A 72,089-nucleotide genomic window follows, 5' to 3' on the forward strand; every position below is an offset into this window, starting at 1 on the left:
TTTTTTGACTAACCTATTAACCTAGAGCCAATTTTCCTTTTTTCTGCTTTTTCCTTGTTTTTGAGTTTTACAGAAAAGGAATACCAAACGGAGTCCAATGGATGTGCCAATTTTTGATGATTTTTTATGGACCAAAAGAAGACTCGGAGTAAAAGAGTTGGGCTAGAAGAGTCTCGGGCCGTCCACGAGGGTGGGGGCGCGCCCACCCCCCCCCCCCCGGCGCGCCGGCCTACCTCATGGATGACTCGGGCACCTCCCTGACTTGTTCCCGACGCCAAAAATTCCTAGAAATACTGAAACCTCCAGAACATAACCTAGATCGGGAGTTCCGCCGCCGCAAGCCTCTGTAGCCACCAAAAACCAATTGGGACCCTGTTCTGGCACCCTGCCGGAGGGGGGATCCCTCATCGGTGGCCATCTTCATCATCCCGGCGCTCTCCATGACGAGGAGGGAGTAGTTCACCCTCGGGGCTGAGGGTATGTACCAGTAGCTATGTGTTTGATCTCTCTCTCTCTCTCTCTCGTGTTCTTGATTTGGCACAATCTTGATGTATCGCGAGCTTTGCTATTATAGTTGGATCTTGTGATGTTTCTCCCCCTCTACTCTCTTGTAATGGATTGAGTTTTCCCTTTGAAGTTATCTTATCGGATTGAGTCTTTGAGGATTAGAGAACACTTGATGTATGTCTTGCATGTGCTTATCTGTGGTGACAATGGGATATCACGTGATCTACTTGATGTGTGTTTTGGTGATCAACTTGCGGGTTTCGTGACCTCGTGAACTTATGCATAGGGGTTGGCACACGTTTTCGTCTTGACTCTCCGGTAGAAACTTTGGGGCACTCTTTCAAGTACTTTGTGTTGGTTTGAATAGATGAATCTGAGATTGTGTGATGCATATCGTATAATCATACCCACAGATACTTGAGGTGACATTGGAATATCTAGGTGACATTAGGGTTTTGGTTGATTTGTATCTTAAGGTGTTATTCTAGTACGAACTCTAGGATAGATCGAACAGAAAGACTAGCTTCGTGTTATTTTACTATAGACTCTTGAATAGATCGATCAGAAAGGATAACTTTGAGGTGGTTTCGTACCCTACAATAATCTCTTCGTTTGTTCTCTGCTATTAGTGACTTTGGAGTGACTCTTTGTTGCATGTTGAGGGATAGTTATATGATCCAGTTATGTTATTATTGTTGAGAGAACTTGCACTAGTGAAAGTATGAACCCTAGGCCTTTTTTCCTAGGATTGCAATACCATTTTCGCTCACTTTTATCACTTGCTACCTTGCTGTTTTTATATTTTCAGATTAGAAAAATCTATATCTACTATCCATATTGCACTTGTATCACTATCTCTTCGCCGAACTAGTGCACCTATACAATTTACCATTGTATTGGGTGTGTTGGGGACACAAGAGACTCTTTGTTATTTGGTTGCAGGGTTGTTTGAGAGAGACCATCTTCATCCTACGCCTCCCACGGATTGATAAACCTTAGGTCATCCACTTGAGGGAAATTTGCTACTGTCCTACAAACCTCTGCACTTGGAGGCCCAACAACATCTACAAGAAGAAGGTTGTGTAGTAGACATCATGTGCCCGTTGTTGTTATGGTACCTTGTCCCCATTTGGAACCGTTTATGTTTTGCCACGACGGTGGCCGTTGGTGTCTTTGGTAGGCACGGGGCCACCCAGGACTTATCCCAGTGGGGAGTGAGTCGGAGTGGCTGGGAGAGTGTCATGGAAATGGAGGGGTTCTGTCAGAATGCCGTTGGTCCACCCGAATGGGAGTGCGAGGCCATGGGTTCCGTAGTGTGGGTACAGTGCGCTACCTCTGCAGAGTGTATTAAATCTATCGATAGTCGAGTCCATAGTTACGGACAAGCTCGAAAGTAGGTCACACCATGGGTCAACGTTTAAATAATTTTGCACACTAAGATAATAACTTTGCATTATTGGAGAGAGGATGGTTGAGAAATCATCTTAATGCTGGAGGCCAAGTTGTTGGTCAGTTTGTGATCCAAGTAAGATCATCGTTTGGTTACGAGGTAACCCGATTAACGACCAAGATGTTGGTCCATTTGTGATCCCAGAGCAATCACCGTTTGATAAGCAAGTCCGAGGGACTTAAGTCACGAGATCGTGATCACTGCATTCCTAATATGATTTTGCATCAATGATTCAATTGGTTAATTGTCATGATATTGTTTGTCATTATGTTTATGCTTGTTGTGAGCTTGCAAGTACATTCAATGTACTGACGTGGCGTGTCTTGCCAGCTTTCAGGAAAGTCTCGTTGGAAAGGAGTGCTGACCGAGTCTAGATCCTGTCCACATTGGTGTCCCTGTGCTATGGAGTCCCGCTTCATCGTCGTTCCGCTACCGCGTAGTTGTCATGATTGAGGCCCCTTTATGTTCACTAAATAATGTACATATTGTCAGCCGCACCGTGTGTGCCGTTTGGCCTCACAACTCGTTGTAATATGAACCATGTTCCGCTAGTATCAATAAAGCGGTTGTATTCTGTACCTAGATGTTGTGTGTTGCCAGAAGACATGGTCTCTGGGCTGGCAATACAAGGTAAACCGGTTGCTCTGAGTCGGGGTGCCACATGGGCCGACCAATGTGGCGCAGGAACCGAACCAAGGGCCTCACCTCGACCCACCGGACCTCACGTGGTGACACACCCTCTGCCCCCAGGTCTCGTTATCTTCTCACACCCACACAGACCAACACAGACACCACACAAAAAAATCTCCTCGTGCCTCTATCCCCTCCCCCTTGCATATACACACTCAAGGGAATCTCTCGTCGTGACATCATATTAGTCTCTCTCTCTAGACCTCTCTCATTTCTCGTGCTATCTCTCCCACGCCCCTCCCCCCGCCGACCCCTCTATCCATGCCTCTCTCGAATACGTAATACACACACACCTCTCCAGGCCCTTCCAAATACATCAACTACACATTCACACATGTTACATCACATACCCCATTGATCTAAAAAGCCCTCTCTTCACGTTTATTTCGCATACAACATTCCTTTTGAATAAAGTGTGGCCCAAAAAATTATTTTAGAATTTCTACGTATATACAACATTACAAAGTTATATGGAGGAGTATGAACGTTAATTTGTTGCATGGTGCCCACAATGATATTTATTCCGCACTGTGAATTTTCATATTTTTATACTATATATAAAGTTAGTCATAATAAAGAGAAACGAAGAGCATCTCTCTCCCCATCGCATACACCCCCTCTACGCCCCTTTCACGTACGCACACAAACTATCTCCAGGTCCTCTAAAATTAAGCCCCCAGCACATTCACGCATGTTTCATCTTTCTCTCGCGATATATACAGTGACGATCATCGTATTTGGAGCGAAAGCACTCATTACGGTCACCATTTACGTTTTGTGGTTATTATACAGTCACTGGCTTACCATACAGCTCTGTATTTGCTCAAGACACGACTAGTTGACCAGTTAAACGCTCCACGTGGCACCTCTAGTGTTGCATCACATTATCTCACTACCATTGGGCCCACCTGTCGGCTTGTATCTACTCTTCTACACTCTTATAAAAAACAGAGTTGGTGATGATGGTGTGCCTGCCATCCTGCAATATAGGTCGTCTGATTTATATCTGACGGATAGGAAGGAAACTATGTCAATTTTGCAAAAAGGTACCCACACACCTCTCCACATTTGCAAATAAGGCCTTCCCTCGTTTATCCTTTTCTCTCACAAGATAAACTAGTCCTACAAATGCATCTTGATGTTACATGCAACGCACGGGCATCTTGCTAGTAAGAATGGAAACAAACGACAAAAAAATATTGGACGCTGGTTCGAAGTCATGACCGCGGGCACAGCGGACAAGGTGGCCTTGTATTGGTATGCTGAGCTGTCTGTTTTAACACACAGGAGCTGGTGTGGTGATTATACACACACGCACGCATGCGCACGAACTGCATGCACGCAACACTCACACGAACATATGCAGCCACACACGCACGCAACACTCACACGTACACATGCAGCCACGCACGCACGTAACACTCACACGCACACACGCACGCATGCATGCACACACCACACGACCAACACACACTCTCATGCTCAAGTGCCAACCTACACGTGCATGCGCACACATCAGGACCTGACAGACACATGCACAACTAGGTGATTCCCGCGCACGGGTTGGAGTCTTGTCGTGCCTGTGTAAATTTGTGTTTATCTGACCTTTTTCCTATGCGAACTGACAGGTGCGACCCACAAGGAACGTGGTCAATTTAACTAGTCAACATGGTGCCACGCAGACTATTTGGCCGATCAATAGAGTGCAATCCGATGCTGAACGGTGAGCAAGTGACCGTATAATCACCGCAAAACGTATATAGTGACCGTAATGAGCGTATTCTGAAGTTCAGTGACCGTATTATCCTTTCTCTTTGTAGGCCCTCCAAAACTACATCTCTACACATTCTCGCATGTTACATCTAACAACTATGCAATACAACACTACTACTACACTCTAACACAATAAATCATATGTGTTTTTAGTTTTACTAGATATCATATTGTTACTTAATTATTCAGTTTGCATACATTAAAATTGCCTTTGAAATGTATGGCCAGTATCATTTACCGCGCGGGAAAAATCCTGCCCTTTCCTGTTTAATCGGGTTTGTATCGATGGATCATACGAAACAACAAAACTATAATACTAGTATACAGTACAAGTGACAGTTCACTGGGCCGCCGTGTCGTGTACTCCTCCGTCGTAAGAGTGGAGCGCTCGCTTTCATAAATGTTCTAGTCCCTTTCGCCGACATCTGGGACATCAAGCTACTGGGTCCATGTGCCATACCAAAATACAGTGCAGAGCAGCAGGGGTGAAGCACCGCTGTCATGGCGTCGGTGTAGTAATGAGCAATGAGGCATCAAATTAGAAAGCTGCACCTTTCCTGCAGTTAAGTTGGAGGGACGAAGTAATAATAATTCTAGTAAAAAAGAAGTTGGAGGGACGAAGCAACCATCATTTCACTCATTGCTGAATCCGCTTCTCCCTCATCTTCTTCAAGTTAACCACGTGTTGCTTCTGCCGTTGTTCTGCCTCATGTGGGACGCGGATCGGCTTGGTAAAGCACTGACATGTGGGACCGCATGTTAGCAAACCGCCAGGCCAACGTCCTCTAAAAATAAGAAACCTCCCCCGCCACCCGCGCGGCAAAATCACCTCCTTTTTACTAATCTTGATTCTATAATTTTTTAGATCAATATAATTGAGATTTGTAAAGATAGCACACGGGAGCAAAACTAAGTGGTACAGTTAAGGGCATCCACAATGTGTAGCCAAATGTGAAAATAGCTTTTGGCATGGATGGGAACCATTGTGGACGGTGCTGCCAAAGCCAAAAATATGGAACCGAAGCTCCCTGATTGATTGATTGAAGGAATAGAAAAATGCAACGTCTCTCCTCTTTCTCCCGTGCTTGGACGCATGTACAGTATAGAGCACAGAGTCTACTCCCCTGTCCCTTCTATCACAAATCACAAAGCAGTGAGGCGTCAAATCACAAAGCACGGACGAAGCAAGCATCATTTCACTCTTCGCTGACTCCGCTTCCCCATCGTCTTCTTCGAGAAACCACCTCCGCACTAAGCTGGACGGACGACGCTATTGTGTACTAGTAGTACTAGTACATTTACGCGTCGTTTGGTTCAACGGACTTCCTGGATGCAAATAAGGCGGTTGTCTCGGCTTGCAGGCGGCACTTGCGAACGACTTACCGTGGTCTCCCTCAATGGTGTTCTCCGTCGAACGCACTTTGCCAAACCACAACGTTCGAGATATCATCAACGTCACCGCAATGGGGAAGGAAGTCAAATAGTTACTACCTCCATTTTTTTTGTACACCAGGCCAGTATATCAAAATTACAATTTGCAAAAGGCCACTAACACTAATCGAGGCAAAATTGATGGGGTTTGCCTCGTACAAGCAACCAAGGACATTAATGTACCCTTGCATGCATGCGGAAGTGAGAAGTGTTGTTTGCAAGGCGCTGCATTAGTCAAGCGATGAGGAGTGAGATGGTTAGCTCTTTGGGCTTTGGAGAAAAAATACGCATTAATTGACATGTCAAACGATGATTTGTATCGAACCGCACCCTCACACGGTCGCTCCTACACGCCGTGGTCGAACCGCACCCTCACAAAGTCGCTCCTGCACGCCGCAAACCCAACCAAGGGAACGCACCCTCACTGACACGTGCTACCGCGGACAGATAATTTTCGTTCATACATTATGTTTATCCAACCGCATGTTGGGGTGGATCCGTATGGCCCGTGCGGAGGTCTGTTGGGGAAGAAGAAGAGGGGAGGAAGAAGGGTTAGGAGACGTAGGATACTCAACCAACCACCTGAAATGGTAGACTGACCCAAATGATGGAAGTCAGGCGACTTCCATAATAATATATGTTTTTACACAGCAAAAGATCCCTAAAGACAACAACATAAAGAAAAACTATCACTGCTCGCGGAACAAGACGGCCTCGTCGTCTTTGGCTGCTGGCGCGAACCAGCCATAGCTGTCGACGTGTGTCTTCGCACCATGGTTGTCCTCGGCCTCCAACTACTCGTTCACGCGGAGCGTGCGGGCGCTCTGCACGGACGAGGGCACCGCCCGGTTCAAGTCGAGGACATCCGGTTCCGCCTGCAGGAGGGCCTCGATGGCAGCGGCATCCGCGCGCTCCGTGTCAAGTTGAGCCTCTGCCGCCCGGTTCAAGTCCAGGACGTCCGGTTCCGCTTGCAGGAGGGCCTCGATGGCAGCGGCACCCGATTTATATCTGACGGATAGGAAGGAAACTATGGCAATTTTGCAAAAAGGTACCCACACACCTCTCCACAATTGCAAATAAGGCCTTCCCTTGTTCATCCTTTTCTCTCACAAGATAAACTAGTCATACAAATGCATCTTGATGTTACGTGCAACGCACGGGCATCCTGCTAGTAAGAGTAGAAATATGAACATTTACAATAGCAAATATATATGATGTGAAAGTATATTCAATAATGAATCTAATGGTATTGATTTGTTATTGTATATGTTATTATTTCTGTCTATGAAATTTGTCAAAGTTTACAAAGTTTGACTTTGAGCAAACCTAAAATGCGGAGTAAATAAAAATAGAGGGAGTACGCAGGGACTAGTATAGTTACTACTGCCGGAACATGGTAAGTTGGACCCCTAAATGCGGGCACGGACCAGGCACACCTGAATTATTCTTTCAAACAGTCGGACACCTACATTTAGCACACCATCCGGCTACTTAATCAAGTGTTACACTTCACTACTTGAAAAGGAAAAGGGCGGCACCATACCCAAAACCACCACACTTGGGGCTAGGGTAACAACTTGGTACTGTACCACATTTGAACCAGGGCACAAAAACCACATGTTCTGCGCCTAATGCGCAACACGGAGCACTGACGCTCGAATATGGCTGGGAAAACAGGGAAACCGACATGTGGGGCACACCTGACGGGACGACGTGGCGTAAACTAGTCCAATGGAGGAGCTGGCCCACGACCTCCTCGCCACCGGCAACCGTTCATGTGGGTCGTGGGGGCCAGCAACGTGGCGTCGCTCTAGCACCGCCTCTGGATAGGGCGACCGCGGTGAGCGACACGCTCATCGTCGCTGGACACGGTCGGTTTCAGTGTGTCGAGGGTGGCGTTAGCGCTATGGCATGACCAGCAGATCAACACCCGGCTCGTCGAGGATGCACAGGGTGCCGAAGTGCGCGCGTGCCATGACGCGTCCGCGGAGTGGTGTACTGCGGCCAACTGCATCCCCAGGACCTGAGACCATGCCAGGTCGTCTTGCTTTTTCAATGACATGTGGGGTCGCATGTGAGCAAAGAGGATCTCCAACGTTGCCACGACCGCAGCTGACTACCCTCGCACACCAAAAACCCTCGTCCCTCGCGCCGTCGCGCAGTGCGTTCCCAGCCGGAGCCAGCTGCCCGCATTCATGCCGTCTGTCCGTATGTCGTCGTTAAGAGGCTCGGTGCTCGAGGAACAAACTCCGACGACTTAATGATGCGCCCGGATGCTTTGGCCTCACCGGAATGCGCTACTTAAAGCGGCAATGCCAGCTAACCTCCACACCATAGCGCATCGTCCTGCTACCTGGCACCACATCCGCCATGACCGCGAGCGCGAACGCTCTGCGGGAGAGCTTTGTCTTCGGGGATGAAGCTCGAGGTCGTCGCCCTCGCTCTAGTCGCCACTCGTGACGCAATAGCGGTGTAGTCGGACACGGATGCAACCGCACAAGCGGTGGCCACGATGGCAGCCGACGACGGGAGCACTGTCAGCCACGTGTCCTACTTGCCGCCGTCCAACGTCCGGCACCGCCGAGGTCGAGGACTCCTCCGAGGATGAGTAGGGCATGGGAGGCGGCAGGGCAAGGTGTGCCAACTGGCCGGTCCGTCTCCCGTGTTCTACTCTTCCTCACCGGAGACCGCACCTTCGCCTTGAACCCCACCCCCGTACATGGAGATCGTAGATGGAGGACGTCAGTCGCTGCCGTAGAATAGGTTTAGGGTCGGGTTTCTTTTATTTTTTCTGTCCTATAAAAGTTCGAAATGTAATGAAAATCTGCCGTGTTTGCATTAATCTCGGCCGGTGTATATGAGCTTCCACAATAATATAGTATATTGTAGGAGTACTAGCAAGATGCATGTGCGTTGCACGGAACATCAAGATCTTGTGGGAGAAAAGGACGAATGAGGGAAGGCCTTATCTGCAGTGGAGAGGAGTGCGGGTAAATTGTCATAGTTTCCTTCCATCCGTTAGATATAGATCGGACGACCTATATTGCATGATGGCAGGCACACCATCATCACCAACTCTGCTTTTTATTGAACCGATACAAAGCTAACATGCCAAGTAAATAAACACATAGGGTCTACATACACAATTTATCTTAGGCACTCCAATAGTATGTCCACTACACATTCACGCATTTCACATCTTTCTACATCTACGGGAACCTACGAAAGGGTTAACGTAAATTGCCTCTCTCTCTCTCTCTCCTCCCTAATTTTCATGGTGGTGGGCCCCTCCCTCCCCCCAATCTACAATCAACAGCTCACACGTTTCACATTACGTTAATTACGTAACTGGGATTACGTAGGTGTAGCATTACTCGTCCGAAAAACCCCAACTAAGCCAACCTCCCAGCATATCGCGCGGGAAAAGACCCGGCCGCGCCGTTTTAGTCGGGATTACCGGATTACTAGTAGTAGTATCAACGGATCGCATGAAGCACCAAGTTTTTTTTGAGGGGGCGAAGCACCTAGTTTAAAAGGAAAAAGGGGGTACACTCACAGCACCCCTGCCGCGGTCGCATTGCACCCCACACACGTTCGGTCCTGCACACGGCTAACGCAAACGGAACGCGCTTCGGCTTGCCTCTTCACTGACTCGTGGGACTGCACTTGGAGAAACCGACCATGCGCCAAACTCCCCCCACCCACCGCGCGAACCCTCCCCCCCCCAAAATTCCCCCCAAATCCCAAATTCAACTGCCCTTCGGCTAACTAGCCAATAATATTCCCCAAACCACCTCCCCCCCGTCCCCCTCCACTCCATTCGCTCCGCCAAAGCCGCCCTCCCCGCCGCGCCGATACGTCGGCGCCGCGGTTTGTCGAGGGGACGCACGGCGATCCTCTCGCTCCCACAGTATGCTCTCGTAGACTGCCGTCCTCGAGCCGCGCCTCCACTGCTGGCGACGTTCTTGTGGAGGCGCATGGCGGTCTCAGCACTGCCACCGCTGGCGATGTTCGTGTGGAGACGCACGGTGGTTAGCTTCTCCCACGGTATGCGCATTCTAGACTGAGGCCCCGTGCATGTCAGTGTAGTGCTGAATGTTAGCTGATAGACACTGTTAATCTCACTGTTTGGCGAAGTAGTTTACAGTCAATATGCTCTGCTTAAGAAGCTTCCTTGCGCTGTTCTGCACTCAATCTGCTTAGCTGAGATGGCATGCCAAGCCCGATTAGTTGCTAAAATATCCTGCCATATATTTATTGTGACGTAGATTGCCATGGTCTAGTAGCCAATCTGTTAGGTGAAATAGCTCTACACCGTTTTATACTCGATCTTTGTTGCTGCGATGGCCTTCGATAGTTCGATGGTTGTGTGCTCAGCCTCATTGACTGCTGAAATAGCCTACCATAATTTAGCACTCAAATCTATTTGCTGAATTAGCTTTAAATATATTTCGTTACTTAGATTTGCTCGTCCAAATATCTTGCCATAGCTTTAGACATCGACCTAGGTATTTTTTTTGGACTTCATAAAAAAGCATATATGTTTTTCCTGTAATATCTAGTAGAAGAACTCATTTGTATGTCTAACAGATGTACATGACTTGGATAACTTCTGCTCGAAGATTCTCCGCTGCATATGTCGAGGGGGTTGAAAACTTCATGAACTTTATCAGAGCTGAGTACGGTGGTCCGAAATCAGATGTGCTCTGCCCGTGTAGCAGTTGCATGAATTCAGTTACAAGACCCCAGTCAATTGTGCAAAATCATCTACACTTGTATGGGATGTCGGTCACATATACTAGGTGGGTTCATCATGGTGAAGCTGTGAACGTCAATGTTACTGACTACGTGGAAGCAGCAGATCACCATCTTGATCTGCCTGATGCTCAGGTGGAAGAGGAGGAGTAGGTGGTGGTGGCAGAGCCAGTGAGTTTGACCAACATGGAAACAATGCTACGAAATGCTCGTGCATTTCGTGAACTTTCACCTACAGAAGAAAAACGATGGGCCCGCATGTTGGAACAATGCAACGTGGCTGTCACCCCAGGAAATAAGCTGTCAGTATTCTCACCTATGGTCACCTTTCTTCAGGTGAAGACAACTGAGCAGATGACCAAAAAATCATTCGATGCGATGTTGGCTGCATTCCAAAAAGCTTTCCCAGATGCGTCAAAGCTGCCACACACCTACAGTAAAATGAAGAATTTCCTTCGTGCAGTTGGAATTGGATATGATATGATCCATGTTTGTAAGAATAATTGTGTTCTGTTCCGGAAGGATTATGCCAACTTAAGTGAATGCCCGAAATGCAAATCATCAAGATGGAAAGATGGCGATGCTGTGAAGAGGATTCCTCATAATGTTCTGAGACATTTTCCAATTACCCCAAGATTGCAGAGGTTGTTTCATGATGCTGAAACAAGAGAGGATGTACTGTAGCATTCTAGGAACCAGGAGTACAGAGATCAGAATGTAATGAGCCATCCATCACATGGCAGTGAGTGGAAAAGCTTCAATCAGAAACACAAAAAGTTTGTTGCTGACCCGAGAAACATTAGACTTGGCTTAGCTTCAGATGGATTTAACCCATTTGGCCACCAGAGCGCCACATATAGCATGTGTCCAGTGCTTGTTATCCCTTACAACATGCCTCCAAATGTCTGCACCAAAGAATCAAACTACATGATGGCCTTGCTCATCCCAGGTCCAAAAAGTCCTGGAAAGGATTCTGATTTATTCATGGAGCCTCTTGTGGAGGAACTTCAACAGCTATGGAGGGGTGTTCTCACTCGAGACCTATATAGCATCCCACCAGCTGATTTCTTTCTGCGTGCTGTTATAATTTGGTGCATCCATGATTATCCGGCTTTGGGCACTATGTCAGGGCGAACGACACATGGTTACCATGCATGTGTTCGCTGTGACAGGAATCCCCTGTCATACGCAATACTTAGCAAGATATGTTACATTTGACACCGCCGTTTCCTTGCCAAGGACAAGCCGCGTCCTACAAAATAGCGAAGACATGTGTTCAATACAAAGCATGAAAACCGTGATGCGCAAAGAGGCTCACCGCCATAGAGTTGCAAGTGGAATTAGAGAAGGTCAAGCATATTACACCAGGAAACCATCCTGATAATGGTAGCGGGAAAAGGAAGCGTGGCATGGCGGAAGAGAGATTATTGTTTATCCACAGGTCCACTTTGTGGGACTTGGAGAATTGGAAAGATTTGGATCTGCGGCATAATCTTGATGTGGTGCACATCGAGAAAAATATATGTGACAGCATTATCGGCACACTTCTTAATATTGAAGGCAAGACGAAAGATGCCTTAAAATCTAGGATTGATTTGACACACCTAGGTATCAGAAAGGATTTGCAGGTGCAAGATGAAGGTAAACCACGGGATATGGCACCAGTTGTGTACGTCTTGGACAAGGCAAAAAGAACAGAATTCTGCGAGGTCCTGTCACGTGTGAGATTCCCACATGGATTTGCTTCCAACCCTGAAAGGAGAGTCAGTGCAGATGGAAACAAGGTACAAGGGTTGAAAACTCATGACTGCCACATCCTACTTCAAAGGGTTTTACCTGTTATCCTTAGAGGATTGGGCCGCCCTGACTTATACAGAGCAGTTGCAGAGTTGGGACAATTCTTCAGGGAACTCTGCAGTAGAAATATCAGGGTAGATGCTTTGGAGTGTCTTAAAGACAAGATACCAGCTATCCTATGCGACCTTGAGAAGATATATCCTCCAGCCTTCTTTGATGTGATGGTGCATTTGGCTATTCATTGATGTCTACTACGCAACCTTCTTCTTGTAGACGTTGTTGGGCCTCCAAGTGCAGAGGTTTGTAGGAGAGTAGCAAATTTCCCTCAAGTGGATGACCAAAGGTTTATCAATCCGTGGGAGGCATAGGATGAAGATGGTCTCTCTCAAACAACCCTGTAACCAAATAACAAAGAGTCTCTTGTGTCCCCAACACACCCAATACAATGGTAAATTGTATAGGTGCATTAGTTCGGAGAAGAGATGGTAATACAAGTGCAATATGGATGGTAGATATAGGTTTTTGTAATCTTAAAATATAAAAACAGCAAGGTAACTAATGATAAAAGTGAGCAAAAACGGTATTGCAATGCTACAAACAAGGCCTAGGGTTCATACTTTCACTAGTGCAAGTTCTCTCAATAATAATAACATAATTGGATCATATAACTATCCCTCAACATGCAACAAAGCACTACTAGGGAAAACCCTAGTAGTAGCGCGGGTTTTGAGGCTATCAGCAGCGCGGGCAGCTGCGCTACCAATAAGGCGCTACAGCTAACTGTTAGTAGTAGCGCGGTCTGTACCCGCGCTACTACTATGGACTGTATCAGCAGCACTTTTCCGGAACGCGCTACTATTAATTAGCTGTAGCGATTTCCTGGCCCCGCGCTACTGCTATATCTTTCATCATTTCCCCCCGGCTTCCTACCCCGTTTCAGCTTCAATAAACAACATTTTCCAGATAGTAGGTACTACTAGATATCAATTTCATAAAGCATTATAGGTACTAGGTAGTACTCCCTTGGTTCCAAATTACTCGTCGTGGTTTTAGTTCAAATTTGAACTAAAACCACGACGAGTAATTTGGAACGGAGGGAGTACTAGATAATAATTTCATATATACTCAACATGCATCCTCAAGTAGTACAAGGTGATATCGACGACGATCATCATATGTAGTTCTAGATAATATCGACGACGATCATCATATGTAGTTCTACATGATATCGACGAGGATCATCATATGTAGTTCTAGATGATATAGCCACACACACACATATGTAGTTCCAGATGATATCGACGACGATCATCATTCTCAAGCCTGGGCGGTGGATGTTCCTGATAGTAATTAGGATGGCCTGTCCAACACGAAGATTCTTGCCAACGAGGAATGTCTTCCAACCAACCGAGTTTAAGTGTGTGCGACCGTCTGTGTCCATGCGGTAAGTACAGGTGGTGACGGAGCCCCTTGCGGTAAGGCGTAGTCCAGCTGAGCCTTCTTCATCAGGCTCGATACCACAACTCACAGATAGGTTCTTTGGCAATTTCTAAATAAGAAAAACATATCAATTAATAAATAGCCTCACACATACTCTTGCAAATATATTTCTATTAAGTCTAAATTTCTACACTATCAAAAGACACAGTACTACGCATTTGTACTAACTAATCATGAATTCTACTAATAAGTATATATGGATTATCTACACTATTAATAGTTCCTTGGATTCTACACTAATAAGAGCATGTGATCACACTCTACACTAAAGCATATCATCGACTAGATTCCACAAAGCATACATTGGACTCTACACTAAGCATATCATCGGATTCACTAAGCATATCATCGAATAATTTGCATTTGTAAGTATAACAATAAAGCATATATATATATCATCAAATTACTACAGGCAGTACGTATAACATACCATTTCATGCCAATCGACCATGGTACTTGTCAGGCGGGTCATGAATGGCACCCCGACAAAGTCATCACGTGGTGGAATTATGTCCCATAGGTTGCACACCTCCTCCTCGCTCAGCCTCATTCTTTGAGCTATGATGGCTTCATGAAGTGGGTTCTCATAATCTTCATCGAGTGGGTCCTCATTATCTTCATCATCTTTGTCATCTTGATCATCTTCGTCATCTTCCACCAGGTTGAGATAAATGATAGCCAGCTTGGGTCTTTCTGCTCTGAAAGAGAAGCTGATCAACTCACCACCAGTAAGACGCATGTGGGCAAGGAAACGGGCCCATCCATCTCCTCCAATCTGTGACACATTGCGTCCTTTCTCGACCTCCATAGTGTACGGCCCCCCAGGAGCCTCAAATGTCACAGTGTCTCCTGTCAGCTTGTTGAATTTCAACCTCACATTGCATGGGACGATCTATGTCAAAAAAGCAAAATGACACAATGCAGTAATGCCAACACTAAAAATTTCAACCTCACATTTCATCTAATTTCTTACCGCCGCATGACGAAAACTCGGCAGGAAGTAGATGCCGAACAGCTTGCCAGTTGCAAGGCTGCTGGCGCACCTTGACTTGCATAGTCAACATAGTGGTGGTGGTGGTGGCGCCATTTTCCTAAAGCAATATGAGCAAAGGATTAACGATTCACTTCACAGGAAAGAAAAACAGTAGCATGTGATATTTTTGGTTCTTCCGCGAGAAGCAATTTTATGGACAAAGCATTTCGGTGGCACCTATTGCCGAAAAAACTTTTCACAAATATGTACCAAATAAGGGTACCACCTACCAAGACATTTCATCTCATTTGGCCCCTATTGCCTAAGATAATTGATTAAAAAAACAAGTGGCAAATTTAACTAAATTGGCACCTACATTTTGCCAAAAAACATCTTATTACAAAAAAACAAAAGCATCTACCTATCCATGTACAGAAAAAATAACAGTAAAATGGTGCATACTAAATTAACTAAATCAACTAGCCTACTAAATACACTAGCATACTAAATCAACTAAATCAAAATGTTCTAAATCAACTAAATCAACTAGCCTACGAAATCAACTAAATCAAGATGTTCTAAATCAACTACATACTAAATCAACTAAATCAAGTAAATCCAACTAGATGGAGGAGGGAAGAGGGAGAAGGAGGGGCGACTCGAGGAGGGAGAAGAGAGTAGGACGGAGGAGGAAGACGGAGCGAGGAGGGGCCAGCCGGCGGCGAGTGGAGGGAGGACGGAGGAGGAAGGCGGAGCGAGGAGGGACCGGCCGGCGGCGACTAGAGGGAGGACGTAGGAGGAGGCCAGTACCGAGCCCAGCGAGGAGGAGGAGGTGGCGGCGGCGCAGATCGGAGGAGGGGCGACGGGGGAGGACCGGCGTGGGGGTTGAGGGCGAGATCGAGTGAGTGTGAGTGTGAGTGGATCGGAAAGGTCCGAGAGTGGGGGAGATGGAATGGCTTAGCAGTAGCGCGCTATCTCAAAAGGCGCTACTGCTAAACGACCTAGCAGTAGCGCCTTTCACAAAGAGCGTGCTACTGCTATGTGTCAGCATGTAAAAATTGACATCAAAAATACATTGATCGTCAATGATCTTTTTGTGTACAATCTGATTTGTCAATATAAGTCCTCGGAAGTTTAAGAACTGGTGAAGACTCATATTGCGGCCACAAATTCTACACATAGAGTTCCATGAAGACCAAGTGGTTGTGAAAGTTTGAGAAGTAGTATATTTAAGGTGGTACAAACTCTCTTCACGAAGCGAGGTGGGACTAATTTTTTTAGTAAACTTAGCAGTAGCGGTTATTGTGTAAATGCGCTACTGCTATGGTCCCTAGTAGTAGCGCTCTTCATATTAGCGCACTGCTGCTAGAACTAGCCTCGCGGCGGCGTCGTGGCGATTATAGCAGTAGCGCGTCTTAGAGTAGGCGCGCTACTGATACATTTATTTCGGCAGCGAGGTTTGTGCGAGCGCGCTACAGCTAGTTAGCCGCAGCGCCTTATTTTAAAGCGCGCTGCTGGTAAGATTCTATGTATACGCTTTTTCCTAGTAGTGAAGAGTCACTCCAAAGTCACTAATAGGGGATAACAAACGAAGAGATTATGGTAGGGTACGAAACCACCTCAAAGTTATCCTTTCGGATCGATTTATTCAAGAGTCCGTAGTAAAATAACACGAAGCTATTCTTTCCGTTTGATCTATCATAGAGTTCGTACTAGAATAACACCTTAAGACACAAATCAACCAAAACCCTAATGTCACATAGATACTCCAATGTCACCTCAAGTATCCGTGGGTATGATTATACGATATGCATCACACAATCTCAGATTCATCTATTCAAACCAACACAAAGTACTTCAAAGTGTGCCCCAAAGTTTCTACCGGAGAGTCAAGACGAAAAATGTGTGCCAACCCCTATGCAGAAGTTCACGAGAGGAACCCACAAGTTGATCACCAAAACATACATCAAGTGGATCACGTGATATCCCATTGTCACCACAGATAAGCACATGCAAGACATACATCAAGTGTTCTCAAATCCTTAAAGACTCAATCCGATAAGATAACTTCAAACGGAAAACTCAATCCATTACAAGAGAGTAGAGGGGGAGAAACATCATAAGATCCAACTATAATAGCAAAGCTCGCGATACATCAAGATCATGCCAAATCAAGAACACGAGAGAGAGATCAAACACATAGCTACTGGTACATACCCTCAGCCCCGAGGGTGAACTACTCCCTCCTCGTCATGGAGAGCGCCGGGATGATGAAGATGGCCATCGGTGAGGGATCCCCCCTCCGGCAGGGTGCCGGAACAGGGCCCCGATTGGTTTTTGGTGGCTATAGAGGCTTGCGGCGGCGGAACTCCCGATCTATTATGTTCCCCAATGTTTTTAGGGTATATGGATATATATAGGCGAAAGAAGTCGGTCAGGGGAGCCACGAGGGGCCCATGAGGGTGGGGGGCGCGCCCAGGGGGGCAGGCGCGCCTCCCTGCCTCGTGGCCACCTCGAAGCTTCCTTGACTTCAACTCCAAGTCTCCTAGATCACGTTCGTTCCAAAAATCACGCTCCCGAAGGTTTCATTCCGTTTGGACTCCGTTTGATATTCCTTTTCTACGAAACACTGAAACAAGGGAAAAACAGAAACTGGCACTGGGCTCTGGTTAATAGGTTAGTCCCAAAAATAATATAAAAGTGTTTAATAAAGCCCATAAACATCCAAAACAGATAATATAATAGCATGAATACTTCATAAATTATAGATACGTTGGAGACGTATCATTCATCTACCTGATGAGGCACTACTTAGAGGTCCAATACAGTATGGCTAGGTGTACCCTATTGAAAGGTGGCTCGGCACTTTCAAGGGCTATGTTAGGAACAGAGCTAGACCCGAGGGTTCCATTGTAGAGGCCTACATTGCTACAGAAGCGTTGACAGTCTGCTCAAAATACATTGAAATAGCTGATCAGCTTAGCAAAGAGGTGGGTGAAGACAATCCCGAGCTCAATGTTTTCGATTATTCTGTTTGAGTTACAGGGAAGAGTCAACAAGAGGACAAACCTAAAGATTTGGACAAAATGGTTTGGTATGTGTTGAATAACTGTCCTGAGATACTACCTTATATCAAGTAAGTGCTAAGTACTGCAACTTATACATCATAATCTACTAAACTTGCAGCACATTCTTATATATTTAGATGTTTGACGCGATCACTATGTTGTGCAGCATCTACAAAAAGGAGTTACTACCGCAAAATCCAAGAAACATTGACAAACTGGTTATGGCAGGATTTGCGAAATGGTTCAAGAGCCATGTAAGCTTTTGAATTGCACTGTCAGTTTTTTTTAATATATTGAGTACATAAGATGATCAGCTTGTCTATTTTCTAACCATAGGTTAAGAAGATGCGAGAGGATGGGCAGGCAGTTGATGATGCCCTTTACGCACTAGTAATGGGTCTTGATACTCGGGTAAGACATTATGAATCTTGCGTTGTTGGAGATGTGCGCTACAACACCCTTGCATGCGACGAAGGCAGGAAGACACAAAACAGTGCCGTCATGAGCACGGATACGTACGGCATAGAGACAACTGAAATGTATGCTAACATAACAAACATTGTTCAGTTGCAGTATATCTCCAGTTTCGAGGATCATCGGTGTGTGGTTCTATTGTGTTGTCGTTGGTATAACCTATTTTCCAGGATCGCAAAACCCAGAGCTAATGATTATTTCAAATCCATCAATGTCAAGGCGGCGTACCAGACCAACGAGCCTTTTATTTTGGCAAATCAAGCAACACATATATTTTTCTTGGAAGACACATTTGCACATAGCGATGAATGGAGAGTATTGCAAAGGTTTGAGCAGAGGAATTCATTTAATGAAGTTGCACAACAATATGATGCTTACATTGCTCCTGATGTACAAGATTCGATAGATGTTCCTAATATCTTTGAGAACCATCACGTCAATGACGCTGGCAAAGAGATTGCCTGTCGTACTGTGGACATACAAGAGTTCATCAAGAAGAAGCCAATGTTCGAGGACATTGAGGATGAAGAAGAAGATGACACTCTGGGAAATTACGATTCAGACTGATACACATGGCGAAGATGTTGACGCTGCTGCTACGGATGATGATTAGATTGCTTTTGTCGTATTTTCCTGTCAGAAGACATTTTTTATCTACTATGTGAAATTGTGTTTGCTATGACAACTGAAACCTGATGAACATGTTGTTTAGTATTTTGCTGTGAGAACATCACTTGTTATGTCTGTTCATTTGTGTTTGGTGATTGTATGACGACTAAAACATGATGACATTGTTGTTTAGTTGTACTCATATTTGGCTGTGAAACTTGAATTTGATGACATAGTTTGTTGTTGGACTGCAATTTGCTCCACGTCTTCGAATGGGAACAAAGCTGACCCGACAGGGCCTCTGCTAATTTATTTATTTATTACCAAACGGCCCTATGCTATTTATTTATTTATGAGCAAAAGGGGATACCCCCGATTTCTGTTGTTGGAAATCATTAGATGTTCACAACTCTACGCCCAGCCTGCTACACAGGTTTCATTCATTACTAGTTTCAGCAAAGAGCTCATGTCATAGCCACTGAATACATCACGAGTGCTACATACGCTGCAAATAAAGAGACAATCATCCTACAAAGCACATCGATTTTGCCCATTATCTTCACAAGCTCTTTCATCTCCTCATTGCTGTCAAGGCCATTCAGCAGCTATTGCTTGGCCATGATCAGAGGAACAGCATCTTTAACCTTCTGCTCTGCATCTTCCTCTTCTGCCATTCCTTCAGTTACTTGTCCAACACCCCAACCTACTGGTATTGGGATTCCTCGGCTAACCAAATAATCAGCATAGTTGCATTCTCCCACATCAGCAACTTCCCAGAAATACAAATCACACGAATCTTCCCTTTTCTGGACAAATCAAATTGGAAGATCATCAACCAAACTGTTAAAAATATCAGCAACTGAAAGCAACAGAACAACACTTAAACATATTATTATCCCATGATTCGGGCATTTGTAGAAGACTCGGCCAGGGTTGAGGATTGTGGTTGAGACGCGACGGATGACTCTGCGTGATTTGCAGTAGTGGCACCACACCAACGGCAGCGGGTTGCGATGAGCAACCGGCTGCGGTGCGTGTGCCGGCGAGGGTGTGATGAGACCCACAGGCGATGGTACGGGTGGTGACTTGGCGCATATCTGGTTGTTGCCTGCTGAAGAGCAGGTGGACGAGCAGCCAGCTGACATGGTTGCTGCGGCCAGAGCTTCTGATGCTAGGCAGAGTAAGTAGAGAAGAGGAGAAGCGAACGTTGGATATGTCAGTTTCATTACTTGCAGAGTAGCATAGCACCATATATACTCATAGTCTAGGTTTGGATTCGAACCAGCTACAGGAGCACGTCTCTCTTTTTTCTAAAACTCAGCAACGTCTCTTTACTGGTACACTAGCTTGTTCTGTGCGCCTTCTCAAGTCTTTGATTTTCTTTCTTTTTTTGCGAGGAAGGAAGGAGGACAAAATTGAGATTTCCTAGGACTCGAACCCAAACCTCTTGGTTGAAAACCAAGGGTGCTAGTCACTTATGTGGTGAACGTTCCCTGGGAGGAGGACGGCAGACGAACGCATTTTCCTCGCAGTTTTAGTTGCGACGCAAGATCGAACGGTCGCAGTTTCGGGAATGTTATCACGCGAACGAGCCCAGTTTTTCTTTTCTTCCTATATATATAAAAGTATGCTACTTGGTGTCAGCTTAGTCAACAAACGATTGTGCCAACCTTGACCGTTGGATTGACATTCAACGTCTGTCGTGTTTCTTCAGTCTCTTCTTCCTCCAGCCGCCAAATCCAAACCAGCGCCGGCGGGACCGCCTGCTCCCGCCTCCCACAGCTGGTTGTGCTGTCGTGCACGCATCATGGCCACATCGCACCCTAAAACTCTGCGCATCTTCCCCGGCTCCTGTTCGTTCCCGTCCGAGGCCTCACCATCATCCTCCGCCTTGGTTCGCTTGCCGCGGCACCGCCCTCCGGTGTTGTCAACATGGTCAACAACCGAGAGGAATAAGAAGATGACTGTACATGGTGAGGATGACAGTAGGGACCCAGCAGCGCGCGCAGTAATATTCTTTTTGGGACAGAGAAGGGTATCAACTGGGTTGTTCGGGAGCTGTGGCCCGTCTAGCACATGACCAACCCAGTTTTTTTCCTTTCTGAAAATGGCTAGCCCAGCTTTTTTTTGCAGAATAACCAACATAGGCCTACTTGTTTTTCTACGCCCTGCTGGGCCAGAAATCTTTCAAGACGAGGAGGGATGGATTTGCCCAGAAAATGGGCTATAAGTTATAAAAAATGGGCTATAAGTAATATTAAATGGGCTGTAAAATGAAAAAATACAGCAAACAGGCAATTACTTCCAAAATACTTTTTTCTTTCGGATTTTGATATTTTAAATTTCATTGTTTTTGTGCGGGTAAAATTTAATTGGATTTAAATTGAGGTATGTTTAGTTTTTAAATTAATTTGAATCTGGTGCTCTCGGCGCGCCGTGGTCAACGTTGTCAATGAACGACATCCATCGGGCGTGGACTGTACGTGGAGAGGCTGACAGCTGGGTCCACGGCCGCACACAAGGAAATGCCTCCTCATTACGCGCAAAATAATGATTCCTCCACCTGACATCTGGGACCCACCGGAAGGGCCTCTGTATTTTGCGAAAAAACGTTCCCCCCGCTGACAGGTCAGACCCCTGCTAGGTGGGACCCAGCATAGTGGGAGGCTGACATGTGGGCCTACTAAGTTGACGGGGACGGAGGGCTTTGTCAACTTAGTCAATATGAACGATTCTAGCTCCAATGACCGTATGATGTCTATCCAACGGCCATTGTGCTTCTTCAACCTCTGGTCTTCTTGCTCCAGCCGCCTAAAGCAGCGCCGGTCGTGTCGCCTCCTCCTGCCTCCCGTAGCCGGCTGTGCTGCCGCGGAGGCCTCACCGCCCCCTACTACTCCCACCGCTGGCCAGGCCCTACAGCGACGGCAGCCTCACACCGCAGCCGAACTAGTGAGCCCTCGTACTCCTCTCTGCGTGGGCATCCATTGTTGCGTCTTCCCCGGCTCCGCGTCGTCCCCTTCCTAGGTCTCGCCATCGTCCACCGCCTTGGTGCTCTCGGCGCGGCGTGGTCAATGTGGTCCACGAACGACTTCCATCGGAAGAGTACTGTACGTGGAGAGGCAGAGAGCTGGGTCCACGGCCACAGCAAGGAAGTGCCTCCTTATTACGCGCAAAATAATGATTCCTCCACCTGACAGCAGGGACCCACCGGACGGGCCACCGTATTTCACAAAAAAATGTTTCTCCCCTGACTACTGGGACCCACCAGCTACATCTTCGCACACAAGGAAGTGCCTAACAGTCGGGACCCACCCAGTCGAAGCGTACGTAGTGTTGTCATTCTGGTCGCGAACGTGTACGTACATACGATTGGTCTGTCTGCAGGCTGCAGCGATGAACCGTTGCCGCGCAAGGAAGGGCACGTGTCATAGTAGAGGCGCGCACATGTCGTAGTAGAGGCGCGCACGTAGCATGTACACGTACGTACATCGGCCAGGGTGCAAGAAAGTAAATACGGCCACATACATACATTCGGGCGGGGTCTCGAACGCCTACTCGCGCATACGTACGGCCAGGGCTCGTGTACATGGCTGGGTCAGAACAGAGAAACTGCGTCGTCGTCGTGTTCATGGGGAGCCAACCGGCTGGGTCGGAATGGAATGCGTCGTCGTGTTCATCGGGAGCCAACCGGCTTGGACGGAACAGCCGATGGAAACGAGGCCTGGTGTACCGCAGAACGGAGGAAACGGCCTTGTGTTCGACCGACCACGGTGGAAACGGGATCATGTTCATCGGGAGGGGTCTGGCGTACCGCAAAACGGAGGAAACGGACTTCTCTTGGACCTCCTACGGTTGAAACGGGGTCCTGTTGACCGGGAGGGGTGTGGCGTACCACAAAACGGAGGAAATGGACTTGTGTTGGAGCGCTACGGTCGAAACGGGGGTCCTGTTCATCGGGTGGGATGTGGCGTACCGCAAAACGGGACTCCACGGGATACTGTTCATCTCCACTGTCGACCTCCTCCAGCCTCCACGGGCTACGGTTCATCCACCGTCGACCTCCTCCAGCCTCCACCTGCGACTGTTCATCCACGGGCTCCTGTTCATCCAGCCTCCACCACGCGCTCCTCCACCGACTAATGTTCAACCAGCCCTCTCCACAAGGTCCTGTTCAACCACCCCTCCACGGGCTACTGTTCATCCAGCCCTCCACCGGCTACTGTTCAACCAGCCCTTCACCGGCTATTGTTCAACCAGCCCTCCACGGGGTCCTGTTCATCCAGCCCTACACGGGGTCCTGCTCATCCACCGGCTCGATCGATCGGGGTACTGTTCATCCAGCGGCAATGGCCTCTACTAGCTACCACGGGTTCCTGTTCATCCAACCCCCACCGGGAACTGTTCATCCAAACCCCCCAACAACGCTCACTGTTCATCTAGAGGCAACATCGATCGGCTTCAGTTAGCAGCAGTAGCGAAGGAATCGCTCGATCGGGTTCGGTTAATAGCAATCGATCGATCGCTCGGGTTCAGTAATGCGTAGCCTGCAGTGCAATCGCTCGGGTTCAGTTAGAGCCCAACGCCTCGCTCGGGTTCAGTTAGAGCCCAACATCTCGCACACACGCGCATACGTATGATAGAAACGCGCATCGCTCGGCCCCGACCACCCACCGTAATCGGGAACTCCCCGATATTTTCCTCGCCCTCGCTTCTACCACGGTTTTTCCGTCATGGACGGCCCAAAGAATGTCATGCAGCTGCGTCTCCGGCCCGCCCAGGACGAAAAGCCCATTTTCTGTCATGATTTTTTGTCATAGAAGTAGGGCCCCACCACATCTATGATGATACCGGGTTTTTTCACAATTATTGTCATAGAAGTGTCATAAGTATGACAGGGAAAAAATTCGTTCGGTCCAAAATGTCACGGATGTGTCTTTTTTTGTAGTGTTCACTTATATCTATTTGACCATGGTGTGCTTTATTTCTTTGAAGAAATGCTCTCATGCTTCACTTAGATTTATTTGAGAGTTAGTACAATTTTTAAGAAATTCTCTCTTGCTTCACTTAAATTATTTTGAGAGACGAAATTTTTTGCTCATGTTCTTCACTTAGATTTGTTTGAGCTATCAAAAGCAACATATGAAATTAGTCCCAAAGTGATATATATTCAAGAAGGATATTATAAAAACTTTCATGAAGTTCATTGGACAAAATAAACTTGATTCCTTGTAATATTTTTGCGATATGATGATATAATATGTGAGTCATATTGATGAGTAATTATGCTTTAGTAAGAATATTGGTGTTAAGGTTTGTGATTCCCTATGCAAGCACGAAAGTCAATAGTTATGCAATGAAATTACATCCTACTTATGGTGCATTATTCGGTGTTAGTTATGCTAAATGCTCGCTTATGAGTTTTTTCGTTTCTTGGTTGGATGCTTCTCAATATTTTGCAAGCCTTCATTTGCACGAAGTATGATCACTACTTGTGCATCCAAAATCCTTTAAACCAGTTTTGCTACATGAGTCCACTATACCTACCTATATGCGGTATTATTTTGTCGTTCTAAGCAAATTTGTATGTGCCATCTCTAATTTTCAAAATAAATTTCTCTTTTGTGTGCTCGTACCGCTCATGAACCGGTAGGGGGTGGCTGATATATTTCCATGGTTGATATGTTATTCTCAAGATGAGTGTTTATTCACTTGTCATTGCACGAGAGTACGACAAAGGTATTAGGGATGCCCAGTCCCGAAATGAAAAATGAATTTACTTTATTTTGTCAAATAATAAATTCCTTGGAAAGTGTTGGTATGGAAGGCACCCGTGGATACGGCTAGCCATGGAAAGTGAAAGTATGGTGGAAAAAGGAATAAACTTTACTTTCTATTTGGGAACCGCCTACGATATATCTAGCATGGAAAGTATTGGGAACTACTCGATCGTTTTCATTGACAGGAAAAGCATGTCACCCAAAATATTTTATCTCTATCTTTATCGCTTTGAGCTCCGGCACCTCTACAAATCTCTACTTCCCTCTGAGGGATCCTGGACTAAGGGGTCCTCGGGCGTCCGGCCTGTTGGACATGGGCCGGACTAATGGGCTATGAAGATACAAGACCGAAGACTCTCACCCGTGTCCGGATGGGACTCTCCTTGGCGTGGATAGCAAGCTTGGCGTTCGGATATGAAGATTCCTTTATCTGTAACCGACTTTGTACAACCCTAGTCCCCTCCGGTGTCTATATAAACCAGAGGGTTTAGTGCATAGGGACGATCATAATCATACATGCAAAACTTCTACGGTTTTAGCCATTACGATGTGACGCTTGGATATTTAAGCTACAGTAATTCCCTGTTAATCATGCCACGTCATCGCGGTTACTATTGTTAATCTCACGTTAGTTCAAAATGATCCAAATTCAAATTTGAGTTAAAGGCAAACCACAAAAGTTTTAAAATATTAAAACTAAAATGTTCGGATTGTGACAAATAATGCATAGGTAATCATGGTGGAGAATCCACAATTTTATAGAATGTTTTAATGCACTAAAATAAATAAAAATGTGGCTAAAACAAATATTTAAGTACTTTTTAAATGATAAAAATGTACCGAGTATTTTTAATATTGCACCAATCTTTTTGAGGTAGTGGGCTATATTATAAAAATATTTTAGGAGTTTGTTTTGTATTTTATAAAAACTAAAATAGGTGTAACTAAAATAGAACAGAAAATAATAAATAAAAGAAAATGCAAAACAGAAAACAAACAAAAATAGAAGAAGGAAAACCCCCTTTCCCGTGGGCCTTGGCCCAGACAACAGCCAGGCCGGCCCACCCCAACCCTCTGGCCTATATGGCCACGTTCCCCCCACTACCAGAAACCCTAATCCCCTCCCCACGATCCCCACTCCTTCCCCCCCTCCCTGCGCGATCTAGATCGGGGGCGCCCCAGTGCTCACCGCCCCGATCCCGCCGCCGCCCGGAGTGCCCTCCCTCGCCGGTGCTCCGTCGCCCTACGCCGTCGCCACCTCGACCCCGTCCCCTCGCCTCCTCACCTCCTCCGCGTCCCGAGTCGAGGCCGCCGTTCCGGCGCCGCGCCCTCGACCCGGTCGCCCCGCCGCACTCGTCGTCGGCGACCCGGACGCCGCCCCTTCCTCGTCCTCCTCTCTGAGACCGCTGCCCCATCCCTACGCACCCCGGTGAGGACCCCGGTCCTCCTCCTCCCCATAGCCCGCTCGCCGCGCCGTCCGCGCTCCGCGCGTGGCCGTCCCCCTGCTCCCCCTTGACTCGTCGCCGCGCCTCCTCGCTCGCGGCGCCCGCAGCTTCGCGCGCGCCCACGTCTGCGCCCCTACATCCTCGTGCACGCGCGTAACTCCCACCCCGCCGCACTCACGTGCTGCTGCCGCTGCTGTGATGTGTCGTGCCCCTGCTCCGCCCACGCGACCCCGCCACCACCTCCACACAGCCGCCCTGACTCTGGCCCCGCCGTCGTCCTGTGCCCCGCCTCCGCCTCTGGCCCCGCAGGCCACCGCCACGCTCGCAACCAGTTCTGGTACCCCGCAGCGCCCCGGGTCTGCCCTTCGGGTGCAAACGCCCGGGTGCCCGCTGCCCGTTTTGCCCGCTAGGCCCCCAGGGGCCTATGACATGTGGGGCCCCACCCCCCAGAACGTGTTTTAAAAAAAAGGAATTAAAAAATATAAAAAATAATAGTAATAATAAATTTAATTAATTAATTAATTAACTAAATTAACTAAGTTAATTAATCCTACTTAATTAATCTAATTGACATGTGAGTTTAATTAAATAGTATTTATTTTAACCTAAACCCTAATCAACCTAACAGAGTATGACAGGTGGGTCCCACTCGGCCTACACGTTAGTTTGACCAGTCAACACCTCTGTTGACTGCTGACGTCATGATGATATCAGCAAACACTATTCTAGATAATATTGGATTAAATTAATTAGATAAATTCTAAAAATGATTTAAAAATTTAGAAAATCATATAAAATAAACTGTAGCTTAGATGAAAGTGTTTTCTACATGAAAGTTACTCAGAACGACGAGACGAATCCTGATACCTCTGGTTCATCTGTCCGAAAACGCGAAACACCGGGAATACTTTCCCGGATGTTTCCCCCCTTCGCCGGTATCACTTACTACCATGTTAGGTCATACCTAGCACCGCGTATTGCCTCGTTATGTTTTGTGATGCTTTGGTTGCTCTGTTATTTATTGTGTTCCCCCTCCGTTACTTCTTTCCAGTAGACCCCGAGACTGCCGACGACCCCCGATCGACTACGATGTTGACGACCCCTCATTCTCAGCTGAGCTTCCTGGCAAGCCCCCCCCCCTTGATCACCAGATATCGCCTATTCCTTCTCTATACTGCTTGTATTAGAGTAGTGTAGCATGTTACTGCTTTCGGTTAATCCTATTCTGATGCATACCCTGTCATTGTTGCTACAGTTTTTACCCTTACCTGCTATCCTACTGCTTAGTATAGGATGCTAGTGTTCCATCAGTGGCCCTACACTCTTGTCCGTCTGTCATGCTATACTACTGGGCCGTGATCACTCGGGAGGTGATCACGGGCATATGCTATATACTTGATACTGTTTCATTACTTATGATACTGTTCGGAGATGGGGGCTGAAGGGACAGGTGGCTCCATCCCGGTAGAGGTGGGCCTGGGTTCCCGACGGCCCCGACTGTTACTTTGTGGCGGAGCGATAGGGCAGGTTGAGACCACCTAGGAGAGAGGTGGGCCTGGCCCTGGTCGGCTTTCGCGGATACTTAACACGCTTAACGAGATCTTGGTATTTGATCTGAGTCTGGCCACTGGCCTATACGCACTAACCAACTACGCGGGAACAGTTATGGGCACTCGACGTCGTGGTATCAGCCGAAGCCTTCGTGACGTCAGCGACTGAGCGGCGCGCGCCGGATTGGACTGGAACGCCTGCTAGGCTAGGTCTGCTTCCGGCCGCGTTCGCAACGTGCAGGTGTGCAATGGGCGATGGGCCCAGACCCCTGCGCCATAGGATTTAGACCGGTGTGCTGACCTCTCTGTTGTGCCTAGGTGGGGCTGCGACATGTTGATCTTCCGCGGCCAGGCATGACCCAGAAAAGTGTGTCCGGCCAAATGGGATCGAGCGTGTTGGGTTATGTGGTGCACCCCTGCAGGGAAGTTTATCTATTCGAATAGCCGTGATCTTCGGTAACAGGACGACTTGGAGTTGTACCTTGACCTTATGACAACTACAACCGGAGACTTAATAAAACACACCCTTCCAAGTGCCAGATACAACCCGGTGATCGCTCTCTAACTGGGCGACGAGGAGGGGATCGCCGGGTAGGATTATGCTATGCGATGCTACTTGGTGAACTTACCATCTATTCTCTCCTACATGCTGCAAGATGGAGGTGGCCAGAAGCGTAGTCTTCGACAGGATTAGCTATCCCCCTCTTATTCTGGCATTCTGCAGTTCAGTCCACCGATATGGCCCTTACACATATACCCATGCATATGTAGTGTAGCTCCTTGCTTGCGAGTACTTTGGATGAGTACTCACGGTTGCTTTCTCCCCCTTTTCCCCCTTTCCTTTCTCTCTGGTTGTCGCAACCAGATGCTGGAGCCCAGGAGCCAGACGCCACCGTCGACGACGACTCCTACTACACCGGAGGTGCCTACTACTACGTGCAGCCCGCGGACGACGACCAGGAGTAGTTAGGAGGATCCCAGGCAGGAGGCCTGCGCCTCTTTCGATCTGTATCCCAGTTTGTGCTAGCCTTCTTAAGGCAACTTGTTTAACTTATGTCTGTACTCAGATATTGTTGCTTCCGCTGACTCGTCTAAGATCGAGCACTTGTATTCGAGCCCTCGAGGCCCCTGGCTTGTATTATGATGCTTGTATGACTTATTTTATTTTAGAGTTGTGTTGTGATATCTTCCCGTGAGTCCCTGATCTTGATCGTACACGTTTGCATGTATGATTAGTGTACAATTGAATCGGGGGCGTCACAAGTTGGTATCAGAGCCGACTGCCTATAGGAATCCCCTTCCACACTCTTTGGCCGAAGTCGAGTCTAGATATTACAAAACTTTTACTAACATGGTTGTGCGGCCCATGGGCCCATTTCTCCATTGGGTGGTATTAGGATCTTTTACTCCTTGATCTTTACTCTGGGACTCTGAGCTCTCTTCTATTCAGGTTAAAAGATTTTGCTAAAAACAAAACTAACTTTAGGTTCTCGAAAATACTTTCTCCCGGAGAGCCCCTCACTTCAGATGATCGCTTGCTGCACTAGAAGATTCCGAAGTTACTGTACGATGTTCTCTCGAGTCTTTGTGACATCGCATTTGCGATTTCCTTCCACCGTCAACCCCTATGAAATCTGCATACACTTGCCATTCATACAATCATTCCCCGTTGATCTTGTTATTACAAGATGTCCCGAAATACTCTCTGTTGTCCCGAGAATCCTTTGAGCTTACTGCCTTGCAGTTCTTTACCACATGAATACCCCTACGAATAAATCCTCGCACTTGTCGAGTATCCGCCCATCCCCAGTTGATCATGTGTTTCACAAAAGTCTTCAAAATACCATTCGATCTTCCGAAAATCCCCAGGAGCCTTTTGCTCTTGAAATTCTTGCTTACTTGCATTATGATTAATCCCATAAGTCTAGTAATCTTATTGACATCCTTTGTCATTATCATTTTGAGTCTGTTGATTCAATATGTTGCGGTTGCTCGCAATCCTCAACCGAATCGTAGAATTCACCCTTCTGGCTTAGACGCCAATTTTAAACATGAGATGGTTCTTGCCGAATCAAATTGCCATCGATTGTATACCTAAGCCTATTCAACTTATCCATCTTTGATCAGACTGTTTGCTTCTGATCTCTTGATTTGGAAAACATAATTCCTTTGCATTTGATTGAATTAGTCGGTTGTTTCTATAATTTGATCTCCTTGCATTGTATCTTCCTCTGATTGAGTACCGATGCTCACATCAGATCCCTTGAGGACCACCGGATCCTTTGTGGGATTTTATCCGATAGCGTCCTTCATATCCAATCACTTTGGAAGTTCTTTCTCCATTGGTAAATCCTATCCTCTGATTGACCAACCATGCTCTGCTTTCGAGCTTGTGTTATTTACTCCTGAAGTTTGTGGTATATGTTCCTAAGAGACCCTGATGGGTTGAACCTATGCCTTTTTCTAATCTGTGTGAACCCGGAAACTACTACGGGTCATACTCTACTGTTGTTATGTCAGATAAAATTTCAACACAACTTCGTTGAAGGCGAGAAGTGAATGAAAGGTTATGCATTAGAGAAGTGGGAGTCGCCCTTGAACTTTGTGTTCATGCCCATGGACACGATGTAGATCCTATCATAAAAGCTTCTTGTAATAATAATTGTTTCCTTGATATAATATCATATGGTATCTGAGAATTGACCCCTTTGCAGTCGTGGTTCCGGCCATGTTCTCCTTTAAATACCATTTCTCGGACAAGTTGAAGTACTTGTCTTCTGTAGAGCAATACCCCAGGCCAACCTCTACTTTGGTTTGTCATCGAGTATTACCCCCTGATATCTCGAGATTATCACGGAACTGCATAACTTCTTATGAGTTCTCCATCAAGTATTACATTCTCATTAATTCCAATTTTTCACGGGCTCCGAGTTATTAAACAATCAAGGACATCGATAACTGAATCGAGTCCGCATCACGATTAAACAACTCTTAGTAATCTCCTTTGCTTACGAGTTTGTACTCGATCACGTCATCCCTAGCCAGATCGGATTATCATTATCGTGCTGATTTTAACTGTGCTACCTGGTCCTTATCCCTGGAGCACAACTTTCGACGATTGAGCTAAGATTACATCGATTTCCTTGTCTTATCGTTCCACCTCGAACAACAAGCTTGGTTCCGAGTTGGTGTCGTATCCATGGATCCAATAATCTTTTGCTGCACCAGTCCTTTTGCTTGATGCAGTCGCTGTTCGATTGCTTCTTCGTGGAGCCTCTCGACAAAATTGCCATGATCATCATCAACATCTTGACTCCTTCCAGGATATCAATCGAATTGATGATGATAAGTATCATCCTCGTCCCTTGGTAATTTGAGTTACCATGAACAACATCCTTCCTTTCATCACAACATTGATCATGTTGTGGATGCGACTTGCTATCCAGCTTGTATTATGTTCTATCTTGGAGTATTACCATCTTTTAGGTCAAGATTGTCGTGAGAATTTCACCACCTCTTAAGAATTCTTGATACAGGTGATACTTCTTGCCATATTCGTTCATTCCTTGGTCCCCGTGTTGTTTCTAACCAGAAAACCGACAATTAAACTATGATTTGCAACTTCAAAACTTCTAGCAACCCTATTGCTTTGAAGTTAATGGTCGATAGTTTCATTCTAAGTCTATTACTTATTGAATCATCATTCAAACATTGATCGTGCTACCTAGTCCAGATTTCCAGGTGCACCCTTCTATCATTGATAAATTGTGTATGATTTCCTCGAGCATACATCATTATATCGTTGATCTGACTAATGTTATCTCCTTGTTCACATAATTGTGGAAATCCATCTTTTTAGAAATCTCAATGAATTGTCGCTGAGTCAATCAACCACCTCCTCACCTTCTTGATTTAATGTTGAACTCTTGTTTCAGAACTCGCTTCCATAGTTCAATTCTCGAGAATATTACAATGCCATCTCGACAATTTGTGTTGCTCCTTTCTTCTCAGGCATCCTGAGTCTGAGTTATCCTGACACCAACCAGATCTGAATCTCTGTCAGATATGATGGTTGGAACATCTTTCCAGGAGTTATAACATTGGTCGTTATATGACCCGGTAAGGTGGTGTCATGCCTAGTACACCTGGCCGGAGGACCCTATTGTTATAGTTCCCTTCTTAACAAGGTTATTGATTCTTCCATGAGGAAATCGTAAGACTTATTCCACAAGTTGTTCCTGATGGATCCTTTGTGTATCCAAAGTCCGACCTTTGCTTGAAGACCATGTCAAAGCTATCTCGAAGCATGTTTGTGGTACTCCGATCATCAATAAGAACATTTAAAGCACAATGCTAAATTTTCCTTATCAATTATCCAAACACCGTTGTATGGGTAATGTCAGGAAAGTTCTCTCCCCTTACCTAAATGGTTTTCTACCTTCTATCCTGTCATGGATATCATCTGCTTGTCCTTGGGAAGGATATACCCCTGAAATATGTGTTTAAACACATTTTCCTTTCCATTGTTCTGTTTAATCTGATGATCACATTTTCCTTTCCATTGTTTTGTTTAACCTTTCTGGTGATCTATATGATCTAAGCAGTAATGTTCTTCTGCTTATGTAAACACCTTGGTGTACAACCGTGTCAGTAAGACCCTGTTGCTTTTGTTGATAGCATTCCGGTAACCACCGATGGACGAGAACTTTGCCTATTGGTCCGCCTCGTTCAACGAGCAGGAAAATGGTTCTCTTCGTCCCTCGCCCTTGGTACCGATGTTGTTGTCGACATAAATGACAGGCTATCCTCTGACATGCCTTGCTTACATGATCACGCAAGACGTCTCCGCCCTTCCTACTTTTAACCCACATGGTGGGCCCATAACCCACAGTTCCACAGGATCAAAACCTGACTCTCTTGTACAACCCTGTCTCTAATGGTTATTCCTCACGCTTGGCTTCGTATTTAATTCACGGGCCACCTTCCTAGTGCTCTATTCTGGTATCAAACGCAATACTTACTCTCGCTGCTCTGAACCCCTTTTCCTCTCTGGTTAAGACTTCGAGCAACTATCTACCCGTTTGAAACTTCTTATTGTACCATATTACTTTGCTCTCGGCATGTTTTATTCGTTCAACTCGAGAGATACTCATATGTTCATTCGTGGGATAACCCCCGGTGATTACCCCTGGTAGCGTTCTATCGTTGTCAAGCTGCCCCTTTCCTATTCGTAAGTACGATGGAGCTCCCGAAGAAAGGATGCCAACATCGTCATGATGACCGAAGCAGAGAAATGAAGACACCCACGTAATGGATCGACCTCTTCGAGAAGAGCAACCAAGACCGAGATGACTCGTTAGAATTTCGTAACCAAATCCCTTCCCCGTCACTTCCCCTCTTAAATCTCGGGACGAGATTTCTTGTAGTGGAGGAGAATTGTGACGCCCGAATATTTAAGCTACAGTAATTCCCTGTTAATCATGCCACGTCATCGCGGTTACTGTTGTTAATCTCACGTTAGTTCAAAACGATTCAAATTCAAATTTGAGTTAAAGGCAAACCACAAAAGTTTTCAAATATTAAAACTAAAATGTTCGGATTGTGACAAATAATGCATAGGTAATTATGGTGGAGAATCCACAATTTTATAAAATGTTTTAATGCACTAAAATAAATAAAAATGTGGCTAAAACAAATATTTAAGTACTTTTTAAATGATAAAAATGTACCAAGTATTTTTAATATTGCACCAAACTTTTTGAGGTAGTGGGCTATATTATAAAAATATTTTAGGAGTTTGTTTTGTATTTTATAAAAACTAAAATAGGTGTAACTAAAATAGAACAGAAAATAATAAATAAAAGAAAATGCAAAACAGAAAACAAACAAAAATAGAAGAAGGAAAACCCCCTTTCCCCTGGGCCTTGGCCCAGACAACAGCCAGGCCGGCCCACCCCAACCCTCTGGCCTATATGGCCCCGTTCCCCCCACTACCAGAAACCCTAATCCCCTCCCCAGGATCCCCACTCCTTCCCCGCCTGCGCGATCTGGATCAGGAGCGCCCCAGTGCTCACCGCCCCGATCCCGCCGCCGCCCGGAGTGCCCTCCCTCGCCGGACAACCTCGCCGGTGCCCCATCGCCCTACGCCGTCGCCACCTCGACCCCTTCGCCACGCGTCCTCACCTCCTCCTCATACCGATTCGAGGCCGCCGTTCCGGCGCCGCCGTTCCGGCGCCGCGCCCTCCACCCCGTCGCCCCGCCGCACTCGTCGCCGGCGACCCGGACGCCGCCCCTTCCTCGTCCTCCTCTCCGAGCCCGCTGCCCCGTCCCTACGCACCCCGGTGAGGACCCCGGTCCTCGTCCTCCCCATAGCCCGCTCGCCGCGCCGTCCGCGCTCCGCGCGTGGCCGCCCTCTGCTCCCCCTTGACTCGTCGCCGCGCCTGCTCGCTCGCGGCGCCCGCAGCTCCGCGCGCGCCCACGTCCGCGCCCCTGCTTCCTCGTGCACGCGCCTAACTCCCACCCCGCCGCGCTCACGTGCTGCTGTCGCTGCTGTGATGTGCCGTGCCCCTGCTCCGCCCACGCGACCCCGCCACCACCTCCACCGCGGCCCCCTGACTCTGGCCCCGCCGTCGTCCTGTGCCCCGCCTCCGCCTCTGGCCCCGCAGGCCACTGCCACGCCGGCGGCCAGTTCCGGCACCCCGCGGCGCCCCGGGTCTGCCCTTCGGGTGTAAATGCCCGGGTGCCCGCTGCCCGTTTCGCCCGCTAGGCCCCCAGGGGCCTATGACATGTGGGGCCCCACCCCAGAACGTGTTTTAAAAAAGGAATTAAAAATATATATAATAATAATAATAAATTTAATTAACTAACTAAATTAATTAAGTTAATTAATCCTACTTAATTAATCTAATTGATCTGTTAGTTTAATTAAACAGTATTTTGTTTAACCTAAACCCTAATCAACCTAACAGAGTATGACAGGTGGGTCCCACTGGGCCTACAGGTCAGTTTGACCAGTCAACACCTCGGTTGACTGCTGATGTCATGATGACGTCAGCAAACACTATTCTGGATAATATTGGATTAAATTAATTATATAAATTCTAAAAATGATTTAAAACTTTAGAAAATCATATAAAATAAACCGTAGCTCAGATGAAAATGTTTTCTACATGAAAGTAGCTCAGAACGACGAGACGAATCCGGATACGCAACCCGTTCGTCTGCCACACATCCCTAGCATAGCAAACACGCGACTTTCCCCCTCCGGTTCATCTGTCCGAAAACGCGAAACACCGGGAATACTTTCCCGGATGTTTCCCCCCTTCGCCGGTAATACTTACTACCGCGTTAGGGCATACCTAGCACCGCGTATTGCCTCGTTATGTTTTGTGATGCTTTGGTTGCTCTGTTATTTATTGTGTTCCCCCTCCGTTACTTCTTTCCGGTAGACCTCGAGACTGCCAGCGACCCCCGATCGACTACGGTGTTGACGACCCCTCATTCTTGGCTGAGCTTCCAGGCAAGCCCCCCCCTTGATCACCAGATATCGCCTATTCCTTCTCTATACTGCTTGCATTAGAGTAGTGTAGCATGTTACTGCTTTCGGTTAATCCTATTCTGATGCATAGCCTGTCATTGTTGCTACAGTTGTTACCCTTACCTGCTATCCTACTGCTTAGTATAGGATGCTAGTGTTCCATCAGTGGCCCTACACTCTTGTCCGTCTGTCATGCTATACTACTGGGCCGTGATCACTCGGGAGGTGATCACGGGCATATGCTATATACTTGATACTGTTTCATTACTTATGATACTGTTCGGAGATGGGGGCTGAAGGGGCAGGTGGCTCCATCCCGGTAGAGGTGGGCCTGGGTTCCCGACGGCCCCCGACTGTTACTTTGTGGCGGAGCGATAGGGCAGGTTGAGACCACCTAGGAGAGAGGTGGGCCTGGCCCTGGTCGGCTTTCGCGGATACTTAACACGCTTAACGAGATCTTGGTATTTGATCTGAGTCTGGCCACTGGCCTATACGCACTAACCAACTACGCGGGAACAGTTATGGGCACTCGCGTCGTGGTATCAGCCGAAGCCTTCGTGACGTCAGCGACTGAGCGGCGCGCGCCGGATTGGACTGGAACGCCTGCTAGGCTAGGTCTGCTTCCGGCCGCGTTCGCAACATGCAGGTGTGCAATGGGCGATGGGCCCAGACCCCTGCGCCATAGGATTTAGACCGGTGTGCTGACCTCTCTGTTGTGCCTAGGTGGGGCTGCGACGTGTTGATCTTCCGCGGCCGGGCATGACCCAGAAAAGTGTGTCCGGCCAAATGGGATCGAGCGTGTTGGGTTATGTGGTGCACCCCTGCAGGGAAGTTTATCTATTCGAATAGCCGTGATCTTCGGTAACAGGACGACTTGGAGTTGTACCTTGACCTTATGACAACTAGAACCGGATACTTAATGAAACACACCCTTCCAAGTGCCAGATACAACCCGGTGATTGCTCTCTAACTGGGCGACGAGGAGGGGATCGCCGGGTAGGATTATGCTATGCGATGCTACTTGGTGAACTTACCATCTATTCTCTCCTACATGCTGCAAGATGGAGGTGGCCAGAAGCGTAGTCTTCGACAGGATTAGCTATCCCCCTCTTATTCTGGCATTCTGCAGTTCAGTCCACCGATATGGCCCTTACACATATACCCATGCATATGTAGTGTAGCTCCTTGCTTGCGAGTACTTTGGATGAGTACTCACGGTTGCTTTCTCCCCCTTTCCCCCTTTCCTTTCTCTCTGGTTGTCGCAACCAGATGCTGGAGCCCAGGAGCCAGACGCCACCGTCGATGACGACTCCTACTACACCGGAGGTGCCTACTACTACGTGCAGCCCGCGGACGACGACCAGGAGTAGTTAGGAGGATCCCAGGCAGGAGGCCTGCGCCTCTTTCGATCTGTATCCCAGTTTGTGCTAGCCTTCTTAAGGCAACTTGTTTAACTTATGTCTGTACTCAGATATTGTTGCTTCCGCTGACTCGTCTAAGATCGAGCACTTGTATTTGAGCCCTCGAGGCCCCTGGCTTGTATTATGATGCTTGTATGACTTATTTTATTTTAGAGTTGTGTTGTGATATCTTCCCGTGAGTCCCTGATCTTGATCGTACACGTTTGCGTGTATGATTAGTGTACGATTGAATCGGGGGCGTCACATACGATCTCGTGGTAGATCAACTCTTGTAACACTCATATTCATCACGATCAATCAAGCAGGAATTAGGGTATTACCTCCATAGAGAGGGCCCGAACCTGGGTAAACATTGTGTCCCCTGTCTCCTGTTACCATGGCACATGAATCTAATGGGAAATAGAAAAGCACATGGCTTACCAGAGATCATCACTATGGTCATGGATTTGAAAAGTTGAAATAAGAGGAGATCTAAAGATTTGGGAGGGAGGGGATTGGAGAGATTGAGTTGCAGCATCGATGGCCAGCGACCTATGGCGAAGGACAAAGAGGGAAAGAGAGCGGTTGAGCGTGTGGCAGTGGTGTACCTCGGGGCATGACGGATGCTGCAGCTTCTACTCGCTGGCCATGAATGGGAGCGCCACCGGCCGCCGTCGTCGTCTACCTGAATACTGAGACCATATCTCATTGATGGAGCCTCTAGGCCTAGGGCATGGAGAGCGGCGGAAGAGGAATATTGTAGAAGGAGGAGGAGGAAGACGGGCAATGAGAAGATAGGTTTTTTCTTCATTATAAAATAAGAGGCGGCCATGTGCAATTGTTAGCCCACCTGGGATTCATCTAATGGTTGTAAGAATACATAACACGGGGTCCCACCAGATAAACGGCTCTTAATTTCTAATTAACGTGGTAATTTTCAGGGAGTCTCAAATTAGTATAGGTATAGATAGATAGATAGATAGATAGATAGATAGATATATAGATGTGAACACAACAATGCTTTATGTAAAAGTGGTAACCCCACTTGTGCTTAAACGATGAGTATGACCTACTATCAAATGTTCTTCAAACACACTTGACCGTGGCTTGATGTTTGGAAATTTATTCAAACACACTTGGCCGTGCCTCCCCAGCACTGCCGCCCCTTGGTCTCTGGATCATCGTCGTCTCTGGCAGTGACCCTCCACCGCTGGTCTCCGCTGCCGTCAACGGGAATCTTCACCGTTGTTGTCGCCGTAGCGATCCGTCACCGAGTTAGGGTACGGGTTCGACCCTTTGTGCTCTCCCTTTCTTCGATTCCTGCACAAAGTATAATGCTTTTGTTCTTCCCACGTATGAGATCAATCTATCCAGCAAATAGATTCCTTAGAATAGATTTGATGCAAAAACATAGGGTTAGGTTTCCACCGAACCCATCTCAGATCGATCGATCTGAGGATCTTGGTCACACCGATTGGCCCTAGCCATTGCACAAGTACAACTCAGTCTGACTGAAGCGTAATGGTCGGTGAGACCAAAATCACTTTCTGTGTGAAACCCTAGCATCTCTGAGTCACCGAACTGCGTCTCGGTCTGACCGAAATAGCATGTTTAGACTCTGTTAGTGCTTCGGTGTCACCGAGTTTGTCAAATTAGTAGCTCTGAAATGCTTTCTGTAGAAAACTAAAGGTAAGTTTTTGTTTCAATTTTTTTGCAAAAACAAGCTATACATTGTGATACTCATCTACTCTATCCACACCCAACTATTCACAGGGACAGTTGCAGCTATGTCAGAGGGCAGTGACAGTCAAAACAAGTCTGAAGAGCAGCTCAATCTCAGTGAGGGCACTAGTCCCTGTAGCAGCTATGATGAGGGGAGTAGGAGCACTCCTAGCATCTTGCCTAAGGCAGCTACTAGGCAAAGGAAGAAAAGAACACCTGAATCTGAAGATGAAGATATTGTGATTGAGGAGGAAGTGACCTCCAAGAAGAAGGTGCTCAAGAAAGAGTATGCTGCTGCTGCTACCACAAAGCCAGACCTTCCCAAGAAGTCTCCTGCAAAGAGGAATCCAATGTCTAAACCCAGAAAAGTTCCAACTCAATAAACAATACAGTTTACTTTGGAACAGTCTGATGATGAGGCAGCTGATGGAAAGAAGAAGAGGGCCAGAACTACAACAGTCAGAGTGCTTGGAAGACCTTCCATGAGGGAAGATGATGAAGAGGAGGAGGAAGAGCCTGCTGCACCTCCTACCAAGACACAGAAGTTGATGGGGGATGCCATTAGGACTGGGGCTGCTCCTTCTAAGCCCAATTCTGCCCCCAAGCCCTTAGCTCCAGCTCAAGCCCCCAAGACAACAGCTCCCACGAGATCAACAAGAAACATATCAGCTGCAGAAAAGAACAAGGCCCTAGTACCTGAAGTTCAAGAAGAAGAAGAGCCACTAGTTCTCAGGAAACTCAAGCCCAAGAGCCTAGATCATAATGATGATCATCATGTGGCAGAAAACATGAAATTGAGGAAGGGTGCAGGTCTGAGACAATGGAGGAAGACAGATCCCTATGCCACTAGGAGAAGGACTGTTCTGGACTATTGCTTTCATACCAGAGAGCTAATGTTTGCTTGAACTACGTCGGTATTTCCCCAAATAGGAAGGGGTGATGCAGCACAGCAACGGTAGGTATTTCCCTCAGCGATGAGACCAAGGTTATTGAACCAGTAGGATAACCAAGCAACACTACGTAAACAGCACCTGCACACAAATAACAAATACTCGCAACCCGACGAGTTAAAGGGGTTGTTAATCCCTTTCGGGTAACGGCGCCAGAAATTGGCACGTGGACGGGGTAAAGTTGTAATAGATTGGATAAATAGATCGCAAATAAAATAAATTGCACCAAGGTCTTTTTGTATTTTCGGTTTAACAGATCTGAAAATAAAAGCAAAGGAAAATAGATCGCAAAGGCAAATATAATAAAGAAGAGACCTGAAGGTCGTAGGTTTCACTAGTGGCTTCTCTCGAGAAAAATAGCAAACGGTGGGTGAACAAATTACTGTGGGGCAATTGATAGAACTTCAAATAATCATGATGATATCCAGGAAATGATCATTATATAGGCATCACGTCTAAGATTAGTAGACCGACTCCTGCCTGCGTCTACTACTATTACTATACACATCAACTGCTATCCAGCATGCATCTAGTGTATTAAGTTCATGGAGAAATGGAGTAATGCAATAAGAACGATCACATGATGTAGACAAGATCTATTTATGTAGAAATAGACCCCATCTTGTTATCCTTAATAGCAACGATACATACATGTCGGTTCCCTTTCTGTCACTGGGATCAAGCACCGTAAGATCGAACCCATTACAAAGCACCTCTTCCCATTGCATGATAAATAGATCAAGTTGGCCAAACAAAACCAAAATATCGGAGAAGAAATACGAGGCTATAAGCAATCATGCATATAAGAGATCAAAGAAGACTCAAATAACTTTCATGGATAAAAAGGTAGATCTGATCATAAACTCAAAGTTCATCAGATCCCAACAAACACACCGCAAAAAGAGTTACATCATATGGATCTCCAAGAGACCATTGTATTGAGAATTAAACGAGAGAGAAGAAGCCATCTAGCTACTAACTACGGACCTGTAGGTCTACAAAGAACTACTCACGCATCATCGAAAAGGCACCAATGGGCATGATGAACCCATCCGTGATGGTTTCTAGATTGGATCTGGTGGTTCTGGAACTTGCGACGGCTGGAATTGATTTTCGTCGACTCCCCTAGGGTTTCTGGAATATTGTGGTATTTATAGAGCAAAGAGGCAGTGCAGGAGGCCACCAAGGTGGGCACAACCCACCTGGGCACACTTGGGGGCCCAGGCGCACCCTGGTGGGTTGTGCCCCCCTCGGGGCACCCCCCCAAGTGCTTCTCCGGCCCACTTGGTGTCTTCTGGTTCATAAAAATTCCACAAAAAGTTTCGTTGCATTTGGACTCCGTTTGATATTTATTTCCTGCGATGTAAAAAACAAGCAGAAAACAGCAACTGGCACTGGGCACTATGTCAATAGGTTAGTACCAAAAAATGATATAAAATGATTGTAAAACATCCAAGAATGATAATATAACAGCATGGAACAATCAAAAATTATAGATACGTTGGAGACATATCAGCATCCCCAAGCTTAATTCCTGCTCGTCCTCAAGTAGGCAAATAATAAAAATAGAATTTTTGATGTGGAATGCTGCCTAACATGTTCATCACATATTCTTTTCTTTGTAGCATGGACATTTGGACTTTTATATGATCCAAAGCAAGAGTTTAGTTTTGACATGAGGACTTTAATATTGTAACATCCCAAATTTTCAATTTGGAATATTATACATTAGATCATCATCGCATATCATATTTTTATTGCATTTCGGCTTGATCCTAGAAATTCTACGCAACTCAAGGACCCACGGAGAGAGTTGGGGATTTCGTAATTTTCATATTTGAGTTTTCTCAAATTTTGAAAAGAGGGTCGTTGGATTTTAATTATTTTCTCTTCGAATACTTCTTTTATGAAAATAAAAGAGAGGGGATAAAATGACTTCCCCAAAATAAAGAGATATTGGAGATTTAATATTAAAATCAAATAAGAATTTATTCGGAGTTTTATCGCTATTTTATTTGAATTAGGAAAAAATGTGTTTTTCCAAATTGCATTATAGGCCCAAATAAATGTTCACTTTGTCCGCTATATTTTTAGAGGACGGGAAAAATTTATTTCAGGATTTTTGGAGTCCGTTTAGTATTTCTTTTCTTCATTTTTCTGCACGTCGGATTTTTTTTGAAAAGTCAACCGCCTTACCGGGCCGTGTCCTACTAGGACACTGCACCTGGCCGGCCTTTTTAAGGCCGAGGCCCGAGGCACCCCAGCCCCCAACCCTAGCGCCCCGCCCCGCCTCGAAATCCGCGCCACCGCCAGAGTTCGCCGCCACCGCGCCGTCTCACCGTCGCCGCCCCGCCGCCGACCCCCCCCCCCCGCCCCGCCGGAGCCCGCCGCGCCGCCGCCCCGTCGCCACCTCGCCGCCCGCCGCTGGAGCCTGCCGCCGCAGCCGCCGTCCCGATCCGCGAGGTAGCCATCAGTTTTATTCTAAAAAAACCGTTGGTTTTTATGCGAAAACCTAGATGTGTTTTTTATTAGATTGTTTTTTTTCGGTCTAGTTATATAGCGAACGCCCGTTCGTACGTTCGTTTTAACGAACGGTATTCACCCGTTAACCGCAGACAGCGAACGCTCGTTCGTTAGCCTGTACGTCAGTTTTTTCCAGGGTTTTTTCGCGATTATTTTCGATCGTGATTTCTGCCCAGATTTTCGTTTTAGTTTATCTTTTTGCTCGTTTATCAAAATCAGGCGATTCAAGCGCCTAGATCTTCGTCTCGAAGCCCTTTTTCTGTTTAACCAACTTTTACAAGATTTTGGTACTGTAAAATTTGACTTAAGTCCAGATTAGTAAACGGATCTTGTTGCTTTCGCAGTTTGAGTTTCATTGCTCCGTTTCATTTGATTCTTTTTGCAAACCGGAGTTCTTAAGTTGAACTTTCTGGTTAGATCTCTTATTTGAGTTTTACCCGTGCTTCTAGTTGAGTGCTTATTGTATGCTTGTTTGTTTGCGATAGAGTACCCGGAGTGCGAAGCGTGCTACTACGAGTCTCTAGGTTTCACGAATCATCAGCAAGGCAAGTAACACTTTGATCATACCTCTTTACTACCCAATTTTATTGGATTATATCAATCCTCAAACAATTGCATGGTTAGGGTATGATAAACTTGTGGGTTTTGGTATGTAGATGAGGTAGTACCTATTTACCTATTTATTATCAAACCTATGGGAGTTACTTCTACGTTGCTTATATTGCTATGCTATGCTCGTAGACGTGGATTGGGTTTGAGTGTATCGATGACAGATGTGAGATTGTTAATTAATGGTTCAACTTAAGCCGGCTACTTAAATACACATCTGGGTGGATTGCTTGTGGGCACCTGGAGAATCCAGTGTTGTCCTAGGATATCCCGGAGGACCCGTGTGATCATCCTACGGTCCGCCACCCAGGCTCAAAGGGATCATAAGATTATTCATGCTAGAAACTTCCGTGTGCAGCCACAAGCCAATATGGGCTCTGACATAGTTGAGTAAGTTGCGTGAAGCTCTTGAAGAGGTAGACTAGCAGATGTAGTGGGTTGTAGGTGGTACTGTCTATCCAGAGTAGAGAGTTAATGCTTCAGAAAGACTGTGTCTCGAATCTCCGACCATGGATGTATTCGAGTCTTGTGGGGAAAAGTGCGAAAACCTCTACAATGTGTATAAACTAATCATGGTTAGCCATGTCCCCGGTTATGGACGTCTTGAGTATCTAGTTCTTGGATTATCATGTTGATCTCATCACTCTTAATATAATTTGATTAGGTTTAATGATGATGCTTAATTGGGATTGAGTTGGAGGAACCTTCTCAATGTTTAACAACCACCATGATAGTTAAATAAAATTTATTCCTTTGTTGTATGGAAAAATTGGCTTTACGCAAAACTGTAACCATAGAGCTTTCCACCAGCCAAATTTGCATGTAGTGATAGCATTTATTCTGTTCATTACTCTCTTGTGTTATATTGCCAGCATATTCCATGTGCTGACCCGTTTCGGGCTGCAACGTTCATGTTGCAGACTTTTCAGATGACGAGTAAGGTGCCATAGGTCGTTGTCTTTCACTCAGTGATGTCGTTGGAGTAGATGGACTCACTTTATCTTCCAAGCCTTCCGTTGTTATCAATTTTAGATGGCCTTAAGCCATATTATTGTAATAAGTTCTCTTTTGAGACATTCGATGTAATAAGTGTGTGATTGCTACTCTGTTATAAATCCTCAAGTACTGTGCATGTCAGCATTACCGATCCAGGGATGACACTGATGCACAGAGATCAGACTGTTTGAGGTCTGGTCGCTACAAGATGGTATCAGAGCACACGCTGACTGTAGGACACGACCACTAAGCTAAATCCCTAGATCACTACTCTCTTCTCATTTCTGACTCCTCTCCCTTTTCTACTCTTTAGGATGGCGGATGCAAGGAACAAGTTTGCGCAACCGGATGAAGATACACCTTTTGGACGACACTTGAAGTAAGTCACTAGATACCTGAACATCAGAATACCAAGTTTCACCGGGACCTACATCGCCACTTTACCAGAAGAGGAGCGTTGGATGATTCGAGTTCAAGTTCCAGGAAGGACGTTCATGCCAGTCACTGAGCCCATAGAGTTTTCATTTGAGGCACCAACCTGGAGTCTAGGAAAGAGCATGGCAGCCCACATCGCCATGGGACGCATTGGAGAAGTTTACCACAAGGATCTCAAGGATACTGTCTACCAGATTTGTGGTCGCCGAGATGAGCAATGGGAGATGATCAGCACCAGGAAGGATAGATCTATTGCAGCTTTCATCCAGGAGTTAAACCAGCACATTTGACGCCAGGAGAACCAGATGTGCGCAGGCATGATAGATCTGAAGAAGGCAATGACCAGGATCATGGAGCTGGAGGAAGAACTCAAGTCTACACGCGATGGATACGAGGAGGAAATGACGATACTCGTGGAGAAGAATGACGATCTGACAAGGAAGCTAGGAGTATTCATGGGAGACCCCGCGCCAGGAGGAGAAGACGACGATTCCACTTGCCCAGAGAACTACATCATCATCGACGACACCTACTCAGACCCCGACGATAGCGATGATGACTTTGTTGATGAAGCTGGACCAGATATCATGGAATCTTCCACCGATCAATTTTTCTAGTCGACCACCATATCAGTAGTAGTATTCCCCCATGTATATAGCTTAGTCCGAGCAGTTTTGTAACGATGGTTAGACCGATTGTATGCCCTTGTTTGAATTGATTGAAGTGATATGTTTGTGTTTGTCTCATGTGCATATGGGTAGTGTTTTCCCTCTAGACCTCATTCTATTCTGTTTTCTCACCTTTACTAAACCCATTAGATGCCTCTGAGACGCGACAATGGATTTGCATTCCCACCGGAGCTCACTCAGTTGATCCAGTAGCAGAATGGATTGATGTAGATACTACTCCAGAATCAGAATCAGGGGAACAACAACAACAACAACAACCCACCACCACAACCACCTGTTGATCACTTAGCCCGTTTTCTAAGGCTGAATCCGCCGGTGTTCTCCAGTAGCACCGAGCCGATAGTTGCAGATGATTGGCTCCGCAAGATTGGAACGGAGTTGACCACTGCAGGATGCACAGATGCGGAGAGAGTGCGTTTTGCCGCACATCAGCTTGATGGACCCGCAGCATCATGGTGGGAGAATTTCACAGCCACTTACCCCATCGACACTGTCACATGGGACCAGTTTCAGCAAGCTTTTCGCACTGCCCATGTTTCAGCAGGAGCTATGGCCATGAAGAAGCGTGAATTTCGCAATTTGCGCCAAGGAGGACGCACAGTGGGCCAGTATGTGGCTGATTTTAGTAAGCTAGCATGTTATGCCCCAGATGACGTTGCTACGGATGCAGCTAAGCAGGAGAAGTTTCTGGAAGGACTGAATGATGAGCTGAGCATGCAGTTGATGGTGGCAACCTTCAACAACTACCAGGAGTTGGTAGATAGAGCTCTCATGATTGAAGGGAAGCAGCAGCAGATTGACGACCGCAAGAGGAAGTATGGGCAAGGGAAGTATAATTCTGGAGCTCAGCAGAGACCCCGTTTTACCCCGAACTCGGGAGGACCCCTTCAACATAACCATGGAAGTCACAATCACAATGGAGGGAGTTCGCATAACAATAGTGGCCCCAAGAACGGGAATGGTAATGGAGGAATCAACGGTCAGTACCGTTCCAACCCAGCAACGCCCGCCAAGAAGGATCTAAGTCATATTACTTGTTTCAAATGCGGGAAGAATGGACATTATGCCACAGAGTGTTCAGAATCAAAGAATGGGAACGACAATGGAAGCGCTGGGAAGAAGCCCAACCCTTTCAACAGGGGACAAGTGAACCACGTGAACATGGAGGAAGTTGAAGCGCAACCCGATGCAGTAATAGGTAAGTTTTTGGTTAAGTCATTTACTGCAATCGTTCTTTTTGATACTGGTGCATCACATTCATACATTTCAAGGGGATTTGTGGATAAGTTTAAACTGCCAACCCAAGCCCTTAGGTCACCCATGTTAGTAACCTCGCCAGGAGCAGAGTATATGGCTAGCCTATGGTGTGATCGGTTACCATTAAGGATTGGTAACTACGTGTTTCCCTCAGACCTAATAGTATTGGAGTCACAAGGACTGGATGTGATATTAGGCATGGATTGGTTATCGAAGTATGGAGGGAACATTGACTGCACCAGTAAGTCAATTTTGCTTACCACCCCAGAAGGAAGGAGGATCAAGTATGTATCCCGGTATGTGCCGAATAGGACTCAAGTGAATTCCTTATCAGGAGTTGTACAGGAGGAAGTACCGGTGGTGAAGGATTTCCCTGATGTATTTCCAGAAGAGTTGCCAGGCATGCCACCGGATAGAGACATCGAGTTTTTGATTGAGCTTTTGCCAGGCACAGGGCCAATATCTAAGAGACCGTACAGGATGCCCGCTAAGGATTTGGAGGAAATTAAGAAGCAGATTAAGGAGTTACTGGATAAAGGCTATATTCGCCCAAGTTCGTCACCTTGGGGATCACCAGTGCTTCTAGTGGAGAAGAAGGATGGATCGTTGAGGATGGTTGTTGATTATCGAGGTTTGAATGAAGTAACAATCAAGAACAAGTACCCATTGCCGATGATCAATGATTTGTTTGACCAGTTGCAAGGAGCTAAAGTATTTTCCAAGATCGATCTGCGATCAGGGTACCACCAGCTGAAGATTCGAGAGCAGGACATACCTAAGACAACTTTTACCACAAGGTACGGGCTATATGAGTATACCGTTATGTCATTTGGACTGACTAACGCACCTGCCTATTTCATGAACATGATGAACAAGGTGTTTATGGAGTTTTTGGATAAGTTCGTCATGGTGTTCATTGATGATATTCTGGTCTACTCGAAGAATGAAGAGGAGCATAAGGAGCATTTGCGTTTGGTACTTGGGAAGCTCAGAGAACATCAGTTATATGCCAAGTTCAGCAAGTGTGAGTTTTGGTTGAAGGAAGTTGGATTCCTCGGACATGTTATATCCGGAGAAGGAATAGCAGTAGACCCTACCAAGGTTGTCACTGTGACATATTGGAAGCACCCACATCAGTTGGAGAGATCCGGAGTTTTCTTGGACTCGCAGGATACTACAGGAGGTTCATTGAGAATTTCTCGAAGATTGCAAAGCCCATGACGGAGTTGTTGAAGAAGGACACCAAGTTCAAATGGACTGAGGAATGTGAGGCCAGTTTTCAAGAGTTGAAGAAACGTTTGGTTACCGCCCCAGTGTTGATTCTTCCAGATCAACGCAAGGATTACCAGGTGTATTGTGACTCTTCTCGTTGAGGACTTGGAACAGTGCTTATGCAGGAGGGAAGAGTTGTTTCATATGCCTCACGACAGCTTAAACCCCATGAGTTGAATTATGCTACCCATGATTTGGAGTTAGCAGCCGTAGAGCATGCGTTGAAGACATGGAGACATTTTCTCATCGGAAACCATTATGAGGTGTACACGGATCACAAGAGTTTGAAGTATATCTTCACGTAGAAGGAGTTGAATCTCATGCAGAGGAGATGGTTGGAGCTCATTAAGGATTATGATATGAAGTTGCATTATCATCCCGGAAAGGCTAACGTAGTAGCCGATGCGTTGAGCCACAAGAGTCATGTCAATACACTCATGACCGGAGAGTTACCCAAGGAGTTAGCAGAGGATCTTCGTGAGCTATGTTTGGAAATAGTTCCGAGAGGTTATGTAGCAGCATTGGAGATTTAGTCTACTTTGATGGATAAGATCCGAGAAGCTCATAAGACGGACAAGGAGATTGTCGAGATAAAGGAAAGGATGAGCAAAGGAAAGGCTAAAGGATTTCGTGAGGATGAACATGATACCTTATGGTTTGAGGACCGCGTATATGTGCCTAATGATCCCGAGATCAGGAAGTTAATTCTGCAGGAGGCCCATGATTCGCCGTATTCAATTCACCTAGGAAATACCAAGATGTATCTGGATTTGAAGGACAGTTTTTGGTGGACCGGAATGAAGAAGGATATTGCGGAGTATGTAGCAGTTTGTGATGTATGTCAGAGAGTGAAGGCAGAACATCAGAAGCCAGCTGGATTGCTACAGCCATTGCCGATACCCGAATGGAAGTGGGATAAGCTAGGCATGGATTTTATCACGGGATTGCCCAGGACTCGTTCAGGCTATGACTCGATATGGGTTGTAGTCGATCGTTTGACGAAGGTAGCTCATTTCATCCCAGTGAAGACCACTTACACCAGTGCTAAGTTGGCAAAGATATACATGACCAGGATCGTATGTCTGCATGGAGTTCCGAGGACCATTGTATCAGATAGAGGAACCCAGTTTACCTCAAAGTTTTGGAATCAGTTGCATGAGACTTTGGGAACCAGGTTAGAGTTCAGTACATCCTTTCATCCATAGACAGATGGACAGACTGAGAGAGTCAATCAGATTCTGGAGGACATGTTGTGAGCTTGTGCGCTAGACTATGGATCTAGTTGGGATGACAATTTGCCATATGCAGAGTTCTCTTACAACAACAGCTATCAAGCCAGTTTGAAGATGGCCCCTTTCTAGCATTGTACGGAAGGAGGGTGCAGGACACCGTTGTTATGGGATGAAGTTGGAGACCATCAGTTGTTTGGACCAGATTTGATTAAAGAGTCTGAAGAGAAGGTTAAACTGATTCGCGATAGACTCAAGGTAGCCCAGTCCAGGCAGAAGAGCTATGCGGATTCTAAATGCAAGGAGACAGTTTACGAAGTCGGAGACAGAGTATATCTTCGTGTGTCCCCACTTCGAGGAGTTAAGCGTTTTGGAGTTAAGGGAAAGTTAGCACCACGTTTTGTGGGACCATACAAGGTTTTGGAATGTATGGGAGAAGTTGCTTACAAGTTGGAATTGCCCGAAGGATTGTCAAGAGTTCATGATGTGTTCCACTTTTCTCAGTTGAAGAAGTGCCACGCAGAGATGGCTGATATTCCTCTGAGAGATACAGTGCCACTGGAAGCGATTCAGTTGGATAGCGATTTGACCTACGAGGAGAAACCAGTGAAGATTCTCGAGTTTGCCAGCCGAGTCACATGCAGCAAGGTTATCAAGTTTTGCAAAGTTCAGTGGAGCCACCATACCGAGGCTGAAGCCACTTGGTAACGAGAGGAAGACCTACGGAAGGACCACCCTCACCTTTTTTCTAGCCAACCCGAATCTCGAGGGCGAGATTCATCTTAAGGGGGGTAGGTTTGTAACATCCCAAATTTTCAATTTGGAATGTTATACATTAGATCATCATTGCATATCATATTTTTGTTGCATTTTGGCTTGATCCTAGAAATTCTACGCAACTCAAGGACCCACGGAGAGAGTTGGGGATTTCGTAATTTTCATATTTGAGTTTTCTCAAAATTTGAAAAGAGGATCGTTTGATTTTAATTACTTTCTCTTCGAATATTTCTTTTATGAAAATAAAAGAGAGGGGATAAAATGACTTCCCCAAAATAAAGAGATATTGGAGATTTAATATTAAAATCAATTAAGAATTTATTCGGAGTTTTATCGCTATTTTATTTGAATTAGGAAAAAATGCATTTTCAAAATTGTATTATAGGCCCAAATAAATGTTCACTCTGTCCGCTATATTTTTAGAGCACGAGGAAAATTTATTTCAGGATTTTTGGAGTCCGTTTAGTATTTCTTTTCTTCGTTTTTCTGCGCGTCGGAAGTATTTAAAAAAAAGTCAACCGCCTTACCGGGCCGTGTCCGACTAGGACACTGCACCTGGCCGGCCTTTTTAAGGCTGAGGCCCGAGCCGCCCCAAACCCTAGCGCCCTGCCTCGCCTCAAAATCCGCGCTGCAGCCGCCGCCGGAGTTCGCCGCCGCCGCACCGTCTCGCCGTCGCCGCCCCGCCGCCGCCAACGACGATGCCGGAGCCTGCCGCCCAGACGCCGCGCCGCCGCCCCGTCGCCACCCCGCCGCCGCCGGAGTTTTTCCAGGGTTTTTCCGTGATTATTTTCGATCGCGATTTCTGCCCTGATTTTCGTTTTAGTTTATATTTTCGCTCGTTTATCGGAATCAGGCGATTCAAGCGCCTGATCTTCGACTCGAAGCCCTCTTTCTGTTTAACCAACTTGAACAAGATTTTGGTACTGTAAAATTTGAATTAAGTCCAGATTAGTAAACGGATCTTGTTGCTTTCGCAGTTTGAGTTTCCTTGCTTCGTTTGATTTGATTCTTTTTGCAAACCGGAGTTCTTAAGTTGAACTTTCTGGTTAGATCTCTTATTTGAGTTTTACCTGTGCTTCTAATTGAGTGCTTATTGTATGCTTGTTTGTTTGCGATAGAGTACCCGGAGTGCGAAGCGTGCTACTATGAGTCTCTAGGTTTCACGAATCATCAGCAAGGCAAGTAACACTTTGATCATACCTCTTTACTACCCAATTTTATTGGATTATATCAATCCTCAAACAATTGCATGGTTAGGGTATGATAAACTTGTGGGTTTTGGGAAGTAGATGAGGTAGTACCTATTTACCTATTTATTATCAAACCTATGGGAGTTACTTCTACGTTGCTTATATTGCTATGCTATGCTCGTAGACGTGGATTGGGTTTGAGTGTATCGATGACAGATGTGAGATTGTTAATTAATGGTTCAACTTAAGCCGGCTACTTAAATACACATCTGGGTGGATTGCTTGTGGGCACCTGGAGAATCCATTGTTGTCCTAGGATATCCCGGAGGACCCGTGTGATCATCCTACGGTCCGCCACCCAGGCTCAAAGGGGTCATAAGATTATTCATGCTAGAAACTTCCGTGTGCAGCCACAAGCCAATATGGGCTCTGACATAGTTGAGTAAGTTGCGTGAAGCTCTTGAACAGGTAGACTAGCAGATGTAGTGGGTTGTAGGTGGTACTGCCTATCCAGAGTAGAGAGTTAATGCTTCAGAAAGACTGTGTCTCGAATCTCCGACCATGGATGTATTCGAGTCTTGTGGGGAAAAGTGCGAAAACCTCTGCAAAGTGTATGAACTAATCATGGTTAGCCGTGTCCCCGGTTATGGACGTCTTGAGTATCTAGTTCTTGGATTATCATGTTGATCTCATCACTCTTAATATAATTTGATTGGGTTTAATGATGATGCTTAATTGGGATTGAGTTGGAGGAACCTTCTCAATGTTTAACAACCACCATGATAGTTAAATAAAATTTATTCCTTTGTTGTAGGGAAAAATTGGCTTTACGCAAAACTGTAACCATAGAGCTTTCCACCAGCCAAATATGCATGTAGTGATAGCATTTATTCTGTTCATTACTCTCTTGTGTTACATTGCCAACATATTCCATGTGCTGACCCGTTTCGGGCTGCAACGTTCATGTTGCAGACTTTTCAGACGACGAGTAAGGTGCCATAGGTCGTTATCTTTCACTCAGTGATGCCGTTGCAGTTGATGGACTCACTTTATCTTCCAAGCCTTCCGCTGTTATCGGTTTTAGATGGCCTTAAGCCATATTATTGTAGTAAGTTCTCTTTTGAGACATTCGATGTAATAAGTGTGTGATTGCTACTTTGTTATAAATCCTCAAGTACTGTGCGTGTCAGCATTACCGATCCAGGGATGACACTGATGCACAGAGATCAGACTATATGAGGTCTGGTCGCTACAAATACTCAAGGAGATCAACAAGCAACCATATCTTTCAAAATATCAACACTAAAGCAAGTTATCCCTAGCCCATTGTGATCAACCATTGATCCATTCATGAAACACACTCGCATATTAGCTACACCGAATGCTCAAGTACGATCATAGTGCCCCTTAGTTGGTGCTTTATAAGAGAAGATGGGACTCAAGTAAAATAAAAATTGCATAAAGTAAAAGAAAGGCCCTTCTCAGAGGGAAGTAGGGATTTGTAGAGGTGCCAGAGCTCAAAGCGGAAAAGATAGATAAAAACATTTTGGGAGGCATGCTTTTCCTGTCGACGAAAATGACCGAGTAGTTCCCAATACTTTCCATGCTAGATATATCATAGGCGGTTCCCAAACAGAAAATAAAGTTTATTCCTTTTTCAACCATAACTTTCACTTTCCATGTCTAGCCGTATTCACCGGTGCCTTCCATACCAACACTTTCCAAGGAATTTATTATTTGACAACATAAAGTAAATTCATTTTTCATTTCGGGACTGGGCATCCCTAATACCTTTGTCGTACTCTCGTGCAATGACAAGTGAATAAACACTCATCTTGAGAATAACACATCTAGCATGGAAATATATTAGCCACGCCCTATCGTTTCATGAGCGATACGAAAACACAAAAGAGAGGTTTATTTTGAAAATTAGAGATGGCACATACAAATTTGCTTAGAAAGGCAAAAGAATACCGTATATAGGTAGGTATGGTGGACTCATATGGCAAAACTGGTTTAAAGGATTTTGGATGCACAAGTAGTGATCATACTTCGTGCAAATGAAGGCTAGCAAAAGATTGAGAAGCATCCAACCAAGAAACGGAAAATCTCATAAGCGAGCATTAAGCATAACTAACACCGAATAATGCACCACAAGTAGGATATAATTTCATTGCATAACTATTGACTTTCGTTCTTACATAGGGAATCACAAACCTTAACATCAATATTCTTACTAAAGCATAATTACTCATCAACATGACTCACATATCATATCATCATATCTCAAAACTATTACAAAGAATCAAGTTTATTTTGTCCAATGATCTTCATGAAAGTTCTTATTATATCATCCTTGCATATCTATCACTTTGGGACTAGATTTCATATGTTGCTTTTAATAAGCTCAAACAAATATAAGTGAAGAACATGAGCATTAAAATTTTCTTCTCTCAAAATAATTTAAGTGAAGCAAGATTGAATTTCTTAAAATTTTTACTAACTCTCAAATAAATCCAAGTGAAGCATGAGAGCATTTCTTAAAAAATAACAAAGCACACCGTGCTCAAAAAGATATAAGTGAAGCACTAGAGCAATTCCATAGCTCATAAATATTTAAGTGAAGCATAGAGAGCGATTCTAACAAGTCTTAGCATAATTTTGGCTCTCTCAAATAGGTGTGTCCAGCAAGGATTCATGACTTAAAACAAAAGTAAAAACAAGCAAAGACTCATATCATACAAAACTCTCCAGGCAAAACTCATAATATGTGACGAATAAAAATATATTTCCAAGTAAAATACCGATGGTCGTTAGAAGAAAGAGGGGATGCCACTCAGGCATACCCAAGCTTAATTGCTTGCTTCTCTTTGGATAATAGCTTGGGATGCCATGGGCATCCCCAAGCTTAGGCTCTTCTTACTCCTTATTCCTTCATCCATCGTAATATCACCCAAAACTTCAAAACTTCAATCACACAAAACTCAACAAACCTTCGTGCGATCCGTTAGTATAAGAGCAAATCACTACTATAAGTACTGTTGCAAACCCATTCATATTTTATTCTTGCATTATATATACTGTACTCCAACTTTTCTATGGCAAAAACTCTCCAAAGAAAACCATAGAATCGTCAAAACAAGCACACAACACGAAGAAAACAGAACCTGTCAAAAATAGAACAGTCTGTAGCAATCTGGATATTTCGAATACTTCTATAACTCTAAAAATTCTGAAAAATTAGGACCACGTGAGAAATTTGTGTATTAATATTTTGCAAAAAGAATTTTTTTATCGCTCTTCTGTTAAAAATGAGAATTACTTTCGTGAGCGCGAAAGTTTCTGTTTTTCATCAAGATCAAATCAACTATCGCCCAACTTGATCCCAAAGGCTTTGCTTGGCACAAACACTAATTAAAACGCAAAAAACGCAATTATAACAATAGCATAACTGTGCAAACACTCAAGAATAAAAATCAAAAGACAAAAATAAATTTTATTCATTGGGTTGCCTCCCAACTAGCGCTACAGTTTTACGCCCCTGGCTAGGCATAAAGCATGGATCTAAGTATTGTCATCTTTGTTTCTAGATCCATACGATGCCCTCATGATTAATTCATATGGTGGCCTAATTCTTGTCCTAGGGAAGTGTTCCATACCCTTCCTTAGTGGCAATTGAAATTTAATATTGCCTTCTTTCATATCAATCACGACACCAATAGTACATAAAAACGCTCTACCAAGAATAATTGGACAAGACGGATTGCAGTCAATATCAAGAACAATAAAATCTATGGGCACATAATTCATATCTGCAATAATAAGAACATCATTAATTCTTCACATAGGCCTTTTAATAGTAGAATCCGCTAAGTGCAAATTTAGAGAACATTCTTCAATGTCGGTAAGACCAAGCACATCACATAGAGATTTCAAGAAACACTAGCACCAAGTCACATAAAGCAAAATACTCATAATTTTTAATCTTGACTTTGATAGTAGGTTCCCATTCATCATGTAATTTTCTAGGAATTGAAACTTCTAATTCCAACTTTTCTTCCAAAGCTTTCATCATAGCATCAACAATATATTTAGTAAAAGCTTTATTTTGTTCATAAGCATGGGGTGAATTTATCATGGATTGCAACAAAGAAATACAATCAATCAAAGAGCAACTATCATAATTTAAGTCTTTGTAATCCAAAAGAGTGGGCACATCACTAGTTAAAGTCTTGACCTCTTCAAACCCACTTTTATCAATTTTCTCAACAAGATTTTCACCCTCCAAATTATTGGGACGCCTTCTAACTAAAGTTGACACTTCTTCAGTCCCTTTTCATCAATCTCAATTTTACTAAACAAAGTATCAATAGAAGGAACACCAATCATTTTGAGATCTTCATCACTTTTATGAAACAATCACTAGAAAACGCTTTTTCTAAAAATTCTCTTCTAGCTCTAAGCATAGCGGTTCTTTTCTTACTTTCATCCATAGAGAAATAAAGAGCCTTAATTGATTCCTCAACCATAGGCACACAAAATTTCATCTTGAGATTTTCCACATCATGAGAAATTCTATCAACACTTCTAGACAAATCATCAATCTTATTCAACTTTTCTTCCATTGTAGCATTCAAAACCTTTTGAGTATTGATAAATTCTTTAATATTAGTCTCAAGATCAGAGGTATTCCTATTATTATTATTATAAGAAGGATTTCCATAGGAATTACCATAATTATTAGAGGAATTACTAGGAAAAGGCCTAGGATTAAATTTACCTCTATAAGCATTGTTATTGAAATTGTTTCGCGAGATAAATTCACATCTATGGCATCACTATTTTGCTCAATCAAAGTAGACAAAGGCACATCATGAAAATCAATAGGAGCACTTTTACTAGCAACCAATTTCATAAGAGCATCAACCTTTTCACTCAAAGAAGAATTTCTTCAACTGAATTAACTTTTTTACTAGTAGGATGCCTTTGTGAATAATTTGCTACGATATTATCAAGAAATTTGGTGGCTTCACCCAAAGTAATTTCCATAAAATTACCACCCGCGGCGGAATCTAAAAGATTACGAGAAACAAAATTCAAACCCGCATAAAAATTTTGTATGATCATCCAAAGATTTAACCCATGAGTTTGGCAATTCCTTAGCATCATTTTCATCCTTTCCCAAGATTGTGCAACATGCTCATGTTCAAGTTGCTTGGAATTCATGATTTGGGTTCTAAGGGAAATAATTTTCGCGGGCAGAAAATACTTAGTGATAAAAGCATCTTTGCACTTATTCCAAGAATTGATACTATTGCGAGGCAAGGGAGAAAACCAAATTTTTGCATGATCTCGCAAAGAAAACGGAAACAATTTCATCTTCACAACACCATTGTCCACATCTTTTTTCTTTTGCATATCGCATAATTCCACAAATGTGTTAAGATGGGACGCGACACCGCATTAGGAGTACCAGAAAATTGATCTTTCATAACAAGATTCAGCAAAGCAGTATTAATATCACAAGATTCCGCACTAGTGGCGAAAGGAGCAATCGGAGTGCCAATAAAATCATTGTTGTTGGTATTGGAGAAATCACACAACTTGGTGTTCTCTTGAGTCATTGTGACTACGCAACAAGATTTGCACTCAAAACACATATCTGACGAGAAAACGGCGAACGAAAAAGAGGGCGAATAAAACGGCAAATTTTTGTGAAGTGGGGGAGAGGAAAACGAGAGGCAAATGGCAAATAATGTAAATTGCGAGGAGATGAGATTTGTGATTAGGAACCTGGTAGATGTTGATGATGTCTCCCCAGCAACGGTATCAGAAATTCCTTCTGGTGTTTGCTTGAACTACGTCGGTATTTCCCCAAAGAGGAAGGGATGATGTATCACAGCAACGGTAGGTATTTCCCTCAGTGATGAGACCAAGGTTATCGAACCAGTAGGAGAACCAAGCAACACTACGTAAACAGTACCTGCACACAAATAACAAATACTCGCAACCCGACGGGTTAAAGGGGTTGTCAATCCCTTTCGGGTAATGGCGCCAGAAATTGGCACGTGGACGGGGTAAAGTTGTAATAGATTGGATAAATAGATCGCAAATAAAATAAAGTGCAGCAAGGTATTTTTGTATTTTTGGTTTAACAGATCTGAAAATAAAAGCAAAGGAAAATAGATCGCAAAGGCAAATATAATAAAGAAGAGACTCGGGGGCCATAGGTTTCACTAGTGGCATCTCTCGAGAAAAATAGCAAACGGTGGGTGAACAAATTACTGTTGGGCAATTGATAGAACTTCAAATAATCATGACAATATCTAGGCAATGATCATTATATAGGCATCACCTCCAAGATTAGTAGACCGACTCCTGCCTGCATCTACTACTATTTCTCCACACATTGACCGCTATCCAGCATGCATCTAGTGTATTAAGTTCACGGAGAAACGGAGTATTGCAATAAGAACGATGACATGATGTAGACAAGATCTATTTATGTAGAAATAGACCCTATCTTGTTATCCTTAATAGCAACGATACATACGTGTCGGTTCCCTTTCTGTCACTGGGATCAAGCACCATAAGATCGAACCCATTACAAAGCACCTCTTGCCATTGCAAGATAAATAGATCAAGTTGGCCAAACAAAACCCAAATATCGGAGAAGAAATACGAGGCTATAAGCAATCATGCATATAAGAGATCAAAGAAGACTCAAATAACTTTCATGGATAAAAAGGTAGATCTGATCATAAATTCAAAGTTCATCGGACCCCAACAAACACACCGCAAAAAGAGTTACATCATATGGATCTCCAAGAGACCATTTTATTGAGAATCAAATGAGAGAGAAGAAGCCATCTAGCTACTAACTACGGACCCGTAGGTCTACAAAGAACTACTCACGCATTATCAGAAAGGCACCAATGGGCATGATGAACCCCTCCGTGATGGTGTCTAGATTGGATGTGGTGGTTCTGGGACTTGCGGTGGCTGGAATTGATTTTCGTCAACTTCCCTAGGGTTTCTGGAATACTGTGGTATTTATAGAGCAAAGAGGCGGTGCAGGAGGCCACCGAGGTGGGCACAACCCACCTGGGCGCGCCTGGGAGCCCAGGCACGCCCTGGTGGGTTGTGCCCCCCTCGGGGCACCCCCCAGGTGCTTCTCCGGCCCATTGGGTGTCTTCTGGTCCATAAAAAATCCACAAAAAGTTTCGTTGCATTTGAACTCCGTTTGATATTGATTTCCTGCGATGTAAAAAACAAGCAGAAAACAGCAACTGGCGCTGGGCACTTTGTCAATAGGTTAGTACCAAAAATTGATATTAAATGATTGTAAAACATCCAAGAATGATAGTATAATAGCATGGAACAATAAAAAATTATAGATACGTTGGAGACGTATCAGGAGCAACAGGATTTCTATGAGACTGTCCTATTGGACAAGAAACCCATTGTTTGTGACATGAAATGGGTAGAGTGGAAATACATTGACTCCAATGAAGATTACTTTCCTCATGTGCATGAGAGCTTCAGGATGAATGGTGTTGACAAGTTTGTTGGTCAGAACCTGACAAAGTGGAACAATGAAATGATTATGCAATTCTATTCCACAGCTCACTTCTACCCTGATGGAAGGATTGTATGGATGACAGAAGGAACCAGATATCAGTCAACAATCTCAAAATGGGCCAAGTTGATCAATTCCCCCAAGGAAGAAGAGAATTATATTGATGTCTATGCTAAGCCTATGAAGGATCACAACTCCATGGCAAATATGTACAAGCCAATCCCTGACAAAGCATTGGAGACACATAAGCTTGATTCTATTTACTATCTGCTTGCTGGCTTGACCACCATGAACACCATCTTGAGCCACACTCTGTTGCCCAAGTCTAGAGGTCAGAGGATGACACATGGTCATTCCATCAATTTGCTTCATATATTTGATGTCCCACAGAAATTTAAGGTCATGAGCTTGATTTTTGAGACAGTGAAGAGGACAGCAGCAGAGCAGAAGAGGTCTTGTGGATATGCCCCACACATTCAGACTTTAATCAACTCCAAGATGGGAACTGGGACATATCTACTAGACAGTGAGCATCTACCCCTGAGGCCAGACTTTGAGGACAACGAGGTTGTTATGGATGCTTCACATCCTACTTGTGCAGATGCCCAGGAGAAGATAGAGAGAGCTAAGGCTGCAAAAGCAGCAAAGGCAGCAAGTGCCCCAGATGCTTACACAGTGCTACTCAAGACCAAGCAAGATCAACTTAGTTATCTGCTTGAGGCTACCGTGAGAATTGAGAATAGCTTGGCCACCTTGTCTCAAAATCAAGAAAGTCTTGAGAGGATTATTGAGACAAAGTTCCATGACCTAGATGTGAAGGTCACTGAGGTACAGACAGTTGTGGAAAAGCTTCAAGAGGATGCTGAGGACAGGGATGATAGACCCACTACAGACACATTTTAGAGAGTGCCAAGGGCACAAAGATCATCAGCTGTGCCAGTTGCCAGAGACTCCAGGACGACCATTTCAGCACCTGCAGCCACTACCACAGTTATACCTCAGTGTCAACTCCTCCAGCTCCACAGACTTCTGCTGAAGCATTTGCTGATGCCCTCCTCTCCACGCCGTCTACGGACACTGGAGCAACAAGCCAGAAGACCGCTTTAGGAGCACCCGAAGATCGTGCTTAGAGTGTCGTATAGCACTGTACGTTTTCGAACTTTTTGGTAACACTACAAAAAAATACACTTCCGTGATGATACGTGTTTGTCACAGTAGGTCACGTTTTTTGTCATGCATGTACATCCATGACGATTTTATGACAGAATCAAGATAGTCATACCTATGCTGTCGTAGAAGTGTTCCATGACATTACCAAAATTATCATCACAGAAGTGTCCATTTCCATGACGATAAATGGCGCGTCATGGAAGTGCTTTCGTCAAGGGTGACCGACACGTGGCATCCACCGTAACGGGTGGCCGTTAAGCTATCGGGTCCGGTTTTGGATCCGATAACCCATTAACAGCCTGAACCAATGGGGATTTTCCACGTGTAAAATTATCATTGGCCGGAGGAAACACGTGTTGGCTCACCGCTAGGACAGATGTCATCCACTCATTGGACAGGAGGCGCCTATGATACGTCGACACGTGGCACGGTCCGACAGAGGCCCATTCCGATAAAAGACTGGCCCGTTTGACTTGGTCAAAAGGTAACGGGCCGGCCCACGGAAAGCCTGTTAATGGCATGTTCGTATATAGCCCATTTACGGCCCGCTAACTCACGGCCCGTTACGGCCTATCGCAATTAAGCCTAGTAACTTCATCTGGGTCATCCAATATGATTCCAGCCCATTGTAACTTCCGGCCCATGTATGGCCCATGATGTCTTTGGGCCCATATGAGGCCCTTTGTAACTCTTGGCCCATTAACGACCCGTGGTGAAACTGGCCCGTAATGAACAGTGCACCGCTTTATACCCATTAACGGCCCATTATTCCATTAGGCTGTTTCCAACCAGTGTTAACTTTTGGCCTTCTAAGGGCCCATTTATTCTTGGGCTCATTTCCAAAATTTGATTACTTATAGTCCGTTACTGGCCTGTTCAGCTTGTGGGCCAAATTCAGCCCGTGCTTACAGTCGGCCTGCTTGTGGCCCGTTAACACGTTGGACTGTTTTCGTAGCGTCATCAATTACGGCCTATTAACGGCCCGTTATGGTCGGGCCATAAAACAGATGATTTCCACTCTAGCCCGTTTACGGCCCATTTTGCGGTTCGTCATTGGTCCTTGAATAGTACAGGCCATGTTTGGCGAAATGATTATACGGCCCATAGAAGGCCCATAGATGAGACGGCCCGTAGAAGGCCCATGGATCCTACGGCCCGTAGAAGGCCCATAGATGAGACGGCCCGTAGAAGGCCCATGGATCCTACGGCCCATAGAAGGCCCATGGATCCTACGGCCCGTGGAAGGCCCATGGTCACTACGCAGGTAGCAGGACCATGGTCACAACAGTCCGTGTGTTGCCATGGTTATTGTGGCCTAGTTTATTGTGGCCACTAGAAAAACGCGGAAAAAGAACTACAGTGACTACAAGCAAACAACTAAACAAGACAATAAGGAAATAAATAAGCAAGGAACTAACGCTAGGCTATTACGGCTATTACACATATTACATCCACTGGGCATCAAAGTTCGCCACCAGTAAAAATATAGGGAACAAAGCAGCATATTACATACTCTGGCCGTCTAAATTGGCCACCAGTGCAAATAAACGCGGCAGAAAAACAAGTCCATAACTGAAACAACTTCAGAAGAGCTCAAGAAACATTATCCTGGGTATCCACCATGCTGGCAATAAGCTTAGCAATCTTATTAGCTTTGTCCTGTTTGGCGCTAAAATCCTCCAACGCTTGTTGTTGCACCAGAAAGTATGCATCTGAATGCTCCAGGGACTTTCACAGTCCTTCCGCTTCTTGTCACAGAACAGCTGATCGATGTCTTTCAGCTTGTAGTTGAGACTCAAGAAACCGAACTGATTCGGATAGTGAGTTTGTATAGCTTGTGCAAGAGGTAGTGGCCAGTAACTCAAACACTAAACCAAGACAGGACTTTGGGTTGTCTCACTGTCTTCAAGATAGTCTTCCTTAGCTGTTTTATCAGCTTTGTTGGAGACCAACAAGGATGTCTCACTATCCTGAACCTTATCTGCATTACTTCCTTTACCATTGCTTAATAAGGCACTCTTCCCCAATATTCTGTCAGCATTCTAAAAGAAGAAACAAGCAGACACATAACAGGTTTAGCATGTACTAGTATATGAAACTCATTTCGGTGAACTAGTTCATTAGTAAGGTGGACAGGATTAAACTACCAAGTCTTCTATTGCCAAGTAGTACATAATAAAAGCACCAAACAAACATATATCTATGTCCTATGGTCACTACATTGTCTTGCCAAATCAAAATAGAGACACGGTTCAAATCATATCAGTTCAAGACAAAGCAGCAGTGAAAGAATACAAAGCGTGGGAAACTACACGGCACAACAAGATTTCAGATGGGTACCACGGGTCTACATGTACAACAACACTATTGGCTCTGTTGTGATGCTAGTAATGTGCATGATATGAGAAGTCAACTGTATACACAATTGAAATTGAAATCAACAGAGCTATTGATAAGAGCAAACCTGTTAAAGAAACATGCGTGAACATACCTGCTGTGCCATTGGAGTTTCGATTGGATCCTTCAATTTAAAAATAAGTTTGTATGAGTAAATACAGTGATACAAGAGCAAAGCAGTATGCACGATAGCAATGGAATCTTAAATTAGAACAGTTGTTCTTCAGGTTTAAGCACTTGTTCTACATGAACAGAGTACAGTAAGACGCAAGAATATAGTACTTAAAAATAGAAAATGAGCTCATAGACCTTACCACATTCTTGGTTCGGGACCAGTACAGAACAAGGCATTCCCAGTCATCGTCCAGTAAATGTGTCTCAGGAGAACGTAAGGGAATTTGATGAGTTTCTTTGCCAGTGAAGTACGTTTTCTTCAGGTAATTCTGATACTGCCACCAAGCATTCTTGAAGATAGCAGAGGTATTAGCACAGGTTACCTCATCCTGAGTTTCCAAATCGGTCCTTCTCTATAGAGAAAAATGGGAAAATTTGTTGTACTATAACCATCATGGAGGTAGAATGTATGGGACAAAGCAAAGTAATTGCCATGAATAACATTACTTACACATAACTCCTGGACAAACACCTGCAACTGGCATTTTCCTTCATCTTCAGTATAATATTTCCAAGATGGGAAGATACACACATAGGATTTAACAACATCAAATGCGATAGATGCTAAACTATGACTGGCTGGTTGTGCTTCCTCCACAGGAATAGGCGTACTAACTGGTGGAGTTGGGGTTCACCGTGGTAGTACTAGCCCTTTGGGCACTGGAGCTGCCTTACTAACTGCTCTTGTTTGGGAGCTCTGTGGCGGAGATGGTGCTTTGTCAACAGGAACTGGGTTACTGTCTGATGGGATTGGGGTTAGATTGGGTGAAGCTGGTTCTCTGTCCATCGCAGTAGGGGTACAATCTGCGAGAGTCTGGGTTATGTGTGGTAGGGCTGGTTCACGTGCATGTACAACCTGGGTGCTATCTCCACCAAGAGGTAGCACTGTTTTATTTGAAGACCGTGTTTGTACTCTGCTAGATACTGGCATCACCCGCTCCAATTCAAATGGTTGATAAACAGGAAACATAGTTGAATGTACAGACATTGTATGAGAGACAGATGCAATAGATAGTGTGGAAAAAAGAGGGCATGAAATAGTTGACATGTATATTGTTTAACTAAAATGGATAGCATGACATAATTTCACATATATGATGTCTATCTATACTGGATAGCATAGCATAACATAATTCAAAGATATGATGAATAACTAAACAGGATCGCATGACATAATTCACATACATGTTATCTAAGTACTCAGGATCACATGATTAATTCACATATGTGATTTATATGCTAAACAGAGGGCATTCGCATATATGATGTTTGAACGAAGTACATGGTGTTGAATATTGTGTATATCATGTCTAAACTATGCAATGCAAGACACCATATGCATGATATGAGCAGTATAACCATGCCAAGTTAGAGCATACACCTCGGTGGGGGAATAGGACTGGTCATCTGTCTCTGAATCCATCTCTAAGGAGCTATTGGGACCCAACAAGAGATATGCTTCAACAGGTAGCACTGTCTGCTCTGAAGGCCTTGTTTTCACTCCAGATTTTTCCATCTCCCACCCAAATGGTTGATTCACTGGAAGAGTAGTTTAATGTACAAACATTGTCGACAAATGGAAATGTAATGAAGAAAAGGATGGGCAAGATATCATTCAAATATATGATGCCTGGTTAAACAGGATGGCATTGCACATTCCACATATATTATGGCTGGCTAAAAGACATGAGACTGCATAATTCCAATATATGATATGGAAACTAAATAGGTGGCATTACAGAACATGCCTAAACTAAGCAGATGACATATATGATGTCAAAAGTAGGCACTGCAAGGTAACATATCCATGATATGACTAACATCATCATGCCAAGGTAGAGCAAACACCTTGGGGGTAAATAGGAGTGGTCAGCTGCGTCTGAATCCGCCCCAGAACAGATATCTTCCTCTGGATTACAATCTGGAGGGGGGGAGGGTTTGCCATTGAACCCACCATGGAGCGATGTCTGCATGACATTGTATTGCCGCGCAAAACTCTTCTCTTTTTCTCTACATGTTCAGCATGACTGTGTACAATATCTGACATGCATATGAAAAAAGACAGACAGATGGTGAGATTATGTAAGGAGAGCATGCAGAAATATAGAGTGATGGTAACAACCAGTAGATGGATCCAAAAACAATGATAACAGGCTGATGATTGCTATAATTTAATAAAAAGACAGATGATGATTGCTTTACTATTTATTTCCCACCCAAGATGAACAACATAGGCATACCCTAGGTGAACCAGATATTAGACAGAGATACTATTCATTGCTGCCTCGATATGTGCCCCACAAATAATTTAGAACTCAAGTTTGAACATTAATTCGGACTTGACTTGGAGTCTAAGAGGTGAACAGGACGATAAAGTAGCAGGTAATTTTAAGCAATGCATAACATAAGCAGAAACAAAAGAGTGTGACCTCTCTTGTGGACCCGTGTACTCCTCAGGTTCATCTGCTGAGTCGATGATGGTGATGCTGTTGCGGTGGGTGTCGGCGGCAGGGAAGGAGATCTGAGGCGGCGAAAGACGGTCAGGAGTCGTGATGTCTGATACGTCTCCATCGTATCTACTTTTCTGAACACTTTTTCCCTTGTTTTGGACTCTAACTTGCATGATTTGAATGGAACTAACTCGGACTGACACTGTTTTCAGCAGAATTGCCATGGTGTTATTTATGTGCAGAAACAAAAGTTCTCGGAAGGACCTGAAACTTCACGGAGATTATTTTTGGAAATAATAAAAAGTTACTGGCAAAAGAATCAAGGCTAGGGGGCCCACACCCTTTCCACGAGGGTGGGGGGCGCGCCCCCCTGCCTCGTTAGCCCCCTGGAGCTCCACCGACCTCAACTCCAACTCCATATATTCGTGTTCGGAGAGAAAAAAATCAGAGAAAAAGATTCATCGCGTTTTACGATACGGAGCCGCCGCCAAGCCCTAAACTCTCTCGGGAGGGCTGATCTGGAGTCCGTTCGGGGCTCCGGAGAGGGGAATCCGTCGCCATCGTCATCATCAACCATCCTCCATCACCAATTTCATGATGCTCACCGCCGTGAGTGAGTAATTCCATCCTAGGCTTGCTAGACGGTGATGGGTTGGATGAGATTTATCATGTAATCGAGTTTGTTTTGTTAGGGTTTGATCCCTAGTATCCACTATGTTCTGAGAATGATGTTGCTATGACTTTGCTATGCTTAAAGCTTGTCACTAGGGCCCGAGTGCCATGATTTCAGATCTGAACCTATTATGTTTTCATGAATATATGTGAATTCTTGATCCTATCTTGCAAGTCTATAGTCACCTACTATGTGTTATGATCCGGCAACCCCGAAGTGACAATAATCGGGACCACTCTCGGTGATGACCGTAGTTTGAGGAGTTCATGTATTCACTATGTGTTAATGCTTTGGTCCGGTACTCTATTAAAAGGAGGCCTTAATAACCCTTAGTTTCCGTTAGGACCCCGCTGCCACGGGAGGGTAGGACAAAAGATGTCATGCAAGTTCTTTTCCATAAGCACGTATGACTATATTCGGAATACATGCCTACATTACATTGATGAATTGGAGCTAGTTCTGTGTCACGCTATGTTATGACTGTTACATGATGAACCGCATCCGGCATAATTCTCCATCACTGATCCAAAGCCTACGAGCTTTTCACATATTGTTCTTCGCTTATTTACTTTTCCGTTGCTACTGTTACAATTACTACAAAACCCAAAAATATTACTTTTGCTACTGTTACCGTTACTTCCGTACTACTTTGCTACTAAATACTTTGCTGCAGATATTAAGTTATCCAGGTGTGGTTGAATTGACAACTCAACTGCTAATACTTGAGAATATTCTTTGGCTCCCCTTGTGTCGAATCAATAAATTTGGGTTGAATACTCTACCCTCGAAAACTGTTGTGATCCCCTATACTTGTGGGTTATCAAGACTATTTTCTGGCACCGTTGCCGGGGAGCATAGCTCTATTCTTTGAGTCACATGGGATTTATATCTGCTGGTCACCATGAAGAACTTGAAAGACGAGAAAACCAAAATTTATCCCTCAACTACGAGGGGAGGTAAGGAACTGCCATCTAGCTCTGCACTTGATTCACCTTCTGTTTTGAGTAAGCTTGCGACACCTAAACCTGCTTCTGCTATTCAGTCTGATATGTCGCATGTTATTGATGATGCCACTTCTGCTATGCATGATACTTATGGTGAAACTACTTCTTTGCTTGATACTACTGTGCCACTTGGTGAATTTCTGGATGAACAACTTGCTAGGGCTAGAGAGAATGAAATTATTGAAACCGATAATATTGATGAAAGTGATGATGAAGACACTCCCCCTAAATATGAATTGCCTGTTGTGCCTGAGGGCTATGTTATGGATGAAGAAACTGCGAGAGACTTTCTTGCTTGCAATGATAGAAGTGATCTTAAGAAATTATTAGCTAAGCTTAAAGAAAAAACTCGGAATGCTAGAATGAAATATGATCCTGCTTATGCTACTTCACCTATCTTTGTTACTGATAAGGATTATGAATTCTCTATTGATCCTGATATAATTACTTTGGTTGAATCTGATCCCTTCTATGGCTATGAGTCTGAAACTGTTGTGGCACATCTTACTAAATTAAATGATATAGCCACCCTGTTCACTTATGATGAGAAAACTCACTACTATTATATCCTTAAAATATTTCCGTTCTCATTAAAGGGTGATGCTAAGATATGGTTTAATTCTCTTGATCCTGGTTGTGTGCGTAGTCCCCAGGATATGATTTATTACTTCTCTGCTAAATATTTCCCTGCTCATAAGAAACAAGCTACTTTAAGGGATATATATAATTTTGTGCAAATTGAAGAAGAGAGTCTCCCACAAGCTTGGGGGAGGCTTCTCCAATTACTTAATGCTTTGCCTGATCATCCTCTTAAGAAAAATGAAATACTTGATATCTTTTATAATGGACTAACCGATGCTTCCAGAGACTACCTGGATAGTTGTGCTTGTTTTGTTTTCAGGGAAAGAACACCGGATGAAGCTGAAATTCTATTGAATAATATGTTGACCAATGAAAATAATTGGGCACTTCCTGAACCAACTCCTAAGCCAACTCCGAGGAAAAGGGGTGTTCTATTTCTCAGTCCTGAAGATATGCAAGAGGCAAAGAAATCTATGAAAGAAAAAGGTATAAAAGCTAAAGATGTTAAGAATTTACCTCCTATTGAAGAAATACATTGTCTTGATAACCCGACACAGGTAGTAAAGGTAAATTCTCTCTATAGATATGATAAAGCTGAAATCCCGCCTACTAAGTTTGCTAGCCAATGTTTGGTTGAGTTTGATAATTTTATGGTTAAGCAAGAAGATTTCAATGCTTATTTTGGTAGACAATTAAAACACAATGCTTATATGATTGAACACTTGGGTGATTATATGTCTAGAGTTAAAGGTGAACTTAAACTCATTAGTAAACATGCTTCTATGGTTACCACTCAAGTAGAACAAGTACTTAAAGCTCATAATGATTTGCTCAATGAATTGAATAGTAAGAATAATGATTTTGCTATTAGCGTGGCTACTAGAACTGGTAAAATGACTCAGGAACCTTTGTATCCTGAAGGCCACCCTAAGAGAATTGAGCAAGATTCTCAGCGAAATAATGTAGATGCACCTAGTCCTTCTAAAAAGAAGAAAAAGAAAAATGATAGGACTTTGCATGCTTCTAGTGAACCTATTGCTGAAACACCTGAGAATCCAAATGATATTTCTATTTCTGATGCTGAAACACAATATGGTAATGAACATGAACCTAGTGATAATGTTAATGATGATGCTCATGTTGATGCTCAACCTAGTAATGATAATGATGTAGAAATTGAACCTGTTGTTGATCTTGATAACCCACAATCAAAGAATCAACGTTATGATAAGAGAGACTTTGTTGCTAGGAAACACGGTAAAGAAAGAGAGCCGTGGGTTCAGAAACCCATGCCTTTTCCTCCCAAACCATCCAAGAAAAAGGATGATGAGGATTTTGAGCGCTTTGCTGAAATGATTAGACCTATCTTCTTGCGTATGCGTTTGACTGATATGCTCAAAATGAATCCTTATGCTAAGTACATGAAAGATATTGTTACAAATAAAAGAAAGATACTGGAAGCTGAAATTTCCACCATGCTTGATGATTATACTTTCAAGGGTGAAATACCAAAGAAGTTAGGAGATCCTGGAGTACCCACTATACCATGCTCCATTAAAAGAAATTATGTTAAAACTGCTTTATGTGATCTTGGAGTCGGTGTTAGTGTTATGCCTCTCTCTTTATATCGTAGACTTGATTTGAATAAGTTGGCACCTACTAAAATATCTTTGCAAATGGCTGATAAATCAACTGCTATAACTGTCGGTATTTGTGAGGATGTGCCTATTGTGGTTGCAAACGTTACTATTTTAACGGACTTTGTTATTCTTGATATTCCCGAGGATGATAGTATGTCTATTTTTCTTGGAAGACCCTTTTTGCATACTGCAGGGGCTATTATTTATTGCAACAAAGGCAATGTCACTTTTCATGTTAATGGCAATGAGCATACGGTACACTTTCCGAGGAAACAACCTCAAGTCCACAGTATCAATTCTATTGGAAAAATTCCATCGATTATTTTTGGAGGTTTTGAATTTCCTCTACCTACTGTCAAGAAGAAATATGATATTCTTATTATTGGGGATGTGCATATCCCTGTTGAGGTAACATAGTGTTATTCGAAATTTCTCCGGTTCCATGTTATTCAGAATGAGTTTGTTAACAAGACTTGATCAACCTTGTTTTGAAGAACATGAGATGGATGAAGTTAGAAGGCACAACCTTCTGTACCCTCTTTTTACTTTCTGTTATTTAGTTGAAATAAAGTAAAAATAGTATTTTTCTGTCTATTTTCTGAATTATCAGTGCAATATAAAAATACCCCGAAAATAGAAGTTCTCCAAATGCCCTGCCAATTTAATATGATTTTTTCTGGAATATTTGAGAATATTTGGCACTGAGAACACAGCAGGGGGAGCAAGCACCTGGGCACGAGGGTCCAGGGCGCGCCCCCCTGCCTCGTGGGCCCATGGTGGCTCCTCTCCACTTATTCCTGCACCCACACACTCCTTCTTCCTCCCAAAAAAATCACCAACCAGCTCAAGCACGAGTTCTAGCTCATTTGATGCGATTTTCGATCTCCTTGCTCAAAGCACCTCTCACAAAACTGCTTTGGGGGATTGTTCCTTGGTATGTAACTCCTCCAATGGTCCAATTAGTTTTTGTTCTAGTGCTTTATTCATTGCAAATTTGTGTTGCCTACGTGACCATGTTCTTGAGCTTGCATGTCACATTTATATAGTTCCAAGTAGTTCTAATGCATGATATAGTCTCTAGGCACTTGTAGGAGTAGTTGCTATCAATTTTGTTGAGCTCGGTTCACTTTTATTTGAAGTTACTAAAATTTTCAGGAATTTTTCAGAGGAAGAAATATGTTTAGGAAAATGTACCAAGGTGGTCCTTCAAGGAAGCAAGGACCCAGGCTTGCAATGCGCGATGCCGACGATGAACCACCAAGGGACGCTCAAGTGCGGGCTTGTGAATGGCCTTCGGAGGACTTCATGGATCAAGCAGGAATCAAGGAAGAATTTAACGCATATGTGCATAACGCTGATCTTGTGAGCTTCGAGGCAGATAAGTGCCGTCAGTACCACTATCTCACTAGTTCCTTTGTGAGGAGGTTTGAATTTTCATCTTCACGTAATTCTCAAACTGTCTTGTTTGATCTTTATGAAAATTCTTATACTATGGACTTAGAGGATTTTACCACTGCTTGCAAACTTCCACAATGGGGTAGTACTAGTGAACCTCGCAAATCTGAATTTAGAGATTTTCTTGCTAGTATAACTATGGGGGAATCTAGAGACATAGCACAAGCTACCATAGGGAGCATTCATTTTCCTGCTATACATTATTTTGCTCTCTTCATAGGTAGGTGCATAAATGGTAAGGATGAAGCATCTCACATGTGTGTTCCTGACCTCAGTGTTCTCAGGAGTGCTGTGTTAGGGGATAAACATTATAATTTTGCAGCCATTGTTGCACGTAGGTTGCATAATAATAGATTTAATGGAGATTTCTTTGGTGGAATTTATGCAACCCGTTTAGCTAATTTTATTGGTGTGACCATACGTGAGGATGATATTGAGTTGCCTCCTGCTTACTTAGATTATGAGGCTATGGTTCGTCATCGTTTTGTTGAGAGGAACGATCAGTTCCTCCAGTACCGACTAATCTTTGACAGACGACACACCTATCACGTCGCTCTCCCTGCTTCTACTTTCTTTGACTTTCAGGCAAAGAGGAGATATTTCATAACCAGAGAGGAGGCGACCGAGTACGAGAGGAGGGCTGAGATAGCTCGCCTCCAAGCTGCAGCCCACAATGCAATGACTGCTGCATCTCAGTACGACCCCAACTACAACTATGGATATCCGCCAGGCCAGCCGTGGCAATAGACCAACTTAGGCCAAAAGCCTAAGCTTGGGGGAGTACGTATTTCCTACCGACATTACATTTATGTTCACACACTCATTGCTAGATGTCGGTGCTCATACTTTTTCACTGTAATATCCATGCTAGTTTATTTTCCTTTTTATGCTTTCTTCTTGTGTGTTTGAAAAACCTTAAGAAAACTAAAAAATTAGCTGTAGCGTTAGCTAGTTTACCTTTCTTGCTGTAGTAGTAGTAATTAAAAGAAAAACCCAAAAAGATTTCCTGTTCTTCTTTTGCTTGTTGGGAGCTTTCCCATGTAAATAGTTTTATTTCTTTTCTTTTCTATGGGGGTCGATAGGAGAAGACCATGATTAAAATGCTGAAGTGGCTCTTATATGCATAATTGTTGATTTAACCAAGAGCCCATATTGCCTTGTCTTCTCCTGTTTATTGAATGCTGGCAGATTCCAGCTTAGTCCAATGCACGTGCACTTTTATTATTTTTTCACATCGTTCGGTCGTGCAAGTGAAAGGCAATTATGACGATATATGATGGACTGATTGAGATGAGAGAAGCTGGTATGAACTCGACCTCTCTTGTTTTTGTAAATATGATTAGTTCATCGTTCCTGATTCAGCCTATTATTAATAAACATGTTTGCAATGACAATTAGAGATTATAGTTGCTTATGCCATGCTTAATTAGCTAGGAGTTTATAATGGTTTACCTTGCGTGCCAACATGCTATTAAAATGGTTGTGATGTGGTATGATGGGGTGGTATCCTCCTTTGAATGATTCAAGTGACTTGACTTGGCACATGTTCACGCATGTAGTTGAAACAAAATCAACATAGCCTTCACGATATTTATCTTCATGGTGGATTATATACTACTCATGCTTGCACTCAATGTTCATTAATTTAAATGCATGTTCATGACTGCTGTCGCTCTCTAGTTGATCGCTTCCCAGTCTTTTTCTAGCCTTCACTTGTACTAAGCGGGAATACTGCTTGTGCATCCAATTCCTTTAAACCCAAAGTTATGCCATATGAGTCCACTATACCTCCTATATGCGGTATCTACCTGCCGTTCCAAGTAAATTTATATGTGCCAAACTCTAAACCTTCAAATGAAATTCTGTTTTGTATACTCGAATAGCTCATCTATCAACTAGGGTTGTCCTTATCTTCCATGTAGGCGGGCTATTCTCAAGAGGAGTGGACTCCACTCCTCACTCACGAGAAAATGGCTGGTCACCGGGATGCCCAGTCCCATGCTTTATGCAAACCAAATCAAAATAATTGCAAACAAAACTCCCCCGGGACTCGTTGTTTCGAGCAAGCCATGGATTGATGCTTGTTGGTGGAGGGGGAGTATAAACTTTACCATTCTATTTGGGAACCACCTATAATGTGTGTAGCATGGAAGATATCGCCATCTCTCGGTTGTTATGTTGACAATGAAAGTATGCTGCTCAAAATATTATTTATCTTTATTTCAAAATCGAGCTTTGGCACCTCTACAAATCCCTGCTTCCCTCTACGAAGGGCCTATCTATTTACTTTTATGTTGAGTCATCACCTTCTTATTAAAAAGCACCAGCTGGAGAGCACCGCTGTCATTTGCATCCATTACTATTAATTTATATTGGGTATGACTATGACTAGATCTCTTTTACCATGAATTACAATGTTTAGTCAGTCCTTGATCTTTAAAGGTGCTCTGCATTTATGTTCTGTGGTCTCAGAAAGGGCTAGCGAGATACCATCTTGTTATATCATATCATGATTGTTTTGAGAAAGTGTTGTCATCCGAGATTTATTATTATTGCTCGCTAGTTGATTATGCCATTGAC

Source organism: Triticum aestivum, chromosome 3D (assembly GCF_018294505.1).
Source record: "Triticum aestivum cultivar Chinese Spring chromosome 3D, IWGSC CS RefSeq v2.1, whole genome shotgun sequence".
Lineage (NCBI taxonomy): Eukaryota > Viridiplantae > Streptophyta > Magnoliopsida > Poales > Poaceae > Triticum > Triticum aestivum.